This window comes from Oncorhynchus masou, chromosome 12 (genome assembly GCF_036934945.1).
Source record: "Oncorhynchus masou masou isolate Uvic2021 chromosome 12, UVic_Omas_1.1, whole genome shotgun sequence".
Lineage (NCBI taxonomy): Eukaryota > Metazoa > Chordata > Actinopteri > Salmoniformes > Salmonidae > Oncorhynchus > Oncorhynchus masou.
In genome coordinates, this window is record NC_088223.1 from 49,561,652 (window position 1) to 49,622,599 (window position 60,948).

Below are 60,948 nucleotides of genomic sequence, written 5' to 3' on the forward strand. Positions count from 1 at the left end.
AGGGGCAGCGACGGTACTGAAATTCCTGATGAAGCGGCAGTAAAAGTTGGCAAACACCAGAAACCGTCAGGTGACTAGTCGGTGATTCTCATCCTCGACCGTGAGATGGTAGGGTTATGGTGTTGAAGCCAAGGTAGGCTGAGAATGATCTTGTAAACTGGTGATGAAAGGGATGTTTTCCTGGTGATTGGGCTCCACAGTGAGGGTGAGTGGTTGGGAGGTGTGTGTGATGGTTCTGAATCCTAGAGGCCAACAGTCTAGACCTTGAACCGGGAAAGGAGAGCCTGGTTCTTCGCTAGGTTTCTTCCTAGGTTCTGGACTTTCTAGGGAGTTTCCCCTAGCCACCGTGCTTTTACATCTGCATTGCTTGCTGTTTGGGGTTTTAGGCTGGGTTTCTGTTCAGCACTTTGACATCAGCTGATGTAAGAAGGGCTTTATAAATACATTTGATTGAGAGGAGAGCAGGTAGGTAGTAATATTGAGAGAGGCAAGGGTCTGATCCATAAAGTTCTGTGGCGCCGGAATCCACTAAAGCTGTAGACACAGGGCATGAGGGACAGTCAGCCAGAGTGATGGGTACCTAAAAGAGTCGAACAGGAAGAGCAGTAGATGGAATACTCACTCCTGGTCCAGGTGATGTAACAACACATGACCATCCCTCTGCTCTAGTGGATCCCAGATTCTGAAGTAATGGACACCACTGGCGCTTGTGCCCTCCCTGGCCACAGTACAGACAGAGCCCCAGCTGCGTCGTTCCGCCGTGGGAAGACGTGCGACCCCTACCACCATGAGTTCAGGCTCTGAGCCCAGACACTCGCCAAAGGAGGGAGCGAAGCGATGTAGATGCCAACGCTCCCGGAGGAGGTTAACCAGACGGCCATCGCAATGAACGTGTCCAGAGTGAGGTTGTCTGGACCTCCTCTAAAAAAAGTGCTGAGTGCCAGCTCATTCCATCCACCGGAAGCTGCTACTGTCCAGAAGGTAAGCGCATACTCAGCAGCCATCTGATTCCCCTGCTGGAGCTGAAGCAGAAGCTCACCTCCCTCTCCGCCCGCCGCTGGATGATCGAAAATACAATTAAAAACAGAGCCATGAACCCCTCATAAGACTCAAGCTCCCCCTCTCCTAGACGGCCATAGGCCATTCCAATGCCCGCCCAGTCAGCAGAGAAATAACCATGGCAACCTTAGACCTCTCGGTGGTGGGAGCTCCCATCTGATGTGCGAAATAGAAGGAGCACTGAAGGAAGAAGCCACGGCATTTGGATGGCATCGCTGACCTGAGCGGGTTGCTGAATGGCCTGACTCATTGGGTAGACTGGCTCTAGAATATCCTCCACTGTTGAGACGTTGTAGACTGTGGAGAATCTCTTCCATGGCCATCCCCAGTTGATCATGGTGTTGACAAAGAAGGTTGCCTTGTTCATTGATCGTCTGGGAGATGTCCGGTTGTCCTGCTGCTTCCATATTTTTAGTTGGTATTCTGTAATGATGCTGCAGTGAAGTCAGAAGCAGGTGAAACGTTTTAATAAAACAACAAAACCAAGAACACGCCACTAACATAATGCAGACCACCGATACACAAGAACAATACCATCTGGTAAGTGAACCTGGGAGAGTGACATATAAAGGGGAGGAAAAGATGAAGGTAATGAAGTCCAGGTGTGAATCATAATGATTCACAGGTGAATCATAATGATTCACAGGTGCGTGTAATGATGAATCCCACGACCGGTGGTTAGTACTCTGGCGATGTTGTCTGCCGGAGGGGAGGAGCAGACGTGACACATTGACTGCTCATATTGATGGGATATATATTTCCAAATTTTTTAGACTTTTTGGTTATAGCTTTATATATATATATATATATATATACACTTTCAAAACTTTATAACTTAGCATTAATAACTTTATATTTAACTTGATGTTATAGTTTATGACAACTCCATCTAATGACATTGTTACGTTGTTCTTTAGAAGATGCTAGTCAACTGTACACTGGGTATAGGCCTACTGCACACAGAAAATACAGACCAACTGGTCTGTGAGCAGCCATGGGCAGTGTAACAGATACTGTGAGCAGAACGCACCCTCCTAGACTTTGACATTTGCTTCCCTCTCATGTTCTCATCCGATGGTGCAACTACATAACAAGCTGTATTAGAGAGAATGTCAGCGAGGTTTGAGGGCTGAAATTCAAGCAAAACATCAAGCAACATCATGAGGAGCCGTAGTAACTCTGGGGTGAAACTCGACAATTATGCGCGGATGGTTACGAAAACAATACTACGTCACCAGGTGAGTGCACTGTGGGCCTATTTATGACAATAGGTTACCCTTGATGTGCTGTATGTGTAGTAGCCTACTTATTTACCCATTTTCAGATCATGTAAAGCAAAAAAATAATAATCCCATGACTGACACTTAAAGGGAAACTCCTCTAAAAAACTATCTTTTGGTCTTGTTTTTCATTAGTCAACTGTTGATGCAGTCCCATAATGTGTTTGCATGACAGCAGTTAAGTTTTCAAGATATTGGCCTCATGAGGATGTGATCGATGACACTTTGCTTCTAGAAAGTCCAATATCTTGAAAACTTGACTGCTGACATGCAAAGCATTTTGGGGCTGTAATCAACAATGGACTGAAGAAAAAAAAGATAGTATTTGAGTAGAGCTATCTTTAAGTCAATCTCAGATCGATTGTCTGGGGTCAAGTTAACCTCCCCTTTCATATAAAAAAAGTAATTACCATCATGCTTTTAGGGAAAGAAGATTTTGTAAGTATACTAAACTGCGAGTTTGACCAATTCCTGTCCCCTTGCTTAGTGGGTCTGGGGTATTCCCTGGGATCATTGTTATGTAGATGGAATGAGAGGCTCAGTTCTAGGGACTTTTTAAAACTCCAAAATGAATTTTTATTGAGGTTCTACACTGATCTAAAAAAACGACCTCTCCGGAATCCATATGACGGAAATCTGATGCCTAATTACTAACTACCAAACAGAAACTGAAATAACAATTTACAAATATAATTTGTATTTTAAACTGTACTGCTTGCCTGTTGGAACAATTCATAATTTGTCACATCAGTCAACATAAACGGTGGTTAGAATTCATTCACTATGACTGGCTGATTGTGTGTAAATGATAGTGGATTTTGATTTACAATCAATTGAAATCATAGGAAGAAATAAAATGTAAATGATTACTATTAGTTTGATTATTATTATGATTATAATTGCATGTGAATGCTTACACATGGGTGATATTGTGTGTAAACATTCATGTTAAGTATGTATGTATGTATGTATGTATGCATGTAATCACCATGTATCTATGTATGTCCAGTGCTACTGAATGTGATGCTATGTTCCTCTTATGACCAGGATCCGGTGACGGGGCTTCTCCCAGGGGACCCGGAGAACCACCATGCCTGGGTCCGGGACAATGTTTACGGCATCCTGTCTGTGTGGGCCCTCAGCCTGGCCTACCGCAAGAATGCTGACCGAGATGAGGACAAGGCGAAGGCCTACGAGCTGGAACAGGTGGGAAGGCCCTTCCAGTTACCTGTCTGTCTCAAACCAGTATTGTTTTTTAAAAGTTTGAATGGGAGTAACGCTAGTATATATTTTCTAATACCTGGCTGACAGTAACCCCTATAATTATCTTCACGTCTGTCCTTGGCATAGGGATTTAGCAGCTGTAAATAGACCTAAATTGGTCCGGCCCATGGTAGATCAGTGTATGTGTCTGTTCCCACATGGAAATGCCAGGGGGCAGGCCATTACGCTGGGGACGGGTTTCAGGTTACTCTGATTCTGCTGGCTGATGGGGGAGGTTGAAGGTCATGGTTGAGACTGGGTGCTGACTATCTCTCCCTCAATCTCTCCACAGAATGTCGTTAAACTCATGAGGAGCCTGCTGCAGTGCATGATGAGACAGGTATGCAGGCAAGGATTGTGCCATTCACAGTTGTAATGTGGGCCATGGAAAGAGTTTAATCACACGTCAGCTTGCATGCTGTGGTGGTTAATTTCTAATCGAGCAAAGGAAATCAAAGGAAAGGTCACTGTTTGAAATAAACATGTCAATAGATCAACATAATGTACACAGATGACAGAATATGACCTGTGGCTTCTCTTTTAGGATTAGCCTACAAACTGCATTTATTTCTTTTTTGGACCTCAAATGAACTGGTCTTAAGTTCTGGTGTTTGTGGTTGTTCCATTTTTCTCAGATTGACAAAGTGGAGAAGTTTAAATACAGCAAGAACAAATCTGACTGCCTGCACGCCAAGTATGATTCCCAGACAACTGCCACGGTGGTGGGAGACGATGAGTGGGGTCACCTGCAGGTGGATGCCACCTCCATATTCCTGCTCTTCCTGGCCCAGATGACTGCATCAGGTAAACTCATACTCCACTGTGTGCCCCAGTGGCATCAGCATGATTTTAGCAATGGCGTGGATGCATTTCAGCACAGGGTCTGGGGGTCTCCCCCCCTCCGGCATTTTCTGCATTTAAAGGCCCAGTGCAGAAACAAACAAAAAAATATCAATATCAAATTGTTTCTGGGTAACGATTAAGTACCTTGCTGTCATAGTTTCGCATTAAAATTGTCAAAAAGTTCCAAAAATAGATTTTAGCCCCAAAAACGAATTCAAGCAGTAATTTTGCAAGACGGTCTGGGACTGATTTGAGTGGGGAGGGGTAGGGCGCCAAAGCAGTGCATTAACTACAATGTGGATCAATCCACCAACATAGAGTGGCCTAATGGGAGGGATATGTAACCTGGAAATTAGCTGTTATTGGCAGAGAGGTTTCGAACTCTCTTTGTTATTGGTGTATTAACTTATACCATCTGGTGATGTCACCTGGCAGGCCAAAATTTCACTCATGGAAAACCTGTTGATGCGAAAGTCCTGTGTAGATTGAACTTTCAACCAGCAACCATTACATATCACATAACATTTTCACACTTTTAAAGTGTTAGTTTCTTCAGCTGTTGTATAAATATGATACAAAACACATGAAAAACAGAATTGACTGCACAAAGATTGCCATTTTTCCATTCACTATAATTGTGTATCCTGTTTTCGGCTAACAATGCCTGCAGTACCATGGTCGGCCTTGAACTTCTGTGGTTTCAATACAGGGGGCAGTCATTCTCCCCTGATTTGCACCCAAAGATATTGAAAATGTCAGGTTCCTGTCATGCCAAATAGTGTAAGCTGGCAAATAGTGTTCACCCACTGCGTCACAATGGGCTACAACAGGGTCACTCAGGGTGTTTTTTGGTAGTCTTACAAATCTTCATGGTATCAAAAGTATACACCACACACACACATGGTTTTGGTTCAAATTGAAGAAGGCACCTGTCCCATGTCAGATATTGAGTTAAATGTGTTTAAGTTTGGGTTTACATCCCAATATTACACTTTATATACAGAAGATTAAAACATTAAACAAAAACACTTGTTTGTTGTTATTAGGTGTACAAGAAGAGGGCTATTCAAAGATGCTCTGTTGGTCAATGTTCCAGTGTTCATTTTGTAGATTTAGTTTAGTCTTAGTCACATTCTTGTCAGTTGAATAATGATTTAGTGTAGTTACTGTCAACTTTTCGAAAACAGTGGGCCATTTTAGTCAACGAAATGCTCTTTCGTTTTAGTCACGTTACATTTGTATTGCCTCATTAACCTATAGTAAACATACATCACTGACTTTCTTGTGCACAAACATACATAGCCTTGTCCTACCAGCATATTTTTCTACATAACATATCGCATAAAGTAAGGGGGGTGAGAGAGGGGGGGGGGTAACTCAAAACACATTAGCTAGATCTCTAACACTAAATATATTACCCACTGCTAGTAGTCATGTATTAATCTAACAGTAAATGCAATGTCCTAAAAACAAACGATGCGGTTGTAGCCTGCAACTCTATATGCACTTGCAATGCCTGATGCGCAATTGCGCATTTCCTGTCTAAAAGCCATATAACAAATCCCAGTTGTAAAATAGTTGCCATTAAGCTCAATATTAAATCAAACATGTTCCTTTCCTCTCAACAACTAATTAGCTCACATTTGTTTCTCTTTTCATAAATATAAGCTTGCGCGCGTTGTAGTATTCTCTCCTCGAGCTGTCGTGTGCTGTGGAGCTTTTGTAAGGACTGTAAAGCCACTGTCAATTATCATTACAAATGATTCAAGTAGTTTCTTCAAAAGCTATGGATTTCTCCCAATTGCTTTTGAAATGTTCGAGAATCAGAAGTCTTTTTTCTCTCCCAGAGCGCACATCATAAGCCCACTCATCACAGCAGCAGCGAAACAGGCCCAGGGCCAGGGCAGACACGTTCATTACAGGACTCATGATAATAATGTAGTTTACTGTTTGACCAAATCATGGTTTTTAGCAGCCCCCCCAAAAAATATAGGACGTTTTGTGCGAGGTCACCATGTAATGAATGTTCAGCTCGCACTAATGCGACCAATGGGAAATTTGACTCACAGCCAAGTCAAAAGCTAGCTAAATGGGAGTAAATGATCGCAGACTGGAGCCCTGCCCCTTGACATACTATAGCTATTGTAATCAAAGTTATGTCGTAAGTAGTGGTCTGATAGGTTGCAGCAAGCTAACTAAGTAGTCTTATCAATCTGTTATTACCTGAGCGTATATGTTGGAATGATGCGCTTTCAGATGTCTATTGAGGTTGATAGTATTTTTCCCTGTCAACGTTTCTCCCGTAGAAACGTGACATTTGGTCTTGTTTGAATCAACACAATAAGCAAAGTGGCTCCGAACGTAGCCCATTTTTCTACCCGGAGTTTGTGCCACCAGGTTGCTGCCAGATTGGAAAACAATTGGAGGACAGAGAGGTGACTGGTGAATGAGCTGTGCTGGGTTTCTCAAAAGCGTTATGAGCACTATGATCATCTTAATTCCACTGAAACTAAATGGACGAAAGATGATTTTAGTGCTCCTGCTCTGAGACCAGGTTGCAATGCTACAATGGTTTTGGGAAACCTGGGCATGTAATGACCTGACTAGATCATAAATGAACAATTGTCCAGACAGAGGCTTGAGTTTGCGAATTGACGGTTTATTAAACCAACTTTACACAGGCTACTGTTTGGGCCGTAGCACACGCCAAAAGAGTGCCCCTCTGGGAACCAGGGGATGAAGGCAGGGATATGGGGGACAAGGAAGCGGGAACGGGTAATACAGTCCGTGGCTCTGGGGAACCACACGGTGACACAGGGGGAGACAGGGGGAGTGGGCTGTCTGGTGCCTTGTCTGCGGCACCTGAGGGTGGGTGCCTGGAGAATGTCATTGCCAGAGAGGGGAATTGTGGGGGTTCCTGGGGTTTGGGGAAAAGAGGCCCCTCTGTATGGGGCTAACCTGTCCCGGTGCAGTGCCACCTTTCTGCCCCTGGGAGGAAGCTGCACCCGGTACACAACCTCCCCTACCCTCTCCAGGACACTGCAGAGTCCCACCCAGTGACTGTCCAACTTGGGGCATCTTCATTTTTTCCTTAGGGGGCTGTAGACCCAGACCAGCTCCCCAGCCACAAAGTGCCTTCCCCGGGTGTGCACGTCATAGTTCCTTTTCTGCCTCACACCTGCATTCACCAGCTGCTCTCTGGCGAAGGTGTGGGCTGTCTCCAGGCAGTCCTGGAGTCTCCGGGCATACTCCGGCCCCGGAGGAACATGAGGGCTATCCAGGAGCCGACCAAACGCCATCTCCGCAGGGGTGCGGATCTCTCCCCAGCATGAGGAGGGCAGGCGTGCAGGAGGTGGAGTCTTGGACAGCGGAGCGGCATGCCATGAGGACCATAGGCAGGTGCTTGTCCCAGTCACGCTGGTGTTTGGAAGAGACGATGGCCAGCTGCTGTCCAAGCGTTTTGTTGAAGCGCTCCACAAGGCCATCACTTTGAGGATGGAGAGGAGTAGTGCGGGTCTTGTGCATACCCAGCCTCTCACACATGGTGGCGAACACACGGGACTCAAAGTTTCTGCCTTGGTCGCTGTGGATCGACTCTGCAGCTCCAAACCTGCTGAACATCCCCGCTGTCAGGGCGTCGACGATGGTTTCTGCCTCCTGGTCAGGCAGAGCATAGGCCTCGGGCCATTTTGTGAAATAGTCCATGGCCGTGAGCACCCAGCGGTTTCCACTGTCTGTGGTGGGGAACGGCCCAACTACATCCACTCCCACCCTCTCCATGGGAGCCCCCACTGGGAACTGTTGGAGCTGAGCATGAGAGCGGCCTGGGGGCCCTTTCTCGCCGTGCAGTTGTCACAGCGGCGACAAAAGTCCTCCACATCCCTCTTGTGCTGCCCCCAGTGGAAGCCCTGACGAAGACGGCGCAGTGTTTTTGTGACCCCAAAGTGTCCAGTCCCCACCCCCATGAGTGCTCTGGAGCACAGCCTCCCGCAATGCTTTTGGGACCACCACCTGCCACCTCTCCTCTCCCGTAGCTGACTCCTTCCATGCCCGCTGTAGCACGCCATCAGCCAGCCGCAGTCTCTCAAACTTCGACCACAACCCTTTGGTCGCGAGTGAGAGCGCTGTCACCTCTTCCCATGGTGGCCTCACCTGCGCCTCTACCCACTGTAGCACTGGCTGTAGGTCTGTGTCCCGTCCCTGCTGCTGCCGCCATTCAGCCACGTCGACAGTCTGCAGCTCGCAGCAGACAGGCCCGCCGCCCGACACACTGTGGCACAGACACCCTCCTCTGCCCGCAGCTCTCTCTCCCGTCCCTCTCTCCGTTCACAGTGGCGGCAGCCGTCTGCAGTACAGGGCCGACGGGACATGGCGTCGGCATTGGAGTGGCGTGCCCCTGCCCTGTGCACCACCGTGAAGTCATACGGCTGAAGCTCCTCCAACCAGCGTGCCACCTGCCCCTCTGGCTCTCTGAAAGACATGAGCCACTGGAGAGCAGAGTGGTCAGTCCTTACAGTAAAGGGCAGACCACCCAGGTAGTACTTGAAGTGTTTGACGGAAGCCACAACAGCCAAGAGCTCCCGCCGGGTGACACAGTAGCGGCGCTCATGTTTGTCAAATGTTTTGCTGAAGTACGCCACCACTCTCTCCCCCTCTGGCCCCACCTGGGCCAGCACCCCACCCATGCCCACATTGCTCGCGTCTGTGTCCAGGATAAAGGGCAAGGTGAGGTCAGGGGGCGAGCACGGGGCCCCGATCAGTGCACGTTTGAGGGTGTTGAACGCCTCCTCACACTCCACTGTCCAAGTGAAAGCCTTGTCCTTCGGCAGCAGGCGGTTCAGTGGAGCAGCAACGCTTGAGAAGCCCCGTACAAACCTCCTGTAGTACGAGGCCAGGCCCAGGAAGCTCTTCAGCTGACGCTGGTCGGTGGGGGTGGGCCAGTCTCTGACAGCCCCTACCTTGTCCTCCATGGTGCTGATCCCCTCCTTCCCCACTCGGTGGCCCAAGAAGGACACCTCTCTCCTCATGAAGTGGCACTTCTCGGGGTGGAGCTTCAGACCTGCGGCAGCCACCCTCTCCAGCACACGCCGTAGCGCCCCCAGGGCTGACTGGAAGGAGCTGCCATGGGCCAGGATGTCATCGAGGTATACCAGACACTGCTGTCGGGGATGCCATCCAGCACCCTGTCCATCAAACACTCAAAAGTAGCTGGAGCGTTGCACAGGCCAAAGCACAGGACCTTGAACTGCCAGTGTCCTCTGTTAGTGGAGAACGCAGTTTTGGCTCTGGCCTCTGGGGAGAGGGGCACCTGCCAGTAGCCACTGTGGAGGTCTAGTGAGGAGAACCAGGAGGACCCCTAACCAGGTCCAGCGACTCATCGATACGTGGTATGGGGTATGAGTCCTTCCTGGTTACCTCATTCAGCCGCCTGTAGTCCGCACAGAACCTCAGCTTGCCCCCTTCTTCGGAACCATGACGACTGGCGCCGCCCAGGGCCTGTCTGAGGGCTCAATGAAGTCTGCCCGCTGCATCTCCAACACAGCCTTGTCTGCCGCCTACTGGCGTGCCAGCGGGATACGGCGGGGACGCATCTTGATGGGTCGAGCATCACCTGTGTCGATCTCATGCTGCACCAGATGAGTCTGACCCACCTCTTCCTCACTCAATGCAAAGCTGTCTCTGAATTCAAACAGCAACTGCCACAACCGTTCCTGCTGCTCGGGGTCAAGACCAACACAGTTCCTCCCCCATATCTCCCTCACTGCAGACAGTGTCCTCTCCTCTCCCATCTGGGGTAGCTGGGCTGGGGGTTTGCGGCCCGGGCTCACCGAGGGCTGTGTCATGGAGGTAGCTGGGGGAATGTAACACACCGCCGTAGGTGACAGGGGGACTGGGGAAAAGTCACACACAGCTGTGGGGGAGGGGGCGCAGCCATGAGTCTCTGCTGCTTTAACTGTTGGTGTAAAGGGTTTGTTGGGTTGAGTGAATGTGACATTAGGGGGGGCCATGGTGACTTCCGTCCCTCCCTGGAAGCTCAGTGTGCCCCTATTTAGGTCTAACTGGCAGCCTGTGCTCCTAAGAAAGTCCAACCCCAGGATACAAGGGTCCTGCACAGCCGCCACCCACACAGGATGACGCACAGTCCTGCCCCCTACTGTCAGAGTCATTATTCCCTTCCCTTTCATGGGTGCCAGCTCACCTGTGACTGTGCGGAGCTGCACAGTTGTAGGCTCACACTGAGTCCAACCTGGCACAATATCTGGCCTCACCAGGGTTACTGTGGACCCAGTGTCCACCAGGGCAGAGCAGGGCACCCCCTCCACAGTGACAGGGACGTGACAAAAGTCCCCAACACAGGTCCGGCCCACCACAACAACAGGCTCCATCCGCTTGCCCTCGTCTGCTTCTGGGGGAAGTGGAGCCTTGCTTCCCCGTCTGTGCCGGTGGGCTCCTCCTGAAGATGATGGTGGTTGGGATAGAAAGCCAGGGGTCCGCACTACCCGGTCTATGCGGACCCCGAGCCGTTTCCCTGAGCTCTGGGGGACATGGTGCAATCTCGGCGCAGATGGCCTGGCTGGCCACAACCCCAGCAGACCCTGGGACCAGGGCTTGTGTTTCGTGCCGCCTGTAGCGACACAGCCCGAATGAGTTTTGTCATTTCGGCCACCCAAGCAGGCTTTTCCGGCTCCGGGCTGCTCTGCCCCCCAGCTCGCACAGAGGGTGTGTCTCCCTGCACCCCCACCGAAGCCCCAGCCCACACCAGCTCCCTCTCCAAAGCCATCTCCAAGGCTGTCTGCAATGACTCAGGATGAGCCAGCTGGGTCTGTATGCGCAGCTCCGTAGGAGAGAGCGCCTGTATGAACTGGTCCCGTGCTAGCTCGCTCTGCACGGAGGGGGGCATGTGAGCATTTGTTAAGACCCCAAAGTATTCCGGTAAGGTGGATTGGGAAGCTTTTCATGCTCAGTTTGAACTGTTAGCTCATTTTAGGGGGTGGTCGGATGAAGAAAGGGCACTGCAGTTGGCTTTATGCCTCATGGATGAAATTTTTTGGGGGGTGGCACACGGGGAGATTGGCGGAGTCAGACGATAGACCTGAGCCAACTCCCTGTGCTTACCGGAAGAAGCGCAGTACTGGTCAGGCACCGTGTTATGCAGTCAAGTGCACGGTGTCGCAGGAAGTGCTCATAGCCCGGTGCGCTATAGGCCAGCCACCCGCAAGTGCCATGCGAGAGTGGGCATCCAGCCGGGGTGTATTGTGCCGGCCCAGCGTGTTTGGTCTCCGGTACGCCTTTTCAGCCCAGGGTATCCTGTGCCGGCTCTCTGTGTACTGTGTCTCCGGGGCGCTGGGAGGGTGCAGTGCGTCCCGGTTCAACCTGTGCCTGCACTCTGGAGGGTCTGGGCTAAAGTGGTCATCCAGCCTGGAGGAGTGGTGCCAAGGCTGCGCACCAGAGCTCTAGTGATCCCCCACAGCCCGGTCCTGTGGCAGCCCCACGCACCAGGCTGTCTCTCCGTCTCCTCCCTCCAGGTTCCCCCGTCTGTCAGGAGCTGCAGGAGCCGCCCGTCTGTCAGGAGCTGCAGGAGCCGCCCGTCTGTCAGGATCTGCCGGAGCCGCCCGTCAGTAGGGAGCTGCCTGAGTCTCCCGTCTATTCGGGGTCCGCTGCAAGGGTCCCCAGTCCAAGGTCGGGGGCGAGGGTCGCCGCTCCAAAGTCGCCACGTAAGTGGTCCAAGACTATGGTGGAGTGGGGTCCACGTCCCGCACCAGAGCCGCCACCGCGGACAGATGCCCACCCAGACCCTCCCCTATGGGTTCAGGTTTTGCGGCCGGAGTCCGCAGCTTTGGGGGGGTACTGTCATGTCCTGACTTTAGTTCCTTTTTATGTCCCTGTTTTAGTTTGGTCATGGCGTGAGTTGGTTGGGGTGGGCATTCTATGTTGTGTATTCTAGGTTTTGTATTGGTTTTGTATTTCGGTGTTTGGCCTGGTATGGTTCCCAATCAGAGGCAGCTGTCGCTCGTTGTCTCTGATTGAGGGCCATACTTAGGCAGCCTGTTTTCCCACTATGGGTTGTGGGTAGGTATTTTCTGTTTAGTGTTTTTGTTGCACCTTGCAGAACTGTTCGTTTGTCGTTTTTGTTCGAGTATTCATCTTTATTAAAGGTATCATGAATACGTACCACGCTACACTTTGGTCCTCTTCTCCCAACGACAATCGTTACAGGTGAATACTTGTCTAATCAAGATATATAGATGCTTTATTTATAAATGTTATAGTTTTTTCTCCCACTTTGACATTACAGAGGATTTTGTGTAGATGGTTGACCAAAAATGACCATTAAATACATTTTAATCCCACTTTGTAACACAACAAAATGTGGGAAAGGGGTTGTAAAAACTTTCGGAAGGCACTGTAAGTTCAGCAGGAACCTGGAATACAATATACAGTACATAGACATAAACAGTGTCACGCCCTGACCATAGAGAGCCCTCGGGGTTCTCTATGGTGTTTTTGGTCAGGGTGTGACTAGGGGGGGTTTCTAGCTATTATATTTCCATGTTGGTGTGTGTATATGGTTCCCAATTGGAGGCAGCTGATCGTTAACTCTAATTGGGGATCATAATTAATGTGTCCTTTTTCCCACCTGCGATGTGAGATAGAGTTTTGTTTAAGTGCCTGTGTGCGACGTATTTCACGGTTCTTTATTGTGTTGTTGTTTTTGGAAGTTCCACTATCATTAAAATGTGGAACTCTTCTCAAGCTGCGCCTTGGTCCAATTATTCATACGACTGTTGTGACAAACAGTTACGAATACAATTTAAATAATGGGCAACCCTTGACGTTTTCCACATTTTGTTGTGTTTTAATTGTAATTTTTGGTTAATGATCTACACAAAATACTCTCATGTCAAAGTGGAATAAAAATTATAACATTTAACAACCTGGGTAAATTGGATAGAAAATTATTGGAGGAGGGTTCAAAAAGCCCTCTTGAATATTGAGGGAGGATGTGTGTCGTCGTCGTCCCCCCCCCCCCCTCTTATACGTCAACTGCTCCTATGGTGTGCCCTCTCCTCTCCTCCAGCATTGCTGCAACCTTAATAGATGCAGTCCGGGATAAGCACGCAACATATGGATGTAACCTATGAAATGATTTTGGAATCTATAGAAATGCATTTATTAATCTCTACATTTTGTTTTTGACAAGTATATTACATTACAAAGACCTGAATGCATATTTTGAAATGATATTATGTGAACTGAAGATAAACATTCAAAAGTTGTTTTTCAATCCTGTCTGCTGTCATTGGCAGGCCTTCACATCGTCTACACTCGGGATGAGGTGGACATCATCCAGAATCTTATGTTCTACATCGAGGCTGCGTATAAAGTGGCAGTATGTAATAAAATAAAATTGGACATGATGTTGACGTTCAGTGTATTTGCTGAGTGCTACGGTAGCCACGTGTCTTTGATCTAGAAGTATGAACCAGTTGTTAATCAGTTTGATTTGTGTTGATTTTCCCAGGATTTTGGCATGTGGGAACGTGGGGACAAGACAAACCAGGGGATTCCGGAGATCAATGTCAGCTCAATCGGCATGGCAAAAGTAAGTTGTCTTTTACGCAACATGTACTGTATATCAATGTCTGTTGACTTATACTTATGGAACGCTGTTGATAGCACAAATCACGGATGCCAATAACACTCAGCCAATTATGTTTGACCTTCCATCTTTTCATCAACTAGCAACTTATAATAAATGCGACCTTTTACTGTGGGTGATACCAATGGGTATTATTTCAGTGTCATAGTAATGTGTGCACACTGACAAAGGGATTGTCATATTGACAACAGCCATCTATTTTCCCATGTGTGTCTGTAGGCTGCACTTGAGGCCCTGGATGACCTCAATCTGTTTGGTGCCAAGGGGGGTCATGAATCGGTAGTCCATGCGTTAGCTGACGATATTCAGCGCTGCACGGTAAGCCTTAGGATGGCCATAGAGCGAGGACAGGAGCCCAAGCTCCCAGTGACATGTTCACACTCACTTTCTCAAGTCTTTGAAGAAGACATTACTCTCTCTCTCCCTCCCCCTTTGTCTCTCCCTTTTTTATATGGTCAGTCTATCCTTAGTTCCATGTTGCCAAGAGCTTCCACGTCCAAAGAGGTGGATGCTGGGGTTCTGTCCATTATCTCGTACCCAGCGTTCGCTGTGGAAGACATTGACATCGTTAATATGACCAAGGAGGAAATCATTTCCAAGTTGCAGGTGAGGTTGTCCTCTACCGTTACATTCAGTGCTGTCCTTGTTTGGAGTTTATCTATTAAACATTTTGTGTTATATATTAGCCTTTTAATAGTCTGGTATTAACTGCCGAGGAGAGTGTGGTGTATTGGAATAGGAAGGTGATGACAGGGCCGGTCACTGCGGTGTGCTGATATTCTCTGTCTGTTAGAGCAGAACACTGTAATGACGACTGTAGCATGAGAGCACAGCCCATATGGTCGATGTGTCACTAGCTGTCTCTCTATCTTTCCTCTTAGGGGAGATATGGATGCTGCAGGTTCCTCAGAGATGGACACAAAACCCCCAAAGAGGTGAAAATGATATTTCATATTTATGTTTTGCCTCTTTTTTTTGACTGGCCAAGATATCTACCCCCACAGCTTTCTTCCACCGTCAACTGATGAACGGATTCCTTTGTGTAATTTTGATATATTCTGTACATGTTCATGTGAACTCCAGGACCCCAGTCGCATATATTATGAGTCATCTGAGCTGAAGCTCTTTGAGAATATTGAATGTGAGTGGCCACTTTTCTGGACTTACCTCATTCTGGATGGGATCTTCATCAACAGCCCTGAGCAGGTCAGTCAGGGGGGATGCGGACATAAAATGGCCAGCGGGTAATGGCTCCATTCGGAGACCGCGTCCATTTGGTCTCGTGTGTGGGTTCTATTGTGATCAAGAGTTTGCCCTGTGTCATCAGGTGCAAGAATACAGAGATGCCCTGGAGGCTATTATGATCAAACAGAAGGATGGCCTTAGCCTGGTGCCTGAGCTCTATAGTGTCCCTGCAGACAAGGTGAGGGCCACCCTCATCTACATTCATTACCATAATAACTAAGTCCACTTAGAATATACAGCAGGTAAAATTAGTACTGTGTGTTTTATACAGGTAGACGAGGAGTATGAGAATCCCCATTCTGTAGAGAGAGTTCCGATGGGCAAGTTACCTCTGATGTGGGGGCAGTCTCTGTACATACTGGGAAACCTGATGGCTGATGTAAGTTAATCTATTCACTGCTTTCGGTAACACTTTATTGGGATAGTCAGTCTGTAGAGCATCTACAGATGATCTACTAACCCGAGCTCTAACCATAACCCTAACCCTTATTCTAAGCTTAAACTTAACCCTCACCCAAACCCTAGTCTGAACCTTAACCCTTATTCTAAGCTTAAACTTAACCCTCACCCAAACCCTAGTCCGAACCTTAACCCCTATTCTAAAGCCCAATCCTAACTGTAACCTTAGCAAGCAGTTGCTTGTCAAGTTGGTTGGCAGTATGTCCATCTGTAGAGCATCTATAGACTAGACTATACTAGACTAGACTATCCAAATAAAGTGTGACCTGGCTTTCCTTTTAATTACACTACACAGGGTTAGTCAATAATGTTTGTTATTGTTGAAAATGTATCATTATTTCTCCTTGAATGGATGAGGTGTTTATAAGTACCCAAAACAAAATGTAGAGTGCATTGAAATCTTAATGCAATGAACTACTATGATCAACATGATTATTGTTGCATTATATTGTACGTAATGCCCTTGTAACTCTCAGCGGTTATTTCCTTTCTTTGAGTTTTATTTGTTTAGTTATTTTTGTGCTGGAGGGGTTAATGGTCCAATTCAAAGTTTATAAAACCTGTACCCGTTGGCTGCCCCCCAAAAAATGAAAAAAGTGTTTTTAAGATATATATATATATATATATATATATATATTACATACAGATTTTAATAATAAATACTAAATTCAGTGTCCCATTCCCCGAACCCCACCCAGCCAATATGTCTCCATCCAACCCCCACCTCCCACTCCCGGAAACCATGTTTCGCACCCTTTCCCACCTCCCTAGGGTTGCTTGTCAGTCAGAAGGTGAATGGTACACATTCTCAATTGTCTAAAGGCTTAAAAATCTTTCTTTAACCCGTCTCCTCCCTTTCATCTACACTGATTTGAAGTAGATTTAACAAGTGACATCAATAAGGGGTCACAGCTTTCACCTGGATTCACCTGGTCAGTCTATGTGATGGAAAGAGCAGGTATTTTTAATGTTTTGTACACTCAGTGTCTATACAGTATGTTGTTTGTACGTATGTGTTGGCCTTTGTAGATTGTTTCTTTGTATGGGTTGGGATTTAGCTGAGATTATTATTTACAGAGTCAAGTATATTTGTCCAGGCCTCAGTTGTTCCTTGACGAGCACCATTCATTCGCTCTGTTGATAATTCTGATGTTAGAGCTTCTAATAGTAACTGTATCCACTGGTGAATTGGGAGAGAGTGAGGTGATTACCATCTAAGAGCCAAAGTTTTTCACAGCTGTGCTGCCTACCAGCAGTAATTCTCTCTGATTGACTGAGAGATTCAAGAAGCTATCATTGTTAAGTAACATAATAGATGCAAAGCATTGAATATTTATATTCATACACTTCAAAAATAATTTAGTAACTTTGCCCCAGAAGCATTCAACTGCAGGTCACTCCCACGTCATATGGAGGAATGTGCCTACCTTATTTAGGCGACAAAGTGAACAGTTGGGGCCAATCTCATCGTAAAATGTTTCCTTGCTGTTAAATACAGTCTGTGAACAAATGTTAATGTATTTTTTTGATGATTTATTTATAAAGCCTATTTGGTAGTTGGGTTTCCCAATGGACTCCATAGCCCAGCATAGCTGATCTAAGTTGTAAATACAGGAAAAAGAATTTGCCTGGTAATGTGTATATGTCTTTCAAATCTTGGAATTTCCTCAAGCCATTACTGTCCATGATATCGGTAAGGGTACATATTCCACATTTGGACCACTGGGGGGGGGGGTGCAAATCAAACAATAAATGTATTTATTAAGCCGATGTCACAAAGTGCTATACAGAAACCCAGCCTAAAATCACAAACCGCAAGCAATGCAGATGTAGAAGCGCGGTGGCGAGGAAAACCTCCCTAGAAAGGCAAGAACCTAAGGAAGAAACCTAGAGAGGAACCAGGCTCTGAGGATTGACCAGTTCTCTTCTGGCTGTGACGGGTGGAGATTATAACAGAACGTGGCCAAGATGTTCTAACCTTCATAGATGACCAGCAGGGTCAAATAAAAGTAATCGCAGTGGTTGTAGAGGGTGCAACAGGGCAGCACCTCAGCAGTAAATGTCAGTTGGCTTTTTATAGCCAATCATTCAGAGTTAGAGACAGCAGGTGCGGTAGAGAGAGAGTCCTAAACAGCAAGTCAGGGACAAGGTAGCACGTCCAGTGAACAGGTCAGGGCTCCATAGCCGCAGGCAGAACAGTTGTAAATGGAGCAGCAGCACGACCTGGTGGACTGGGGACCTCAAGGAGTCATCGGGCCAGGTAGTCCCGAGGCATGGTCCAAGGGCTCAGGTCCTCCGAGAGAAAGAGAGAGAATTAGAGGGAGCCCACTCAAATTCACACAGGACACCGGATAAGACAGGAGAAATACTCCAGATATAAGACTGACCCTAGCCCCCCGACACAAACTATTGCAGCATAATTATTGGCGTCTGAGACATGAGGGGTCAGGAGACACTGTGACGCCGTCTGACTATACCCAGACAGGGCCAACCAGGCAGGATATAAGCCCACCCACTTTGCCAAAGCACAGCCCCCACACCACTAGAGAGATATCTTCAAACACCAACTTACCATCCTGAGACAAGGTGGAGTACAACCCACGAAGATCTTCCCCACGGCACGAACCCAAGGGGGGCGCCAACCAGGTCTTATTGTAAAATATTGGAGTATAAGCATGCCATTTTGATTGGGGTGAAATGCTAGTGCCTAGAAATACACGTTCAAGTTTGGTACGGATAGTCCTATGTCTTTCCTTGTTTGCAAGTTTGTTAATTTTATTCAGGCTCGCTTACCTTGCTACATACATTATGAAATAGCACTATGGATTTTTTCCCAATAGCCAGAAGGGAGAGTATTTGGTTATTTCGGATAAATGTATACAACGGAAACTGACAAATTCTCAATTGATTTCCATGTCCTTTTGTTTTTAGGGTTTTTTAGCCCCAGGAGAGATTGATCCTCTGAACAGACGGTTTTCCACTGTATCCAAACCTGATGTTGTGGTTCAAGGTAAGATGATTACATCAGGCAGTCTGGAAGAAGAGAAGATATTGACCTCAGCAGGAGAATACACATATTTGTATTAATGTGTACAGTAGGTGACTGTGATACATTGCAGTACAAAAGATGCCATTTGGAAGAGATTGTGCCTAACTGAGTCTCATAAATCTGCTACAGTGATTGAAATAATACATTCTCTTGGTGTTAATTGTTTTAAATGACTTATATCATACACTAGAGACTCCTTTAGCTCTTGAGGTTCCTTCAAACTAGACAAAATTGAAGTGTTCTTGTCTGATTTGCTTTCAGTGTCCATCTTAGCTGGGACGGACCACATCAAACATCTGTTGATGAAACAAGGGATAGATGCTGATACCTTGGAGGACATCCATCCTATCAGAGTCCAACCCTCCAGGGTGTTGAGCCACATCTATGCAAGGCTAGGTGAACTGATCACTACACCTAGAGATGAAGAGATGAATTAAAAGGATAAAGATTCAGCCTAATGCTTGTGCTAACAGCTTTTGTTGTTTATGATGTTAATTTGACTCCCTTGGCTTTAAGAGCCCATTTATGTGATGTGTAAGCCAGGTTTAGAAATATAATGTATGCCATGATGTATGCCATGAAAAACTATTCATCGTGTTGGCCATGCAGGTCGCAACCAGAGACTAGGCCTCACTGGGAGACCATACAGACGCATTGGCACTCTGGGGACATCAAAATTCTACATCATCCGTGACACTGTCTTCTCCTTCACCCCTCAGGTGAGATGAAGCCCTGTCAGGACATGTTGTGTGTTAGCTACCAGCTGTTGATTACACTCAACACGGACATCTCCCTGTCTCTCTTGTTGTGTCCAGTTCATTGATCATCAGGAATTTTACTTGGCGTTGGACAACCACATGATATTGGAGATGCTGCGCAATGACCTTTCCTACCTGGCTTCCCGCTGGAGAATTACCGGCTGTCCCACGGTCTCCTTCCCCATCTCATCCAATATGCTCAGTAAGTCACTTGACCTGACCACCGCCCCATCATGACTCTGCAGCCTAATCAAATAGTATACCGTACGTAACGTCCTCCTGACAATCCACTCTCTGGAACTCTATTTCAGCTGATGACCACAAAGAGGTGGACCCTGCAGTACTAGCCGTTCTGAGAAAACTGCAGGATGGTTACTACGGCGGAGCAAGGTGAGGTGTTCCTGATAGAAGAATGGCTAATTAGATCGTGGGATTGAGTTCCACCGACTGGCCTATTAGAATGATCAACGTCAGTGTCAAAACCAGAAAAGGACATTTCCTAAAGGGAAATGTGTGTCTGTGTGGTCTGGAGGTATTTAATGGTTGTGAAACAGTGTTAGTGAAGGCAGAAAGTAGTGGTGTATGGATTAGTAGTAATAGGGCTTTCTTAGGCTATGTGTATGTTATAGTGAGTTATTTTAGGGTGGTTGGTAAGTGTGGAGTTATTGTAGTGAGCTAGTATAGTCGGCTAGAGTGAGTACTTAAGCTCTGAACAATGTTTTAGTTTGAACATTCTGATGGTTCTGTGGACATGATTTCAGTTTAGAATGTTGAAGCCTTTATTCCGCCATTGAAATAAATGGCGACGCAACAAGCTTTATAGGTTATGGAGTGTGAGTTAAAGCTGTAGTGGAGCAATCTAAGTTGAGTCGGTCTGCACATTTCAACGTTGGGTTGGTGTTTGTCGTTGAAACGGATCAAGAGCAGTGGCGAATCTAACATTTACCTTTGAAGTCCACGGAGCTTTTACGCAAGTGTTGAATGGATATAGTTTAAAAAGCACAAATAATATCAACAATACTTTGATAAGCAATATAAATTGGGTCAATATGTTGGTTTGGAGTATGCAGCATAAATGGTTCAAGAGCAGGGGAAAATCCAAATCCATCCTATTGTAGCCTATGGAGAGTTTATACTAATATAAAATGGTTGTAGTTGAAAAGTATAATCAGTATAAAAATAATTTTGACAAGCAATCAATTGTGATTAATTCAGCACATTTTAACATTGTTCTTGAACTGTTTATGGTTAGAAACACTAAACCAATTCTAAAATATACAGACTTACACAACTTACATTGCTTGTCAAAAGTGTGTTGATACTACTGTATGTATACTTTTTGAACTATAACCATTTTACATTTGCATAAAAGCTCCATAGACTTCAATGGTAAATGTGGACACGACGCCGGCAAATCAAAATATTTTCCATTGAAGCCTATGGAGCTTTTATGCTAATTTAAAATGGTTATAGTTCAAGAAGTATACATACAAAGCTGAATACAAGCACCCTATTCCAGTTTTCAAGTTTGAATGGCGTTTGTAGCTTAAACGGTTAAAGACCCGTTACGACAGGAGTTTTTACGATTCGAACCAATGAACATTGAAATCCATTGGGAGTTATGCAAATATGGTTGTCGTGTGAAAACTGTAAGTAGCATCAAAAAGTTGTTTTCAAGCACACTGAAGACAGTCAGCCTGCACACTTTAATGTTGTTTTGGTGTTGGTAGCTTTTACAGTTTTGGCACTACACGTGGCAGCGGAAAGCAAATAATAATAAGAGTAATTGTCAGATTTTCAAAGTTGTTCTTGCTTTCAGCAAGCACACCTAATGACGTTGGTTGCTCTTCCCCTCCTCATGCAGGGTTCAGACAGGGAAACTGTCCAAGTTCATGAATACTTCCTGTTGCTCTCAACTGTCCTTCATGGACGATGGTGAGCAGGGTGGTGACTACAGTGGTCACCATGACAACAGTGTCTGTGTGGTTACAATGCTGTTGAAGCTGTGCATGGCATGATAGTGTAATGATGTTAGGGAGATGGGCTAGAGTGGGTAAAGCCTATGAAAAGGACTTTTGTCTCAGGCAAAACATCGCAAGATCCTAAAGTTCATCTCTAGCAAAAAAAAAATGTCAGAAGAAAATAGGTTTACCTATTTTCACATTGCCGTAAACCCTTGTCAATACAACAACAACGCCTGTTTTGATTGTTACTTCCTTACCCTGTTGTCAATTCCCACACAACTAACCATCTTAAAATCTCCCTACCATCTCGTAAAGGAAACTGAATTCCTGGTTGTCTGTGACCTTTTTTTTCTTACATTTGACATTTCTTCTGTATATTACTGGAGTCTTCGTAGCTGACTGATAACAAGTCAGCTAACTGACAGTGTACTGGCTGGCTGCACGTGTCGCTCATTTTGTAAGCATGCTTATAGATTCCTTGAAAGGTCATTTACCCGTGCGTGCGTGTCCCACTCTTTTCAGAGGTGGATGACCTGGCTCAGTATCTGGACCAGTTGCTCTCCATACCGAAACACAGCGAAAAGATCAGCTCCCATAAAGGCGGTCTGAACCGCTTCCGGGCGTTGGCCAGAAAGACCTGTGAGATGGTCTCACTGGTGCACAAAGCACGGGAGCTCGACATCCACAGTGAGCCGCGTGCCTTCTACTCTATACTATCTGTTGTTTTGTGGAGGACTTTTTTGTTGTTGTTATTTTCTTGAAATGTATTTCAGATAAACCACACACACACATACACACACGGTCACCATCTGGGTATCATGACAATGTTCCTCTGACCTCTCCCTCCACAGACGTGCATATGTACCTCCCAACCAAACTGTTTCGCTCCCGTCAGCCAAACCTCCACCTGGTGGATGTGGATGGCAGGGTATGGCATTGTACCTTGTGAATGTCATGTCTGCGGATTGTTAACCAGTGTGATGTTGTATCCACACAACACTGAGTTGTGCACCGTGTCTCTGTCTCCCAGGGCTTCAATGCCACACCTCCAGCCCAGATGAATCTGCCCAGGGACACGACTGGAGCTATAGACTACCAGGCCCTGGTGCAGGTGCTGAAACAGACCCAGAACCTTCAGGATCAGGCCGACATCCTCTACATTTTCTTCAAAGACAAGTAAGGACCCATTCTGAACCACAAATTCCCTATACCCAATGAGTGGTTGGTTTTGCTGATTCATACTAGCTTGGTAGATTTTGTAGAGATGGGCTGATTTGTGTTTGTCTGTGTGTGCGTGTGTGTGTCAGGGGTATGGACTGGGACACTAAGCTGCACGGTAAAGGCTCCACTGTTAGACGGCTGCTGAGCAGTCTGTACGACAAGGCTGGGAACCTGAAACACTGGGGCCTCGTCCGCATGATCTCTGGCATGCTCCGGAAGAAAGTGGAGGAGCTGGATGAGGTATCTATCCACTCACTGCCCATCTCACTGTCACACCACATCATTGATAGGACTGGTTACACATGAACTTGGTGTCGGAAATTAGCCGCAGAACCACAGACACATTTCAAATCCATTCATAACGGTTTATCCTCCTTACTCATGTTGATTCATGCACTGTTATTTAGGTTAGCCAACATACATGGTTGATCAAATCCAAAGTTCTTAAATGACATGAAGGTAGTGCCACGTCTCAGGTGATCAGATATACCATTCCAATGTTTTTTTGACCTCTGAACTTTAGGTGTTTTTTTTTTGCTTTGTTGACAGGCCTGTTCAGATCTGCTGGCCCACCAGAAGCACCTGACAGTGGGTCTCCCCCCTGAGCCAAGGGAGAAGACCATTTCAGCGTGAGCTCACCGTCCTCAATCCTTCACACACCTGGCACCCTCATGACAGTATTCAGCATATATTTTTTAGAAAGAGACAAATGGAGACAAGACAGAAACAAGCTCTGCTTTGTGAGTGATGTTGTCATTGTATCCACATAGCCCCATGCCCCCTGACAAGCTGGCAAAGCTAATTGATGTGGCCAGTGAAAATAATCTGACCATCGCCATTCTCACTCAGGTACGGACGATGTGAACGCCCGTGGCTCAGATATTCAAATGATAATTCTGAATGTAATGGTTACTACTAGTCCCAGCGGTATGTTGAGTATTGATTTGTGACTCAGCGTGCTGTAAGCTGGTGTTTGTGTTCCCCCTGCAGGAGATTATTGTGTTCCTGGCAATGTGTATCCGCACCCAGCCAAAACTCTTCAGTGAGATGTTCCGTCTCAGGATCGGACTGATCATCCAGGTCATGGCTACTGAGCTGGCCCAGTCTCTCAACTGCTCTGGTGCGCTGACATAGCACTAATGCGAGGGTCAGATGTTACAACCTTCAGATTGATCTTAGTGATGGTTCCTTCCATTATTGTTATATGGCATTACTACATTAGACGTTTGCAGACAGTCGGGCACATTTTTAAAGCGACCATTTCTATCATTTATATGTGATGTGTCTCTTTGAGGTGTAAGGTCAGAGGAGGGGACATGTAGAAATAAGTGTGTGTTCTCTGTGCGTGTTCCAGGCGAGGAGGCCACGGAGTGCCTGATGAACATGAGCCCTTCAGAGCTAAAGAACCTCCTGCACCACATTCTCAGTGGGAAAGAGTTTGGGCTGATGAAGAGTGGTGAGTGACAATGGCTTCGATCATCGTTGATATTAGTAAGCTTACCGGAGAGCTGCTCAAAAACCAGCACGTACGTTTTCTCCGTTTCATCTTAATTGTATTTTGTCAAGTAGCCATTTTGTCTGTGGTGTTCTTTATTTTAAGTGGATCATTGTTTCCACTGTATATTTGCAGTGCGTTCGGGTGCAACAGGTACAGACTCCATTGCCATCCAGGATATTTCGCCTAACTCTAAGAGTGTGGGCGGGAGCAAACATCAGAGTAAAGTGAGGAAGCTGGTGAGGACACTATACTGTGTTATGTATGACTGCATACAGAAACAGTAAACATGACAGAGATCCAACAGCCTCCAACTGTATGGTGATCTACGTAATCAATACAGACATACCATTGAAGACGTACTAATGTGCCCGCTGATCGATTTGCCTTTTTACCTTGTGTTTTGCAGTCCTTATCAGTGCATTCCCTTGACATCGAGAACATTGAATCAGGGGTGAGTGGCTTGGGTCAGTGAGTACAGAAAGTAGAGATTGAGCATGCACATGTACACGTATGCATATACACGGAGTGTACAAAACATTAGGAACACCTGCTCTTTCCGTGACAGACTGACCAGGTGAATCCAGGTGAAAGCTGTCATCCCTTACTGATGTCACCTGTTCAATCCACTTCAAATCAGTATAGAATGCCGTGAGACCATTGAGACATGAATTGTGCACATGTGCCATTCAGAGGGTGAATGGGCAAGACAAAATGTTTAAGTGTCTTTGAACGGGGTATGGCAGTAGATGCCAGGTCTAAAATGATTGCCACCCTTTTATAAAGATGCGCAAAAAAAGACTGTAAATTATACAATACAAATACTGAGCCATATTGTATGTAAAAAAATATATATTATTTTATACTAATACAATTGCTCAGGGAAAGAGATTTTGTTTTCAATACTCCAGCACCCTCCCCTTGCGAGGATGACGGCACTGAGCCTTTTTCTAAAATGTTTTATGAGATTATAGAACACGTTGGGAGGGATCTTGGATTATTCCTCCATACAGAATCTTTCCAGATCCTTGATATCCTTCGCCTGCACTTATGGACTGCCCTCTTCGAGTCAAATCACAGGATTTAATTTTTTACATAAGCAAAAACAAAAGACAACTTAACATTTACATACATTGATGACATCACACTTTCTCAGACCCACATCTTCCGACAGTATCCACACCCAATGATCATCAAATGTATTTATACAGCCCTTCTTACATCAGCTGATATCTCAAAGTGCTGTACAGAAACCCAGCCTAAAACCCCAAACAGCAAACAATGCAGGTGTAGAAACACGGTGGCTAGGAAACTCCCTACAAAGGCCGAAACCTAGAGAGGAACCAGGCTATGAGGGGTGGCCAGTCCTCTTCTGGCTGTGCCGGGTGGAGATTTGAACATCCTGGCCATGTTCTGTTATAATGTTCATAAATGACCAGCATGGTCAAATAATAATAATTACAGTAGTTGTTGAGGGTGCAGCAAGTCAGCACCTCAGGAGTAAGTGTCAGTTGGCTTTTCATAGCCGATCATTAAGAGTATCTCTACCGCTCCTGCTGTCTCTAGAGAGTTGAAAACAGCAGGTCTGGGACAGGTAGCACATCCGGTGAACAGGTCAGGGTTCCATAGCCGCAGGCAGAACAGTTGAAACTGGAGCAGCAGCACGGCCAGGTGGACTGGGGACAGCAAGGAGTCATCATGCCAGGTAGTCCTGAGGCATGGTCCTAGGGCTCAGGTCCTCCGAGAGAGAGAATTAGAGAGAGCATACTTAAATTCACACAGGACACCGGATAAGACCGGAGAAGTACTCCAGATATAACAAACTGACCCTAGCCCCCCGACACAAACTACTGCAGCATAAATACTGGAGGCTGAGACAGAAGGGGTCAGGACACACTGTGGCCCCATCTGATGATACCCCCGAACAGGGCCAAACAGGAAGGATATAACCCACCCACTTTGCCAAAGCACAGCCCCCACACCACGAGAGGGATATCTTCAACCACCAACTTACCATCCTAAGACAAGTCCGAGTATAGCCCACAAAGATATCCGCCACGGCACAACCCATGGGGGGGCCAACCCAGACAGGAAGATCACGTTAGTGACTCAACCCACTCAAGTGACGCACCCCTGCCAGGGACGGCATGAAAGAGCACCAGTAAGCCAGTGACTCAGCCCCTGTAATAGGGTTAGAGGCAGAGAATCCCAGTGGAGAGAGGGGAACCGGCCAGGCAGAGACGGCAAAGGCGGTTCGTTGCTCCAGAGCCTTTCCGTTCACCTTCACACTCCTGGGCCAGACTACACTCAATCATATGACCCACTGAAGAGATGAGTCTTCAGTAAAGATTTAAAGGTTGAGACCGAGTCTGCGTCTCTCACATGGGTAGGCAGACCATTCAATAGAAATGGAGCTTTATAGGAGAAAGACCTGCCTCCAGCTATTTTCTTAGAAATTCTAGGGACAATTAGGAGGCCTGCGTCTTGTGACCGTAGCGTACGTGTAGGTATGTATGGCAGGACCAAATCAGAAAGATAGGTAGGATCAAGCCCATGTAATGCTTTGTAGGTTAGCAGTAAAAACCTTATCAGCCCTTGCCTTAACAGGAAGCCTGATGTTTCTAACCAACAGATGGACGTCACTGCGTCAACCTCCAGCCAAAGCAAAAGTGAAAACGCGCAAACAGTCACAGTAATACTGTATAAACACAATGACATACATCGTGAAATAGAACACGGAATAAACGCATACCAGTAAAGCGCGTCAACATAAACACGTAACACAAAACAATCGCGCACAAAGACATGAGGGGGAACAGAGGAATAAATACATGTAGTGTGATTGGGGAATGAAAACCAGGTGTGCAGGGAACAAGACAAAACAAATGGATAAATGAAAAATGGAGTGACGATGGCTAGAAAGCCGGTGACGTCGCGCGCCCCTACAAGGAGAGGGGCCGACTTCGGCGGGAGTCGTGACAATTCAAGGGTTTTTCTTTATTTTTACTATTTTTACATTGCAGAATAATAGTGAGGACATCAAAACTATGAAATAACACATATGGAATCATGTAATAACCAGTGTTAAACAAATCAAAATATATTTCATATTTGAGATTCTTCAAAGTAGCCACCCTTTGCCTTGACAGCTATGCACACTCTTGGCATTCTCTCAACCAGCTTCATGAGGTAGTCACCTGGAATGCATTTCAATTAACAGGTGTGCCTTGTTAAAATTTAATTTGTTGATTTTATTTCCTTCTTAATGTGTTTGAGACAATCAGATGTGTTGTGACATGGTAGGGGTGGCTATTTGGTAAAATACCAAGTCCATATTATGGCAAGAACAGCTCAAATAAGCAAAGAGTAATGACAGTCCATCATTACCTTAAGACATGAAGTTCAGTCAATCAGGAACATTTCAAGAACTTTGACAGTTTCTTCAACTGCAGTCACAAAAACCGTCAAGCGCGATGATGAAACTGGCTCTCATGAGGACCGCCACAGGAAAGGAAGACCCAGAGTTACCTCTGCTGCAGAGGATAAGTTCATTAGTTAAAAGCCTCAGCATTTGCAGCCCAAAAAAATGCTTCACAGACTTCAAGTAACAGACACATCCCAACTGTTCAGAGGAGACTGCGTGAATCAGGCCTTCATGGTTGCTTGCCTTGCTGAAAAGAAACCACTACTAAAGGACACCAATAATAATAATAATAAGAGACTTGATTTGTCCAAGAAACACGCACAATGGACATTAGACCAATGGAAATCTGTCCTTGTGTCTGACGAGTCCAAATTTGCGATTTTTGGTTCCAACCGCCGTGAGACACAGAGTAGGTGAATGGATGATATCCGCATGTGTGGTTCCCACCGTGAAGCATGGAGGAGGAGGTGTGGGGGTGCTTTGCTGGCGACACTGTCTGTGATTTATTTAGAATTCAAGGCACACTTAACCAGCATGGCTACCACAGCATTCTGCAGCGATACACCATCCCATCTGGTTTGCACTTTGTGGGACTATCATTTATTTTTCAACACACCTCCAGGCTGTGAAAGGGCTATTTGACCAAGAAGGAGAGTGATGGAGTGCTGCATCAGATGACTTGGCCTCCACAATCACCCGACATCAACCCAATTGAGATGGTTTGGAATGAGTTGGACTGCAGAGTGAAGGAAAAGCAGCCAACAAGTGTTCAGCACATGTGGGAACTCCTTCAAAACTGTTGGAAAAGCATTCCTCATGGAGCTGCTTGAGAGAATGCAAAGCTGTCATCAAGAGGAAAGTGTGCAAAGCTGTCATCAAAGCAAAGTGTGGTTACTTTGAAAAATATAAACTATATTTTGATTTAACACTTTTTTGGTTACTACATGATTCCATGTGTTAGGTCATAGCTTTGATGTCTTCACTATTATTCTACAATGTATAAAATAGTAAAACATGTGTGTGTGTATATATATATATATCAGTGCCTTGTGAAAGTATTCGGCCCCCTTGAACATTTACATTTACATTTACATTTAAGTCATTTAGCAGACGCTCTTATCCAGAGCGACTTACAAATTGGTGAATTCACCTTCTGACATCCAGTGGAACAGCCACTTTACAATAGTGCATCTAAATCATTTAAGGGGGAGGGTTGAGAAGGACCACTTTATCCTATCCTAGGTATTCCTTGAAGAGGTGGGGTTTCAGGTGTCTCCGGAAGGTGGTGATTGACTCCGCTGTCCTGGCGTCGTGAGGGAGTTTGTTCCACCATTGGGGGGCCAGAGCAGCGAACAGTTTTGACTGGGCTGTGCGGGAACTGTACTTCCTCAGTGGTAGGGAGGCGAGCAGGCCAGAGGTGGATGAACGCAGTGCCCTTGTTTGGGTGTAGGGCCTGATCAGAGCCTGGAGGTACTGGGGTGCCGTTCCCCTCACAGCTCCGTAGGCAAGCACCATGGTCTTGTAGCGGATGCGAGCTTCAACTGGAAGCCAGTGGAGAGAGCGGAGGAGCGGGGTGACGTGAGAGAACTTGGGAAGGTTGAACACCAGACGGGCTGCGGCGTTCTGGATGAGTTGTAGGGGTTTAATGGCACAGGCAGGGAGCCCAGCCAACAGCGAGTTGCAGTAATCCAGACGGGAGATGACAAGTGCCTGGATTAGGACCTGCGCCGCTTCCTGTATGAGGCAGGGTCGTACTCTGCGGATGTTGTAGAGCATGAACCTACAGGAACGGGCCACCGCCTTGATGTTAGTTGAGAACGACAGGGTGTTGTCCAGGATCACGCCAAGGTTCTTAGCGCTCTGGGAGGAGGACACAATGGAGTTGTCAACCGTGATGGCGAGATCATGGAACGGGCAGTCCTTCCCCGGGAGGAGGAGCAGCTCCGTCTTGTCGAGGTTCAGCTTGAGGTGAACTTTGAACTTTGAACTTTGCAACCTTTTGCCACATTTCAGGCTTCAAACATAAAGATATAAAACTGTATTTTTTTTGAAGAATCAACAAGAAGTGGGACACAATCATGAAGTAGAACGACATTTATTGGATATTTAAAACTTTTTTAACAAAATCAAAAACTGAACAATTGGGCGTGCAAAATTATTCAGCCCCTTTACTTTCAGTGCAGCAAACTCTCTCCAGAAGTTCAGTGAGGATCTCTGAATGATCCAATGTTGACCTAAATGACTAATGATGATAAATACAATCCACCTGTGTATAATCAAGTCTCCGTATAAATTCACCTGCACTGTGATAGTCTCAGAGGTCCGTTAAAAGCGCAGAGAGCATCATGAAGAACAAGGAACACACCAGGCAGGTCCGAGATACTGTTATGAAGAAGTTTAAAGCTGGATTTGGATACAAAAAGATTTCCCAAGCTTTAAACATCCCAAGGAGCACTGTGCAAGCGATAATATTGAAATGGAAGGAGTATCAGACCACTGCAAATCTACCAAGACCTGGCCGTCCCTCTAAACTTTCAGCTCATACAAGGAGAAGACTGATCAGAGATGCAGCCAAGAGGCCGATGATCACTCTGGATGAACTGCAGAGATCTACAGCTGAGGTGGGAGACTCTGTCCATAGGACAACAATCAGTTGTATATTGCACAAATCTGGCCTTTATGGAAGTGGCAAGAAGAAAGCCATTTCTTAAAGATATCCATAAAAAGTGTTGTTTAAAGTTTGCCACAAGCCACCTGGGAGACACACCAAACATGTGGAAGAAGGTGCTCTGGTCAGATGAAACCAAAATTGAACTTTTGGCAACAATGCAAATGTTATGTTTGGCGTAAAAGCAACACAGCCCATCACAATGAACACACCATCCCCACTGTCAAACATGGTGGTGGCAGCATCATAGTTTGGGCCTGCTTTTCTTCAGCAGGGACAGGGAAGATGGTTAAAATTGGTGGGAAGATGGATGGAGCCAAATACAGGACCATTCTGGAAGAAAACCTGATGGAGTCGGCAAAAGACCTGAGACTGGGATGGAGATTTGTCTTCCAACAAGACAATGATCCAAAACATAAAGCAAAATCTACAATGGAATGGTTCAAAAATAAACATATCCAGGTGTTAATGGCCAAGTCAAAGTCCAGACCTGAATCCAATCGAGAATCTGTGGAAAGAACTGAAAACTGAGCTCGAGCTGTTTTGCAAGGAGGAATGGGAAGAAAATTCAGTCTCTCGATGTGCAAAACTGATAGAGAGACATACCCCAAGCGACTTACAGCTGTAATCGCAGCAAAAGGTGGCACTACAAGGTATTAACTTAAGGGGGCTGAATAATTTTGCACGCCCAATTTTTCAGTTTTTGATTTGTTAAAGTTTGAAATATCCAATAAATGTCGTTCCACTTCATGATTGTGTCCCATTTGTTGATTCTTCACAAAAAAATAGTTTTATATCTTTATGTTTGAAGCCTGAAATGTGGCAAAAGTTCGCAAAGTTCAAGGGGGCCGAATACTTTCGCAAGGCACTGTATATAATTAAAAACTTGATTGAGTATGTGTCCAAACTTTTGACTGGTACTGTACATAACTTCTGGGAATACAATACCACAAATATATATTATGTGATAAACTCAGGTGGTTTTATACGATCTAACAATGAAGAGAAAGCTTAATTATAAGTTTTCCCCTGGTGTGCTCCAGCGGTACAGACTCCCATCCATCGAGTCGTTGCAGAGCGCAACAGAAAAGATGGCGTTGAGAGACAGCCGCCATGGCCAGTGGTTACGTAGGAGACGTCTAGACGGAGCCCTCAACAGAGTCCCTGTTGGCTTTTACCAGAAGGTCTGGTCCATCCTCCAGAAGGTGAGATGCTGTGGGTGACAGGTGCTGGTACTCTTTTGCACAGTAGGCCAAACACTTTGTTCTAGCTGGTACATGTATAATTAGCATCCGTGAAACTTGTTTCTACCTGGTTCATAGATGTAATTGCCCTACTTTATTTTTCAGTGTGACGGTCTATCTATTGTGGGGTGCATTCTCCCAGCGTCAACCACAAGAGAGGTACGCCCTAAAAGATCTCCAGGCTGAGCCACATCAACTTCACGTTACTCCTTCATCTAAATTATTTCACCTTCCTGTACTCATTCAAGCACATGCTCACCTCTGAACCAGATTTTTTTCAATATCACACATGATGCACTATTTCCTATCCACCTCCCCTGGGGGGGTTGTTGATCACAGATGACCCCCGGTGAGATCAAGTTTGCAGTGCACGTGGAGACGGTGCTGAATCGCGTGCCCCGGCCAGAGTACCGCCAGCTGCTGGTGGAGGCCATACTGGTGCTCACCCTGTTGGCCGAGGTGGAGCTGGAGAGCATCGGCAGTGTCGTCCATGTAGATAAGATAGTCCACATGGCCAGTGAAATGTTCTACCACGACCAGGTCAGTCAGTGGCCATACGGTAGTCTCACCTCTGCTGGCGAAACAGACCGCTGTTCTTTCAGCATTGATTTTCACAGTGGACCATGTTTATTTTACATTGTTTATTGTGCTTGTTATTCAGTTACATTTCCTGTAAACCCCACATGTTAAAGGACATTAAATAGCACAACGGGCCGTCTTTGCAATGTCATCCTTACATTGTGTCCATATTCCCCTCTTCTGCAGAAAGTGCTGGGGGCTGACGACACCCTTCTGGAGAAAGATCACTCCAATGGGATCTGCAAGCTGCTGTATGACAGCGCCCCTAGTGGCCGCTACGGCACTATGACCTACCTCTGCAAAGCTGTGTGCACCTACGCCCAGGACTTCTTGCCAAGCGGTGCATGTGCCATCCAATGAGCTTCTATTAGTCTGTGCCCTCCAATTAGCTAACAGCAACACATACTGTAGTAGGGCTCAGAACCTGAGAAAGGCTGATTTTTTATCTAGTCACCCGACCTTTTCATCATGGAGTTTAATTTGTTTTGATATATCCCAGCAAGCCTGTGCCTGACATGAACAATCGCTGTGAGGGGTCCCAGTATTTTAAATACTAACTTCCTCTGATATGGCAGATTATTCTCAGAAGAAAATGAAGCTAGGTTTCCAGACTTGTTATTTACAGTAGGTAGATATTTCTTACCATAAAGATGGTGCACTGTGACTGTCAGTGAGCGGTTGTCGCAACACTAGTGGTAGTGCTGCTTTTGAAAATTAGAATTTTCCTATTGTGATGTGACAGGTGTACTGTATGGATTTGATTAATACAGTATAGTGGCAATCTTCATCTTGTACACTTTATGAGTGACAGTGCTTCAAGGCCCTCTCATAGATTGCATCATATGAGTTGGCTGACAATTATTCATGAGTATGAATGATGCTTTAACCTGCCGATATTCGCTGTCAAGGTGATTACCTGTATTGCACATCTACCAACAAGCGGTCACTGATGAAAGGTACAATGAGCAGGACGATGAGGACCACTGCAAAATAACGACATAACCTGAGCAACATATGACATTTTATTCAATTGTCTTCCAAAAACAACCTCTGCATTTAAAAAGAAAAACCAATTGTTTATAACAATGTAATTTAGCTTTGACAATACAGTGTATTGTGTTATCAATCCATTTGATGTACTCAACAACAACAAGGTATGGAGCCTCACTTCCAAAAACAGGACATCCTGGACAATGCTTCGTTTCATCACAAGGGGGGAAAAAGACAAAAAAGTTCAGATGGGCAATATGGAGTAGAACACAGTAACCAACAGATAGGTATACTGTGCTCATTGTTAAATATGCATAAATGTACATTATACATCGCCAGAGTACATCGGGCAAAAAGTGACAATGCACGTTGACATCTTTCAATGGCTAAAAGATCAGGGAGCGAGATTTTCCACTGCAAGCGCAAAGGAAGATGACCAATATTGGCAGAGAATGACGTGATCCAATGGAAGAGGGACAAGACTGAACATACTTGGAGAAATCCAAAAACTCAGAAAAGAAAAAAGAGCAAGCGCTCAACAAATGTATTGAAAATAGCAACGTTTTAACAAGGAGGGGTTTACAAGACTTGAATGACTAGCTAGCTAGGTGATGCATAGCATTTATATTCATGTTTCACAAAATGTGTGGTCTCGTAACTGAATAGGTATTTGATAGGAGCTTTGAATTGCATTTCAAATGCAAAAAAAAGTTATCTGGTGGGACACACATTTATGAACGCTAATGTAAAAAGAGGCAAGTCAAAATCTCATGGAGAAATTCCTAAACATTTGCAAACACACCGGTAAGTGAAATTTCACATATGATCATGCTCTTTACCGGGCACACAAGTCAATAGAAAAAGACAACACTAATCATGCAAGAAGAGACTTGTCGCTGAAATCAAATTCCTCCAAATTGGATATCAGCAATGTGACCGCGGAGAAAAAGCTGCGCTTGATGACTTTGGTGCAAAATGTTCCTGTTACGGAGAGGACAGTGTCCACTGCCACAATGAAGACACTCTTGGTAGACCAGTTGTGATACTGTTGAACCCCCCCCCCATCAAGATATACACAAACATCACAGACGTACACCCCATGACACCGCCAAGCACAATGACCCGCACCACAGACACGGGCAATAAACGACCCCCGTCTCCCAATGGGGCTATCACTTACAGAGAGAGCACATGTCAAAAAACATACAAGGTTACATACAGAGGACAGCGTAACAGTCAGAATTGGTCTATGGGACAGCGTGAACTTGCATAAAAGCATTCAATTGACATTGAGACAGAATTACGTTTCAAAGAACATCTACAAAATGTAAGCCGGTCACAGGGCGTGGGAATGCGGTAGTCTTGACAGAGCCCATGATTAGCAGAATGAGAGGCTCTATAGCAAATCTAACAGACGACCGACTTGTATTGAGACACGTTACGACACTCGACTACTCATGGCTAAATAGACACTACCAGATGGCCTGGATGGCTTCAGTGACCCCCACTGACCTCGGAGGACCAGAAGCTGGGAGGCCTCGTTGAGGAACACTACCCTGTTTATCGCACCGGGAAGGGCATGGACATATAGAAACACAATAAATAGAAAAACAAGGATTTCCCCCAGCCCCTTTGACTGTACATCCCAGCAATGGTTTTAGGTTTGTGCAGTAAAACGCTCGCCCCCCTCCAGGGTTTGTGCTACATATGTCGTCTGTCTGTCACCGTTACGCACACCGGGGAGTTTCTGGACAGACATCACCCTCGATCACATTTACAGATCTCTCTACTTTCCTCCTCGCTTGTCCTCTGCCCTCCGGCAAACAAAAAAAAATGTCCAGGACAGCAAGCTAGGGCTCTCTCTGGGGCTGGAGTTGGAGCGTGGCAGATAGTTGCTGACTTACTGGAGCGATTGTCAGTTTCACTGTCTCGCGAAGCAGTCTCTCAGAAACGAGCTCCTCAACAACATTCTCCAGGGGTTGGTGGGGAGCTACACCGTAACACACTGCCACTCAGAAACACAACAATGACACATGCGACAACTCATTGGGCATCGACCTGGAGCGATACGAGAAGAAACACAAAGAACACTCTCCCAACGTTTACTCACTGACATGGGGGGGGGGGGGGATCGTTACAAGGACAGTGTCTGTTTCAAAGAGCAGAATCGAAATGTGATGACGGGAAGTTCCATGCTCCGTTGTGGTAGCTAAAGGAACATGGATCACGTATTTAAAAAAAACAACCTCAAATAGCACCGAGCAGAGCGAACAACAGGTGGCAACGGCAGAGGCAGAACGTGTCATGACCTACGACGGTTCCGTATGAAATGAGTGGGCCGCCTTCACTTCTTTCATAGGAGTACACCGTAGGTCTATGTTGGCATGGAGCACACCGTTTAAAAACAAGAGTACAGTGGGCAGCCCTCGCCACGCAGATCATGGCTTTCACAGGAACCATGACACAATAGCGGTTGTACATTTAGAGAGTGCACCGCAAATGAACACAGACAGATATACTGTACATGCACACGCATACACAAACCATGTGTCTCCAAGCCATTTATCCAATACTATAACTGGTTGTGAAACAACAAAAAATGGAATGAATATGGAGTCGACTCCAAAACATTGGTGAACATCGATTGAAATGCATGAAAACGGTAGCTACCGCAACTCTTGACATGAACATTGGGGAGAAAAGACGTAGGAGTGTTGTAGTGGTTTGTATGAGATCCTAATTGGACAATGCGTATGTACACCCGTGGCAAAGTTCACATTTGATTAAAGTGCGTGCAAACTATCAGAGAAAGAGATGTCCATTGACACTGACTGATGGGGGGGGGGGGTGATGGCAGTTGTCTAGAATTCACTGCAAAGGGGCCAAGCTCCAAACTGGAATGCAGCTGTCGTCATAGCATGGGTTCAAACAGGTCTGAACGATACCCATTCAAATGAACAAATCAAATACAGAATGAATGTGAGCTGTGACTTGTCAAAGGACTTGGATGGGACTCTTATATCAGCCATGATGCAGAATGTAACAGAGGTTCCATCCCACAGGGAGGCCACTGAAAGAGCACCGACACCAACACATCACCGGTCTGTCTCCACCACAGTCTTCTGCTCCTTTCTCTCTTCCACCTCGCGTTGCATTTGGTTCTGGATTGGTTCGTCTCTCTGCTTTTACTGTCATGGTAAGATGCTCCCAGTCCTACATGAAGTGCATCTGCATAGGAAAATAAGCCTGTTACGGTTTAATAATATCCGTCTCGTTTTAAAAAGGCTCGAGACTGTCGATTATAAATATCTCAGTAAAATAAAAAATGGGTACTGTAATACCAAAGGTTTCATAGTAACAAGATCTTAAATAATTCCAGAACCTAGTGGTAAACAAACAGTAGTTAGCATTGACAAATTAAGTATTAAACAGTGACATTATAAAGCAGCAAAGACAGCATTATAATTATGATTAACATACTTAGGAACTGATGCCTTGAATCATGATTCACATGCCAGAAGTGGTTGGGGAGTGGGGAGTGGACAGTGGGATTACCTGGGCTCCTGGCATGGGAGCGAATGGATTGGTGTGCCGAAGGACAGGTTGGTTGTACATCATATGCTGTGGTGCCATCATAGGGACTCCACCCATCTGCCCCATCTGATGAGGAGGCATCTCCAACAGGGAGAGAGAGACGAAATGTAAACTGGGTATCAATTGTCTTGGTGTACAGATTCCTCCCCCCCCACCACCCTATTGTGTGACGTTTTATTAGATTTCTTCCTTGAGTTTATTCAGTAAATGTTTTCTTAACTCTATTTCTTGGTTAAGGGCTTCATGGCGTGTAAGTAAGCATTTCAGGGTAAGGTCTACTGCGCCTGTTGTATTTGACGCGTGACGACAAATACAATATGATTTGACTGTCAGACCTGGGTACTGTACCACGGGTGCAGATCATTCCTTACCATTCCGTAAACAGGCACTTGAGGTGTCGTCATAGGAAAAGCCACTGGAGCCGGAGCCTTACGGAGAGAAAGGAACGGAAAAATCAAAGACTAGTAGAGCACACTGACAAATGGACTTGTGGAAGAATGCAGAAACTCCCTCGCCAGAGTCACGTACTTACATAGCCAGTATAGATCATTCCATTCTGCAGCAGGGTTGAGGGAACGAGGCAAATGGAGATAGGAATGGATGGTGGATAATTCAGTGGGAATTTTTCGAGAGAAGACAGATGAAACGCGAAATGAGAAGAGGAGAGACAAATAATTAGAGTACAAACGAATTCAAATAGACAAGAGGGCAAATGAGAATCACCAGCGCCTGTGGAAGAGCCACAACAACCACTTCCATTTTTCGAATATGTGATTTTCAGACAATCATAGCGTTTTCTAATGTGTGCTACTAGATTTCATAAGGAAAAAGTACACTACTGGCTTGTTCTCGGTATTATATTTGGTGAAGGTGACCAGGCGTGTATGTCTCACCATTTGTGGTATGGGCATAGGTTGAGGAGCCATGGGGGCATGATGGTTCCAGTTGGGGCTGGTGCACATGGTTTTGGACTGCCAGTGAGTCCCTCCTGTGGGCTTCTTCTCTACCAGCTGGGCCCACTGGGGCTCTGGCCTAATGGACAAACACAGGGTTCAAATACACCCACAGCATTAGAGCAAGACAGATTAGATCAGGATTCATAAATGCTCGGATGAATAGCTACATCCAAATATATTACTGTAGGTGCTCTCAGATCCTTTTAAAATATCATATACTCACTTTTTGGCTGGTGTTCCTCCGAACTGCAAGTCTGGAATATGAGCGATTAAGATATGTTACATGTTCAGATGCGGTTACAGAGCATTACTGTGTATGGCCATTTTATGACTACTGAAAAATGTTATAATATGCAAAGCTACATGTAAAATAGGGGGGGGGACTCACTGCCAACAAGGTTGGCTAAGGAGGAGTCCAGGTCAGTGGGCATCATCTTCCCCCCAGATTGCAGTGGTATGCCAGGGCTGTGGATGTGTGTGGGCTGAGCTGGCTTCAACAGGTCACCTGGGAGCCCAAAACCTGAGGACAGAGACATACAGGGAGAGAGAGAGAGTCAGGCTCCGGGTCTCACAGGGAGAGAGAGAGAGTCAGGCTCCGGGTCTCACAGGGAGAGAGAGTCAGGTCTGGCTAATGCGGAGTGATTAGTGCTTTTTGAGGTGGGTTCGGTTTGATTATTTTTTTAAAGGAATCAAGGAAATGAAATAATGACAAATTATTTTAGAGCTTTTTACTGAAAATTCCAAACCCCAAAATAGTTAACATTCAATTGCCAAAACATTGAAAATATTCCATAGTCTCTGGCATGTCCACATTGGGTAGGCATCAAGAGAAAAATTGCTATGAAATACAATATTTCCGTTCTGTATATTACTTCATTTTCATGACTAATATTTTTTATTCAGAACATCATCTCGGCTTAGGAAGTAGCACCCAGCCAGCCCATCTAAAACAGTGGTATTCAAAGTACGGGTCACGTACAGATTAATGTATGGGACGACATACAAATGTTTGAGGAAGATCATTTGAAATATATAATTGTATTGAGTAAATGTCTTGATTGGTTTTATTTTCTTTTGACGAGAAAATTAAATTGATTGAAGGTCATTTGTTGATTTCAAAATCAAAATGTATCGATTATAAGGTTGCATCATCGGATGTGGGGTGACTTCGAGTTGCAAGAAATTATTGTGGGGGGGTCTCCGCTGAAAAGGCTTGAATACCACTGATCTAACGCCATCTCTGTGCTCCCCATACTGTACTGTCTTTAGTCATCCTATTTAGCTAGACTAGCCTGCCTAAGTATGCTGCAGAGCTGTCTGACAATCATTTGACTAGTTATTCCAGGTAGATAACGCATACTTTCACGAACTGTCGCTATTCCTCTCTGTCGTTGTTTCGTGTACGTTCCTCTCTCATGCGGTCTGTGTGAATCCTAATTTACCAGGCAGAAAAGTGTATCAGTGTCTGTCTGAGCCGGAAACGACGGGCGCAATGGATTATGGCAATTGTCGTTAATTACCACACTTTGGCGCTGAAATAAGTTGAATATTTGCTTCGTGAAACCTACAACTCCCTTCATCCCAGCGCCGCACGTAAGTTCTTGACATTATTTCTCTCGGGAATGATTTGATTTCTCTCTAGAGAAACCGCGCACTGGGCTCACAAATAAAACACAACTCAATGGAATTCAAGTAATAGTACTGACATCGGTCAATTAGTTGTTTAACAGACCTGCCAACCCTGTCCAACTTTTTAGAGTACCAGACGCGTGCGGTAAATTGGAGATTCAACTTGTAATTCTAGTGCAAGTGCATTTTTAAAAGCATTGCCTCTATAGCTAATACCGGACACTCATTGGGTAGGCATCATCTCGCAGTCTTCTAAACGGCCGACTCCATTTAATTTATTTTTGATTACACTTTTATAATGCATTTTGTGACGTGGATCATAATTACAGTCTATCCGATTGCGTGATCCTCGTAATGTTGTGGAAAATACAACTAACGGGACGCAGAATTAAAATGTATATCACACTCGCACAAATGCGACCAGGTATTTTGTCGTATTTGTGTTGATTTTCTTTCACTAGCAAATGCGAGTGAACTGCTGGCACTTTAGAGCCCACTGAATGTCCATCTTATGTTCGCTAACTTTAGCTTGAAACAATTAGTGTTTACCTTTCCACAACACACGGAATCGAAAAGGGATTTGGCCATGTGTTTACCTACAGCTGACAGTCGGCAAACTCAGCATCACAACAAACAGGAGGCAGACACGGGGTAGCTATGACGAATAAGGATGTATTCATCTCCATGTCCGTTGACACAAACACTGTACATGTATGTGTGTTGCAGCTCGAGAATCGGGATGTTAGATTTACTCAGTGGATTTATGTTTTTATTAAAATATAAATTTATATATATTTTTTAAATCAGGCCCTATTCATTTCTGCATACTTTTCACTCTGATCTCATGGACAAAGAATTGCTTAGTTGGTAAGCTAAATGCTTGCATGTTGGCAGGTCTGGTTAATAACCCCAACTAACAAACAAAAATGGTTAATCGCTCAGCACTCCCTGGGTCACACAGGGAGAGAGAGTCAAAGTCAGTCTCAGGTCACAGAGAGACAGGCTGCAGGTTACACAGGGAGAGAGCGAATCAGGCTACAGGCAATAACCCTAGCCCCAGGCATATTGTAATGCTATTTCAGTCCTGTCAGCTGTCCAGTAGAGTGATTACAAGCCATATTGACTCACCAATCAGAGAGAGAGAGAGGGCATCCAGCAGGGATAGGTATCGTAGCAGGGAAGAGAGGAAAAAATTGCATTGGGGACACAACTGGACATTTAATTTCTTCTAATAAAGGTTGCGGTTGACATCAATTAATATCTTATTTATGTCCTGCAGTGACTGATTTCTGTTCATCACAATATGCTCAATGTATCTGCCTTAATTTTAAATACAATACTAGTCTTCAAGAGTATACTGTGTGTGTGTCAGTATGTGTTTTTGTGTCCCTCACCTCCCCAGGCGTTGTTGTTAGACGGCACAGTGTGTGTGGTCTGGATATTCGGGTTGAAGGTGGGCTGGAGGTTGAACAAGTCACTGGTGAGATTTGGCACGCTGGGGAAACAAGAGCAGAGAGAGACAGATAAAAATCATAGCAGAGCAGACCCATTCAGGCCACAGGGCAGAGAGGAAGAGAGTTACAGCGGCCAGGACCAACCACTTGGAACACTGCCATTCAGCCATCCATTTTAACGTGGCTCACAGATCCTTTCCACTAATAACCCAACTAATATACTGTGAAGTGATTTAACCACCTGCCATTTTAAAACAAGATACATACAGGTTATATTATACAAACTGAACAACCTGTGTGAAATATACCCATAGTTATTAACTGAAGCACAAGGATTATCAGACCGTAGGATCTGCCTTACTTATTTGTAACGGATACAACAGATGAGTTGGAGAAGAGGTCTGTGACCCCACTGCTGCCGTTGGCACTGCCCACTGACTGGGAGCTGGGGGAGACTGTCGGCGTCTGCACGTCAATCACCTTGGCTCCCTCGTCCTGCCCGGGACAAACATCAAGTCAAGCCGCAAAAAAAGTGACAGTAAAACAGGGTTGAGAAAATAATATATATTCAGACTCATTCATACAGTAGCGCATCAACATTGTAATGAGAAGTTGCTGTACAGTGACCCTGTCTGACCTTGAGCCTGTTCTCGTCCTCCTTCTCGTCCATGCGGCTGAGGGAGATTCCAGTGCTGGACAGTGACGACACAGCACTGGACAAGGTGTTAGCTCTGGAGAGACCACACAGCGCTTATCAGTGACCACCACGTACACTTCACTGTCACACAAGGCCATTCTGGGACTGACCACTGATGAATAATTCATTCTTTTTGGGGGGCGAACGTTTCTGACTCTTGCGTGCCGTAATTGTCATATAGTAGACAGGTCTGACACACAAACACATTAAAACACTCCCAAATCCAGGATAAATGAGGCCGCATGGCCGTTGTAGTCCAGATGACATACTAGCTAAGGGTGGAACACTGGCACAGCATCATTTGCACATTCGTCCTCATACCTGTCAAAGCTTTAGTGAGTGACAAGTGTTCTGAAATGCCTGCTTCAGTCTAAATGCCTCTTTCAGACACAACGCCTGAAACATTAGCATCTGTGTGTGTGCGCGTGTCTGTTGGTTGGTTACCTGGTGGCTGTGGAGAGCTCCTTGATTTTCCTCCCCTCCAGAGAGGCCAAATGCTGCTCCAAAGCTTCCAGGAGGCTGCTAGGGGCCTGGGGGGTGGGCATGGAGAAACATTAATGCACCAAGTGAGGATAGCACTGTGTAGAACAATTGGGAAAACAATCACGCGTGCACACACACACACACACACTGCATTTGCATACACTCGCGTACAGGCACACAGACATTTGGCACCGGCGCAAGCGCACAGACACAAGCCCGCGCAGACACACGCGCCCGCACACACACACACACAGCGGCCAAGTGGCACATTGTCCTAAGCTTTATTCATGTTCAGTCTAGTCTCCATATTTGCAGGTATTTTACGTAAGACAATACATCTGGTATAATTAGGTTTGGCGCCAAGCCAGACATGCACAGATCAGTCCTCTCTCATGCAAGCAAGTACACGGGCCTGGGAGGTCATTTGTACAGTGTGTCGGCTCCTGTGGGGTTCAGAACACATCACATCGTCTGTTGGCATATGGAAAGGAGCTTAGAATCCCATTCACAGGTGTGTATAAATGCTCTCACACACATCCCAGTGCATAAATTGTGAGTTAACCAATGGATTCCATTTCCTATAATCATTTGGGTAACTATTCATTCATGAATATCAAATTTCATAAATGTATTTTACATGTTAGAGTAGAAATTCTACTAGCAGACGGTCAAATTTGGTCATTAGCTGTAGTGTCTAGTTCAAAAAGGTTTGGAAGCCGAACGAGTTAACTCACAGAAAGGCAAAACGTCTGATGAAAATGAGGTACACGCACTTGGGAAATTAACTTTGTATTTTATAAAGACATACAAAATGATGGTTAAATAAACCAAGGATCAGTGAATTCAATTCCCCACACGTGATACCCATGTTTCAACCCAACATTTGCGTTTCATTACAGAATGCAATCTTAACACGTGCAGTAACTTGCAAAAATAAGAATTTCCATATACTTATTTTGGGGGAATAAGAGAATAATGAGAATTCTGGATATCCTTCTTCTGAGAAATCTAGAATATACTAAAAGTTTCAAATAAGCAGAAAGAAAAAAAAAAATCTACAGCTCAGTAAAGACATGGGTTACTATTTAGTTGAACAGGGATACAGAAGATCTTCATAAGCACTGCAAACATGACATAATTGACAGAAACATTTGTTCATGTTTATTGTGGAGGGAAACACCATTAGTGTCATTGAAGAAAGCTTCAATCAGTGTTTGTAGCATCACGTCAGATGTTACGCAAGTGCTTAGGATTGCATTATGTATACCATTCAAGTAATATTTGCAGAAACCTATTTGGTAGAAACCATTCACTGCTCTCCCCACAGCTATTTTGATGGGACATCTTTTCCGGGGGGAAAAAAGATATACAAATAGTGTTCATTTTGAAGCCACGCAAAGTTAAACTGCGAGAGAAATCAAGAGCTTGAACTCTATCAAGAGATGTCATCCCTTAACGTACAAAAGGCTTATATGGGCCTGACACAAGCACCATACGCCCATATTCGTTAGGACAGAGGCTGAAGAGGTGCCTGACTTTTCAGCGCCACTTCAAAATCAAACAAACAAAAAAAAATATGGTTTTGTGGGTCAACTTTCGAAAACTGCGACTCAACTACACAAGCGACTCAACTATACAAAAGACTCAAGTCTAAGTAAAGACATAAAAGGATCGGTCTACCTAAAAATCTGCCGAAAGACATAAGACGGTGTTTTGCACAATCTTCAAAATGAAGAAACTAAATATGGGGCAGCAGAATCCAAGGTTCACATATCAGGAACCCATTTTTGGGGAGTAGGACCTCTCTACCCTAGAGCTCAGAGAGAGGGAGGTAAAATCAGGAAGAAAAGGAGGGGGCGGTTGGAAGCCTGTAGGGTGAGTAGGGAATGGGAGCGTTCAGAATGGAGCTACATGGGAGATATTGAGATGAAATGCACCACTGACCTGTGTGAGATCGGGGATGTCACCCTGATCAATTCCAACTTGCTGTGTCACAAAAAAAAAAGGGGGGGGGGGGGGCAAACAAAAACCAAACATAATAAACAAACGAACACAACCACAGAATAAAAAAAGGGGGAGGGGTAGGTGTGTGGAGGAGGGAGAAAGAAGAATCAAACCAAAGAATCCATTACTCCATGCAGTGACTAGAAACAAAACAACAAAAAGACAACAGGCAGGGGAATTGGCATGCCCACACACGTACTCACACGTACTCACGCACAGGATCTGAAGACTTGGGTTTGAAATGAATGTTTACACACTGAAATGCCACTGACAGGTGTGCCGGGTACATTGGGCTGTAATACTCATGTGACTGCAAGGTGAGAAACATCCAAAACAACAGCAACACACAACTAATGTTGACTTTGAACAACAACAACAAAAAGGCTGGGGAACAAATGACAAACACATTGTTAGACGAGTAAATGAAATGGGCCCTTAAAGTCAACGTTAGTCCGTTTTTGGATAGAAACACACCCCCATCACCCCAAACCTTCCTCCAAATAGTTACCAAATCAGTAAAGACAGCAAGAACGCCTTTCAATAAAAGAATGCACGAGAAATTAGAAAACTACAGAGAGATACGGATTATCTTTGCAATAGGGCCTTGTGAATTGCGAGTCGTACTTTACGTGGATAACAGCAGACATTCATCATTGAAAAAGAGAGAAAGGGAAGGAAAGAGTAAGGGGGGAGAAACCTCTTGCTAAGACATGCAACGCAGGCATCAGAACAGGCAGCACATGGAGGGGCCTTCACCTTGAGCTTTTCGGGCTCACTAATAGGCTAACCTCTGCATTCATGACCAGCATTAGCCTCCACCACACGGCAACAGAGAGAGCGAGAGAGAGAGAAAGGGGGAGAGGAGCAGAGGTCCGGGAGAAGAGCCCCACCTTCTTGCTGGATCTGACACCTTCCTTTCCTCAAAACAAGTGGAAAAGGGAAAACATTACCTCTGCAACTTTGAGAAACTCTGACAGCTTGGTCATTCTGTTCAGAAACGTCTTATAAATCTCCAGGGCGTCTTTGCATTGGTTCTTCTTCATATCAAAATATTTCTCTTTAGGGTACAAAAAAAAAGAAGATAGGTTAACTGAAAAAAAGAAGAAAAAAAAATGGACTTGGGCTATTTCTGTTATATAGCGTACACTTACAAACAGCATAGTGGCATCATAGCGGCACCATAGTTATCTAACAGATATAGAGTGTACTTACCCAGCATGTTGATGACTCCTTCATTGTACGCGGCAAAGAGGCGGATGGAGTCTTTGAAGAGCAGCAAGAAGGCGCTGTTGATGACGCCATTGGTCAGTTCGTTAGAGTTAGCCTGGGAAAACAACAGATCGAGAGACCACACATTGAGAGTTCATGCAGACAGCTCACGGTCATCACGTTGCCCGTGCTCATTTAAGGACCACCAACGCCAAGACCATGGACCCCTGCAGCCTACCTGGAAGTCCAGCAGTGCATCCAGCTGATTCTGAATGATCGGAAGAGTCTTGATCAGCTTCTCAACCGTCATGGTGCGCATCACACCGTCGACCCTGTCGACAAGAGGCACAGAGGACCGCTTTAACGGGGCAAGCGACGGACAAAACACGAACAGATAAAGCATCTCCGTGTCAATCATGCTGAAACTCAATATAAGGCACACCATTTCCAAAGTGGCTGCTGAAATGAGTTGGCCAGTTGAGCGGAGTTACCGTGACTCTATTTAAGACCCGTCTCCACTGATGTAGCTTACTGATGCATCTTAGTGTGACACAGGGGAGGTGTTCCACGCTAGCCACAAGCAGGACATCTTACCCTCTCTTCATCTTGGTGAAGTCCACAGCCACCAGTCTGTAGGACATGGCCTTCTCATTCAGATACCTGCTGTAGCGTCTGATGAATGTTGACATGTCATAACCTGGCAGAGAGGGAGCACTTGTATTACTATGCGTGTAAGTGCTAGCTGGTGGCTTACAGAGCCAAACCTCTGCAACGCATTCGGAACGACGGTTTGAACTTTTGAACTGTGGCATTTTTTTGTTCATGCATTGCACGTTTCTATATGTTGTTTTGTACTTGTGACTTATGTACAGTGTGGCGTGGAATTGCTTCCACGGACAAATTCCCAACAGTACCTTGTAATGCTCCCTTATCCAAGAAGTTGTTCAGGTTAAAAAGTGTGTTTCTGGACGCCAGATACTGGATTAATCGCTGGTGAAACAAAGAGAGAGAGAGCGGCAGCATGGTCATAAACAGTAAGAAGAAAGATTAAATCAGTGAATAACATCTAATAATACACTGTAACCCATTTAACAGATTATTTTATCCATAGTGACTAGAGTCGTGCGTGCATACATTTTCTTTGTACGGGTGGTCCCGTGAATTGAACCCACTGTTCTGGCGCTACGAGCACCATGCTCTGCCAGCTGAGCGACAAGAGGACCACTTTTAACAGTGAAGCCAGTCTGTCAGCGGGTGACTCACCTCGTTACCGTACATCATGAGGTGGTGCGTGGTGACAAGGGCCTTGAACACCACCACCCAGCTATTGTTGGCCGTCCTCTCAAACAACGTGTCAGCCAGGTGGGGGACACTCACGTTCAGCTCGTTGGTGCAGTGGATCAGGTCTGCCGACGACACAGAACGGTGACATTAGAAAAATGTGATAGTACTTAAGTGCTGTACTCTACACTACACTGAGGCTGATCAACTCGCACACAGTTCCCTCTTCACTGAAGACGACGTGGGCGATGAAACTATGGGAAACCATTCATTCCCAATGGAAGCGAAGTGGGTGGAGGCCCATTTTGACGACGCGAGCACGGGCGACAGATGTGAACAGGGTGGGACCAGAGTCGGGGGAGCTGAACTTCATGCAAACACTCTGCGACGTCGATGAGCAAGACCGATCGAGGCTCACTATGGCTTGCCCCCACCCCCCCCCCCCTGCTGGATAGGCTGCTGATACCTAGCACTACCCAGCACTACCCAGCTTGCTTGCACCCACACAAGGGCAAAGCTGGCATGGCGAGGCTGAATACAAGTGTTAGTGAAAACAGTCATGCCCCCTCACACCCTTCAAAAAGAGACATTATTTTACTAGTGAATTAACTCTAATTTATTATGCCTTAAATTACAGCGACTAAGCCTGCAATTAACATTTCAAATTGGAAATCTGATTGTAAAACAGACAGTCATAAACAAAATAAACCTCATATGATTGTGTCGTCAGTCCTCCAAGACATTTCACTGTAGGAGGAGTCTAAGCTTATGCTAAACCTTCAAAGGGAACATAAAGGAAACATAAAATGGAATATTAAGGCGTCCGGGATAATCCAGAGGAATTACACTCTTTAAATAACTAAATTGCAGTCGGGTACCACATTTTTAAATCACATTTGAAATTCTTCCCAAATGCCACTCAGAGAAATGGCAGGTTTATATGACTACAAGATTTTAGCTTATGTAATTCCACTCTGCGTGACTCTAAGGTGACTAAAATGTTCACAATTGGATTACTTTGGATAAAGGTTGGGCAAAGAATTGTACAATTAAAACATGCCTTCCCCAGAAAATAATCAAACTGGCAGCCCATGATGAGACCTGGGACCCAACGAACCTACCTTGTTTCACTGAACCAATAACCCTCTGGGTCTATGGCATTTGTTGCAGCCCAGAACCGGACTGACTGATCTTAATTGATTGAGGGACACAATGTTGACTGTGTCATGTAATCATTTGGGTATAAAGCCACCTAACCATCAGTAGTTAAATGTGGAGAAAACACTTTCAACCCAATAATTGCTCCAGTTCCACATTCCCACACACAGATCAACACACACGTTGAGCTCAAGATGGTCTATGACACTGCTGCCACTGAATAAATATGAATGACCCATGGACACCAGCTCATCACAAACTGAAGTAGCTGAGAAAACTCAAAGGCTACATACACCACAATATACTAAAGGTATTAATCCTAAATTAGACACATTTTCATCTATTACTCAGTAGGAAATTAAGAAACGGTTTGCAATAGGTAGACTGACTCCAATTGTGCTTCTTTAAACCTACGCTGCCATGAACATTTTCATAGCCTATAAAAAGGGACATTTACAATAACAAAAAATTACTACATACAATGATGAACAAAGTGTAGTAGGCTATGTGGGCATTTGCTTCTGATTTGCTTGCTGTTTGGGGTTTTAGGACGGGTCTCTCTCTCTGTACAGCACTTTCTGACATCTGCTGATGTAAAAAGGGCTTTATAAATACATTTTATTGATTTTCTTGTATGACACTCCGTAATAATAATATATTTGTCTCATCGTGTTCAGGCTACAACACCATCGACTACCGTAGGATAATGACACTGTATGATAATGATTGACTACTGAGCTGTTGAAGCCGATGATGCGCAATTATTCATAGCCCAATAGAATCATTTCGATAAACCCTTGGCCATACCAAACATGATGTACATAACGACAAATAAAGGTCGTCTTGAATATTCAATGTAACCAATGCTTTTACCGCTAATATGTAGAAACGGCGGTGCACTGGTGGTGTACTTAACCTACAGTCAAGGTGTTTCTTCTTGGGTCCGCTGACTTCATGCGTCGTGGCCTTGCAGACGGCTTTGCTTATAGCGGATCCGGTCATGCTGTGCTGAGCCGCAGCGATCCGATCCGTGATAGACTGTCCAGACATATTCCAAAAGCAGTGATTGGGGAATCAGAAATCAAATTGTCTTCAGCTGTGATAGAGAGGGTGCCCTCTAAACAAACTGCCCGTCTGAAAACAAAAACGTACACTGACGCGAATCCGATGGGAGAATTCATACGGCGGCCAAATAAAATTGACGGCTACATTCAGTCAACGAAATGGCAATCCAATTGTCCTCACAAATACAAATATAAAAACCTAAACCAAACGACCGACACCAATATCAGCTCAGAATGATTCGTTCGGAGGTCGCGATGCTACAATATATCCCCGTAATAGCTTTCCAATTGTGATTCCGGTTAGAGTGTACAGCCGCAACAGCAGCCTGCATGAATACAATTGAGCATCAGGAGAGAGACAATCATTGATTAGTTAGCCTACCAATCCTCGGCCGGTGATCACGCGACGTTCTCTCTGGTTATGATTGGGGCTAGACTAATTTGGAAGACGTTACAAAATAGCATATGAATGTATTTTCTCTCAAGCTCCCCTCTGTTCGTGTCGAGGTCTTGTAGCAGTGACTCCTCCTCGTTTTTCCATGTCCTTTAATTGACGTGCTCCATATGGTTTATTCTGAATGCATTTAGTCTTTTTACAAATGTTTTTTTTGTTGTTGTTAGGTAGTCGATTATTCATTTTTTTCTCACTTAAACTTCATGTGTAAAATGGCAGTGTAGCCTATGAATCAGGTGACTTAGAAAGGGGTTGATTGGGCAACACAGAAAGGGTCCGGGGAGGGCATCTTAAAGCGGAACACCGCAACTGAATATTAGGCAGCTGCTTCTTGATTTGAAGTGAATGGAATCTGTCCGACTCTGCAGTACTGTCCAATCAGATCCAGACACATCTGAAGACAACCCCCTGGGTTAGTATGCTATTGATGTTAATACCATTGTCATTGGACTATAACAACAACCTTTCACAAAGCACCAGCTTCTCGGTTTCCTGCAGCTCTCTATAGGAATGTAGGGCATGCAGTACATGTAATGTCTAGGCATATTGTCCCAAATGTGACTATACTCAGCCTGCAAGTGAGATAAAATCCCTAATATGAGTCAGATTTGGCTTTGAGATGTCTTCCTCTATTTTACAAATGCTGTACAGGATGTAAATGCCTTTTTATAGGCTACTAACTGTATGAAAAAGTTTGAAATTCACTGGTTCTCCTCCCTTTCTGGTCCAGCTTCATCCTGGGATCAACTGATGGTGGAGGATGCAGATTAGGATGAGAGGAGAACTGACATCCATGCTATCCTTTTATACCTGTGTAGGAATAATATAATATAATGACATAGTAACAATGTTGCATTAACATGCTATGTTGGACAACTGACATGGTCAAAATAGGCTACAAAAATGGACAAGACAACTCTGCTGAACCCCACATCAAAGCCATTTTAATGAAGTTAAAGCTATAGGCCTACACTGCATGTACATTATAGGTACACCGAGGCACTGTGGCAGTGTTGTCCCTCTCCTATAAACAGAAACACCCCTTTTGTATCAGTCTGATGTCAATCAAACAACATCTTTATATCACACGGTCATACATCCTTGGTTATACAACTGTAGACGTCATAATGTGTGTCATCTCGTTGCTGATATTCTCTGCTTTGTCATTTAGTTGTCTGAGGGACTGAAATGAGGGGGAGCCCTGCTTTCACAATGTAGAGAGGTGGTTCACACCAAGAAGTTACAATAATGTATTTCTTGTGAATAGAAAAATATTCCACTCATTATATTATTATTTTACAATTTCTCACACAAACATGATCATAAATCCACATAGAGAAATACACCACATCTCTCTCATAACATATTTTTTCCCATGGCCCCTCTCAGCTTCTCTTGAAGATGTTCTTTAATTGGACCGGTCCGACAGACTACAGAGAGACACGTACAGACCCTTGAATATCTTCCTCTTTCTCCATTCTCTTTGATGGGTCAGAATTTGTTACATGATCCACAGCGAACTCTTTCTTTAACACTGCTGTTGAACCCAGGCAGAACCTGCACATCTGGGTCTGAATCCAAGACTGTACTCTCTTCATTGGCCAGGATATGTTCAACCAGACATCTCGCTGCCGCTTCAATGTTAGTGCTCTCCTACAAGATGAAACAGAAGACACAATTATGTACAGCTAAATGACAAATAGACCTTAGAATGATCTCAGATGGGAAGTATTCCCTGGCCAGATCTGCTCAGGATTCAAAATCCTCTTACCTCAGGCAGAAGGATGTTGCTAATCTTCCATCATTATTATGGGGCTGCAGGGTAGCCTAGTGGTTAGAGCGTTGGAATAGTAACCGGAAGGTTGCAAGTACAAACCCCCGAGCTGACAAGGTACAAATCTGTCGTTCTGCCCCTGAACAGGCAGAACAACCCAAAATGAGCATTTGTTCTTACCTGACTTGCCTAAATAAATAAAGGTAAAATAATACAAATAAATGAATGTAAGTGACATATTCACCCAATCAGCCTTCACACCCAACTGGGTAACTCATTAGAGAGTGGCTGTGAGTGTCCCCTTCCTCTCAGGTTCAGTCTGTGAGAAGGGAACACACCTTTCACAGCCTTCTGGACCATTTCACATGTTCCTGTTCACATTCCCCTTGGCTAATTAGCATGTAGTCCTTATGCTACCATTTCATTCCAACTGATCTCATGTATTTATCAGCCGAGTGTGATTGCATTTCATTGAACACTTTAAAGTAACCCAAGCTGACGATCAAAGGCTGTTGTCAAACGTATGCTCTTTATAATTTCATTTGTTTTATTATTATTTAACCTTTCTTTAACCAGGCAACGTAACACACTTAAAGGAAACATGTTGAAGGAGGAAAGGAATGTCAGCTGTAAAAGAGAGGAAGTGGTCATCTTATAAAACACGACACTGATCTTAGGAACAAATTCTTCTTTACAATGACGGCCTACCCCGGCCAAACCCGGACGACGCTGGGCCAATTGTGCACCGCCCAGTCACGGCCGGATATGATGCAACCTAGCTTCAAACCAGGGACTGTAGTGACGCCTCTTGCACTGAGATGCAGTGCCCTAGACTGCTGCGCCACTCGGGAGCCCCAAAAATTAGTGATACCATACTACATAGTGATCTTCCATAGGGGCAAGACTGTCAAATGTTAGCAGTCAAAATATTACCCAGCACGAGTCGGTGGAATGTATTTAGAATCATTGAGATTGTGAGGCTTGTCGGTCACATGCACACACACACACTCCAAGTGATCAGACATGATGTTTTTTTAGGGCAACCCTAGACTTTCTAGCCAGCCATGAAGCAGCCCACATGCGTCAGTTGGGAGAAGCTATGATTACAGTACACAAGCGTCAGCATCTCTCTTCCTCACCTTGGCTGAGGTCTCAAACCATCCCACAAATCCATTTTCCCGACAGAATGTGTCTAGTCTGGGCTGCTGGGAGCAGACTTGATCGGACTTGTTGGCCAGCAGCACAGCTGGGACTAGTTTGCCATGACTCAGGGTGACCTTAGAGTCCAGATCGTCCTTCCACTTGAGCACGGCATCAAATGTGGAGGCGCGGGTCACGTCAAACACCACCAGAGCTCCCACGGCCTCCCGATAATACACACGAGTCATATTTCCATAGCGTTCTTGTCCTGGGACAAACAAATACAAGAACAGCACACATCAGAGTCAGAGGCACACAGCACTGGTCTATCTATACTTGAATTATATGTATTTAACTATCTAATTATATTGCATTATGACTTGGCATGATCCAAAAACTGGTCAGGTTTTTCATATTACAGAGAGAGGGAGAGAGAGAGAGAGAGAGAGAGAGAGAGAGATTCCTGGCAATAACTGCAGTGCTCATGTGACTCTCTAATATGAGCATGACACCAGCTGAGCCCAACACAAGACAACATTCCTCCACAGTGCACATGAAATACCATAGGGAGAAATACTTTACACTATTCATTAGGATGATTAATGTAACATTGGCTATCTATGGATAAAACCAAATATAAGTCTCATAGAGTGTGTTAATTCATTGATAAGCCTGTTGAGTTGTTGAAAACATCAATGTGATTTTACGCTAAATGCTAAACATGAATAAAGTCTGACGAATCGTCCAAACCACTGGTATTACAATGAATGGATATATAAAGTCAAATATCAAAGTCAAATATCAATGTCAAATGGACTGGTTAAGACATACCGGCAATATCCCAAAGCTGTAGTCGTATAACGGTGTCACTGTTCCAGTGCAGAACTTTGAGCGCAAAATCGACACCAATAGTTGCGCGATAATGTTGAGAAAAGATCTGATGGACATAACGCTTGATGATTGACGTTTTCCCGACCCCAAGGTCGCCTATAACGAGAACTTTGAACAAATGCTCCTGCGGCATGGTCTGACTTTGTACAACAGCCCATTCAAAACGCACCACCACAGGATTCACTATTTGCCAGTGATGATGGCTTTCTAAAAGACAGATTATGATGTAATACTAATTCCGTTCCAACTACAGCCTACATTTTTTTCAAGTGTTTCCAATATAGAACATTGAATGTTGACTGTAGGCTTATGTCACCGTCCACCCTTACGAAATTATGCCTTCATATCCAAAGGATGAAGTCAAGCAAATTATGTAATCCAATTTGATTCCATCCACCGTAGCCAACATGAAATGATAACTTTTAATCTTATAATATTTTCAGCATAGGCCAACTTTCTCCTCAAAAGAAAGTCTACTCCATAGCTCTAACACCCCCGCAATGAGTTTCTCTCCCTTCAGTCGCTTCGAGACCAGTTTGCTACACGATGTCATGATACCAAAACATTTGAAAGCTGCCAAGACTCAGCCACACCCATTATCTTCTACCCTGCAATAGCCTACTGTAGGTCTACTTCAGAGTAGGATTCGCGCACAAGCTATTTAATCATTCGGGGACATTAGGCTACACAATAGCCCACAAAGATAACCCGAATCTAATCTACGAAAAAAAAACTACATTTAAATGTCCCTTTATAGCACCCGGTGTAGCACCCTCTATGGAGAGCAGCGCGTAATTGCGGAGACATTTTTTATGCGTTGCTGTCTGGGTTCTTACGGTAATGGTGCTGATGAGGGATGAGTCGCGCTATGTGATGCTGTTGTTACTGCCATTTCATCAGCGGATTTTCAAAAAATATCTCTCCATCTTTAAACATGGAATTACCATAAAATGAAACCATCGACAAGTTTTAAAGACGGCCATTAGCCTATTTCACATGAAACTCGCCAGTATAGTAACAAATCTCAGTGTAGAATTAAATAAAATGATAGCCTAGGACAAGGCCTATTTGCGGATTACTCTTGGTGTTTGACTAGGCCTCCTGGGATCACTGTTTCAGAGAGCATCTTCGAGAGAAAATATTTCTCAAGATCATGGGGTTTGCTATTGCCAGGCGTTGATCGCCCATCCAACAAGGTAATTTAACATAAGGTTGTAGACCTACATGCCGATGTTGTGTTTATTATGGATTAATATGGCATTGCCATAGAGAAGACCGTTGTAACTCGATCTATGAAGGGCGGAAAGAAGATCAGTTGAATGTGTTTTAAATTAAGATGGCTTATTGTAAAATATCAGACTTATGTAGCCCAGACCTAACACCTTTCCAAATTTTGACACGGGTGACATGAGTATTCAATATGTAGCCTATTGTTTGTCTATACAAATGTGCATAACTGACCTTTTAATTTAGTTTGTAATTTAAAAATATATGTTATTGCACTTGATTGGCTTTGCACCAACGGTGTTTCTATGAGAGCTGAATATACGAGTTAAGAAACAACGGTGTTTCTATGGGAGCTGAATATACGAGTTAAGAACCAACGGTGTTTCTATGGGAGCTGAATACACAAGTGTTATTTTGCAAGAGCTGTCTGTGCATTTACAATGGAAAGAGGAGCGGCCTTTCCCTCATTGTAATGGGCAGGCAGACTACTGTTTTTCAAGAATACGCAATTAGTCCGTCCACAGTAGGCTATTGAAATTCTACATTTAATAGTTCTTAGCACCACTCATGTCGATTTTGGATGTTGCGCACACATCATCATCACGAATAGGCCGCGAAAAAATTGTCAGGCCCATCACAGAACTACATTAAAAAATAGGCCGATAAGGATAACACTTTGTAAACAATGTTTACAAAAATTGGAGTCAAACAAAACATTGGAGTAAAACAACCCACTGGACACACACTGGTGAATCAACGTTGTTTCCACGTCATTTCAACGAATATACGTTGAATTGACGTCTGTGCCCAGTGGAAGCTTACACCAGTTGAACTAAGCTCATGATAAATATACTGTTTAAGTGATATTCTTCAAGAATCAGTGGGTATATAGGCGATCATTAATGTATGTACTGTAGATACGAAGGAGTCTAGATTTAAGCTAGTCTACTTGATTATAGGTTGATTAGAGGCTATTTACAATTCGTTTTTTTGTGCCATAGATTCTGTGAGATATGGAAGCGATATGGCTGTACCAGTTTCGACTTATCGTCATTGGGGACTCGACAGTAGGAAAGTCGTGCCTGATCCGGCGATTCACCGAGGGACGCTTTGCGCAGGTGTCCGACCCCACAGTCGGTGTAGACTTCTTCTCAAGGCTAGTGGAAATAGAGCCAGGGAAACGCATTAAACTTCAAATCTGGGACACTGCTGGACAAGAGCGATTCAGGTTACGTTTTTAGATTGTATTTTCCTTTTTTAAATCTTCCATTGTAAAGACGAAATCATTTGTCTTTCAACAAATCACGTTTTTTGTTGTTGTTGATAGTCATCTGTCAATATTATTGTTATAACAATATAGAATTTAGATCTCTGTATTATTCATCTCGGAGCCTTTCGTTGTCTTGATGTTTGAACCTCACCACTTCCCTGTCACATCCTTTGTTTTTCCATTTCCCCACTTCTCAATAAGTATATTTACAATTTCTTTCAATTCTCTCTCTCTTCTTTGCTTAACCCCCTCAACCCTCTCTAGGTCTATTACCAGGGCGTACTACCGCAACTCTGTTGGTGGGCTACTGCTGTTTGACATCACCAACCGTCGCTCCTTCCAGAATGTGCATGAGTGGCTGGAGGAGGCCCGCAGTCATGTCCAACCTCACAGTATCGTCTTCCTGTTGGTGGGTCACAAGTGTGACCTGGAGTCCCAGAGGCAGGTGAGCCAGCAGGAGGCTGAGAAGCTAGCAGGTGCCTATGGCATGCGCTATGTGGAGACATCGGCTCGCGACGCCATCAACGTGGAAAAGGCCTTCACTGAGCTAACGCAGGACATCTTTGAGCTCGTGAAGAGCGGTGACATCAACATCCAGGAGGGTTGGGAGGGGGTGAAGAGTGGCTTTGTGCCCAATGTGGTGCACTCCTCAGAAGAGGTCACCAAGAGTGACCGCCGGTGCCTCTGCTGAATGTCCTGTCTGTCCAGTTGGCTTTACCCCCCCCCCCCCCCCCTCGCTCAGCCCATGTATTCCTGTAACATTATGACCCATTAGCTCCCTGTCTTATCACCTGGCATTTATTTGGCTCTCTCACTCCTATCCTGAATACTGGAAGGCCATATCAGCTCTAGTCTACCACTGGAGCAAAAATGGACAAAGCGATGTGGGTCGTTCCATGAAAAGAGTGCCTTTTGTGTCCCTTGGATATTTTAAGTAGAAATTGTGCACCAATATTGAATTTGAATAGCTTGTTGCATTTTGACATGTCCTTCTCTCAACCCCGTGTCTCCTCTAGGAGGATTTTAACCCACTTAATCCCGACATTTCTCAAAGTACCATTTTTTTGTTGCTTTGTCAAAGTTATTTCTGAAGATTATTATTCATTTCATGTGATTAGTAATTAATTTATGTCCGTCCCTCATTTTAAGGTCAACTGAACTCCCGTTTTAATATGGTGAAGCTATTCCTTTTAATATATATATATATATATATATTTATTTTAAAGAAACATTGAACATCCTAATAGCGAAATCATAGAGTAAAAGCAGGTGAGCTGGTTCTACAATTTTGGGCCATTTTCTGGTGTTTTGTGGTGGAAAACTGAGCGGGTTGAGCACAACACATCAACCCTGTTACCCATAGATAGACAGGCCAGAAATATATTTTCTTTTGGGGGGGGGGTGAAGCTCGCATTCAATTGCTAATCCTTGTGCACACAACAAGCTTCTATTGCCCCTACACAAGGGGATTGATGGCTGGTTTCAGATGAAATCGTCAACCCTGTTATGGTCAACCCTGTTATGGTCAACCCTGTTATGGTCAACCCTATTTGGCACTTAATAGGCCATTGCTATAGGAATGGGAACACTTTTTTTATGAAGTTGAACATGTGCTGTCACATTATGACAGAATGTTAAAATTAGGTGAAACCCCCCCCCCCCCAAAAAAAATGTACCAAGTTACACTTCTCAAAAGGCACCAAATTGGTGGAACGACCCAATTGCCAAAGTAACCTTCCTCGCCTCTGTCTTACCTCTTAGATGCACTTGAAAGAAAAGAAATCCCCTGCTTTATGGTGAGATTTTCCTCTCTGTAGTTATGCCTCATCTTGTGCCCTTACGGAAGGAACACACCTCAAACTCAAGTCTCTCCTGGAGTCTGGAGCGCTCACACAACTTTCGGGAGGTCACCTAACCTCCCTAGTCTGTTGCTGGCTGGTGTGTGCAATACAAGGGGACACCAAATCTAGCTCTGCTCTTTAAACCCTCTCTATGGAAAGATCCAATTCACAGAGGGAAGCATGTGTTGTATTAGCACTGCGTGGGCATGCGGGGAATGGCACACTGCAGTGTGCAATGCCTCCGATGGCACCACCAGACAAATGAACAACCTGAGAACACATCATTGCCATCATCCCTTTGATCATAGATAAGATGGAACCAACGTTTGTGTGTACCGATTCAGTTGCCAACTGTGCTTCTATATGAGTATCCACAGGGAATTTGTACCGTTGAGTGTGGGTATGCACTGTGAAATGCCTAACATCAATGTTTTTATTGCGGTTTGCGTCCTCGTTGCTCATATTAAATGCACAGTTGGTGACAGAAGGTAGATGTACAACATCATCACCCCTTTTAGCTACCCTGTCCATCGATCATAATCATTACAGAGAATGTGTCTCATGAGAAAGCCGTTTTATGTACTCCGTTGGCTTAAACTGTACGCCCACCCCTTAAACATTGACATCTACCCATATGCCTCCTGATGAACACTGAAGCTTTAAATGGGGTCGGCTGCACTAGGGTTGTTTGCCTTTAGTGTCTTAAGACCTTCATACTGTATGGTCGTATGCTTGTAGTTTTAACACGATTATAAGCAACATTCTGCATAACGCAACATGTCCGATATTTCTTCCCGCCCTACACTGTAAAAAAATATATATATTTAAAAAGGACTTTTTTGGATCAACCTAAAAAAATTACTCCAACTGGTTACAAGTAACTAAGTTAGGGTTTCTCAATTGAAAAACAACACATTTGTTGAAACCAAATACAGTCATATGAAAAAGTTTGGGCACCCCTGACAATTTCCATTTGGGTGTTTGGATCAGCAATTTCATTTTGATCTATCAAATAACTGATGGACACAGTAATATTTCAGTAGTGAAATGAGGTTTATTAACAGAAAATGTGCAATATGCATCAAAACAAAATTAGACAGGTGCATAAATTTGGGCACCTCAATAGAAAAATCACATTCATATTTAGTAGAGCCTCTAGACGCTTCCCATAGCCTCTAATGAGTGTATGGATTCTGGATGAAGGTATTATGGACCATTCCTCCTTACAAAACATCTCCAGTTCAGTCAGGTTTGATGGTTGCTGAGCATGGACAGCCTGCTTCAAATCATCCCACAGATTCTCAAAGATATTCAGGTCTGGGGACTGGGATGGCCATTCCAGAACATTGTACTTGTTCCTCTGCATAAATGCCCTGGAGGATTTTGAGCAGTGTTTTGGGTCATTGTCTTGTTGAAATATCCAGTCCCGGCGTAACTTCAACTTTGTGACTGATTCTTCAATATTATTCCCAAGAATCTGCTGATATTGAGTGGAATCCATGTGACCCTCAACTTTAACAAGATTCCCAGTACCGGCACTGGCCACAGCCCCACAGCATGATGGAACCCCCACCAAATTTACTGTGGGTAGCAAGTGTTTTTCTTGGAACGCTGTGTTCGTTTGCCGCCATGCATAACGTCCCTTGTTATGACCAAATAAATCAATCTTTGTTTCATCAGTCCACAGCACCTTATTCCAAAATGAAGCTGGCTTGTCCAAATGTGCGTTTGCATACCTCAAGCGACTCTGTTTGTGGCGTGTGCAGAGAAGGCTTCTTCTGCATCACTCTCCCATACAACTTCTCCTTGTGCAAAGTGCGCTGAATTGTTGAACGATGCTCAGTGACACCATCTGCAGCAAGATGATGTTGTAGGTCTTTGGAGGTGGTCTGTGGGCTGTTTTTGACCGTTCTCACCATCCTTCGCCTTTGCCTCTCCGATATTCTACTTGGCCTGCCACTTCTGGCCTTAACATGAACTGTGCCTGTGGTCTTCCATTTCGTCACTATGTTCCTCACAGGGGACACTGACAGCTTAAATCTCTGCGATAGCTTTTTTTTTAGCCTTCCTCTAAACCATAATGTTGAACAATCTTTGTTTTCAGGTCATTTGAGAGTTGTTTTGAGGCCGCCATGTTGCCACTCTTCAGAGGAGAGTCAAAGAGAACAACAACTTGCAATCGGCCACCTTAAATACCTTTTCTCATGATTGGATGCACTTGTCTATGAAATTCAAGGCTTAATGAGCTCACCAAACCAATTGTGTGTTCCAATTAATCAGTGCAAAGTAGTTACAGGTATTCAAACAGAATGACAAGGGTGCCCACATTTTTGCTTAGCCTATTTTTCACATCTGATTTAATTTCATACAACTTAATATTTCTACACTAAAAATCTTTGTCTGGACAATACCCCAGTACTCAGCTTTTATTAGAAAATGAATGGCATGCCTCTGTGATCATTTTCTGTGACGACAGAGTAAATTATTATGCAGCCTCAGAGGGGTGCCCAAACTTTTTCATATGACTGTATATGATTCAATGACGACAGTTTTATTTCATTATTACCAAACCTATATTTGAAGTTGCAATGTATTTTTTTTTTTAATTCAACTTACTTTCCCCCTTTCGGTTAAACCTAATAAATAACAAATACAAACTCATATTTCATGTAAATGTAACCAATTTCTTTCATATTGTTCCAAGTTCACTTTTTAATTTGGAATTACCTATCCAAATCCAATTAAATCAATTCCCTGTACATTTTGAAATTAAGTTGGTTCGATAACTTGAAATAATGTTTCCAAACATATTCTTTATACATTTAGTAGCCACAATATCATAACCAAGAATTAGCTACCTTAACATAGAAACCTTAACAGGCTCTTTAGTACCATATGCACTCATGCAAATATCATTACAGATGCTGTCAGTGTACGAGTTTGAGTTTCACTAACAGATACAATAGACCACATTAACAGGAACGACATTTACTCTCACAGGTGGGCAAAAATAACTCACTGAAAGCCACGCCCCCCAATAAGCTATACCTCCAGCGCTATTGATAGGCTGCCGCCGCTACATTGCCCCACCGCTATTCAATGCACATGCACTCGCTCATGAGGTGTTGAAAGCAATTTAGAACTTTCATTCAATAATTTTTTGGGATGTCAAATTTTTGTTATTTGATTTCAGGGAAATTTGATAGAATAGGTTGAATGAACCAAAGTGTAATTTGTTATCATTCCAATCAGTAAATGCACTGCAGAACAACAGCTTCTTCCCACCTTTTTTTTTTTTTTTTTTTTTACAGTGTATTAGACTCAGGCATGTGCTTTATCTTACCATTAAGACTTCCAACCTCAACCCTTAGTACCTCCTAAGCAGTTTTCTTCCTCAATGCCAGTTTCCACCCACCTTATTAAAACTTTTCGGTAAGCTATGAACCCCTTTGCTTCAAGGGCCCCCCATGTCCATATTTCTGCAAGCAGACCATGTCTGAGAGCAATAATCAGGAGCCTCCTGGGTTCAAAGTATCTATGCACCGAGAAACTAACAATTTGCTCTAAAGGAAAGCTACAACATGCATTCATTCATTTTACTGTCCTCCAAACCCTCACAA

At 44.6% G+C, this 60,948-nt stretch overlaps 4 protein-coding genes across 8 annotated transcripts; 2 read left to right on the forward strand and 2 right to left on the reverse strand.

Annotated features, from left to right (window-relative positions):
• Positions 1–2,169: 2,169 nt before the first annotated feature.
• LOC135549125 (phosphorylase b kinase regulatory subunit alpha, skeletal muscle isoform-like) lies at positions 2,170–33,146 on the forward strand. The gene is made up of 32 exons (XM_064979173.1): positions 2,170–2,297; positions 3,387–3,545; positions 3,895–3,942; positions 4,238–4,406; positions 13,754–13,836; positions 13,969–14,049; positions 14,326–14,424; positions 14,566–14,712; positions 14,988–15,041; positions 15,190–15,312; positions 15,434–15,529; positions 15,623–15,730; positions 18,742–18,820; positions 19,121–19,255; positions 19,469–19,578; positions 19,675–19,819; positions 19,929–20,007; positions 21,482–21,552; positions 22,104–22,268; positions 22,433–22,509; positions 22,612–22,757; positions 22,889–23,042; positions 23,352–23,431; positions 23,573–23,651; positions 23,793–23,922; positions 24,157–24,258; positions 24,433–24,536; positions 24,707–24,751; positions 31,433–31,594; positions 31,739–31,792; positions 31,973–32,173; positions 32,399–33,146. Exons 1-32 carry the CDS (start codon positions 2,220–2,222, stop codon positions 32,570–32,572), a joined length of 3,537 nt encoding a protein of 1,178 aa, XP_064835245.1. The 5' UTR covers positions 2,170–2,219; the 3' UTR covers positions 32,573–33,146.
• A 75-nt stretch (positions 33,147–33,221) lies between these two features.
• LOC135550271 (phosphatidylinositol-binding clathrin assembly protein-like) lies at positions 33,222–49,416 on the reverse strand. Of its 5 annotated transcripts, none has more exons than XM_064980926.1 (19): positions 48,588–49,416; positions 46,492–46,634; positions 46,143–46,218; positions 45,823–45,925; positions 45,467–45,560; positions 45,232–45,343; positions 44,970–45,076; positions 43,960–44,001; positions 41,977–42,062; positions 41,473–41,566; positions 41,197–41,330; positions 40,776–40,876; positions 38,141–38,257; positions 37,976–38,006; positions 37,690–37,828; positions 37,329–37,352; positions 37,168–37,224; positions 36,758–36,877; positions 33,222–36,448 (listed from the first exon to the last, which is right to left on the reverse strand). In XM_064980926.1, the coding sequence occupies exons 1-19, from the start codon at positions 48,715–48,717 to the stop codon at positions 36,416–36,418; spliced, it is 1,743 nt and encodes a 580-aa protein (XP_064836998.1). In that variant the 5' UTR covers positions 48,718–49,416; the 3' UTR covers positions 33,222–36,415. The 5 variants fall into 5 exon arrangements, with proteins under 5 accessions (XP_064836998.1, XP_064837000.1, XP_064836997.1 ...); XM_064980928.1 differs by having other exon boundaries at positions 36,758–36,862; positions 38,141–38,272; XM_064980925.1 differs by having other exon boundaries at positions 38,141–38,272.
• Positions 49,417–50,107: 691 nt separating this feature from the next.
• LOC135550273 (ras-related protein Rab-38-like) lies at positions 50,108–53,734 on the reverse strand. Its single transcript, XM_064980931.1, has 3 exons — positions 52,931–53,734; positions 52,099–52,367; positions 50,108–50,838 (listed from the first exon to the last, which is right to left on the reverse strand). Exons 1-3 carry the CDS (start codon positions 53,121–53,123, stop codon positions 50,677–50,679), a joined length of 624 nt encoding a protein of 207 aa, XP_064837003.1. The 5' UTR covers positions 53,124–53,734; the 3' UTR covers positions 50,108–50,676.
• Positions 53,735–53,898: 164 nt separating this feature from the next.
• On the forward strand, positions 53,899–59,989 carry LOC135550272 (ras-related protein Rab-39B). Its single transcript, XM_064980930.1, has 3 exons — positions 53,899–54,186; positions 55,219–55,445; positions 55,752–59,989. Exons 2-3 carry the CDS (start codon positions 55,231–55,233, stop codon positions 56,176–56,178), a joined length of 642 nt encoding a protein of 213 aa, XP_064837002.1. The 5' UTR covers positions 53,899–54,186; positions 55,219–55,230; the 3' UTR covers positions 56,179–59,989.
• Positions 59,990–60,948: the final 959 nt, after the last annotated feature.

Coding starts and splice junctions, on each gene's coding strand:
- LOC135549125 (XM_064979173.1), top strand. CDS start 2,220: ATGAGGAGCCGTAGTAACTCTGGGGTGAAACTCGACAATTATGCGCGG. Junction 24,537..24,706: donor AGAGTAAAGTGAGGAAGCTG/GTGAGGACACTA, acceptor TGTGTTTTGCAG/TCCTTATCAGTGCATTCCCT. Junction 31,595..31,738: donor TCTGGTCCATCCTCCAGAAG/GTGAGATGCTGT, acceptor TTTATTTTTCAG/TGTGACGGTCTATCTATTGT.
- LOC135550271 (XM_064980925.1), bottom strand. CDS start 48,717: ATGTCTGGACAGTCTATCACGGATCGGATCGCTGCGGCTCAGCACAGC. Junction 45,926..46,142: donor GGATAAGGGAGCATTACAAG/GTACTGTTGGGA, acceptor CCTCTCTGCCAG/GTTATGACATGTCAACATTC. Junction 37,353..37,689: donor CTATGCCCATACCACAAATG/GTGAGACATACA, acceptor ACCCTGCTGCAG/AATGGAATGATCTATACTGG.
- LOC135550273 (XM_064980931.1), bottom strand. CDS start 53,123: ATGCCGCAGGAGCATTTGTTCAAAGTTCTCGTTATAGGCGACCTTGGG. Junction 52,368..52,930: donor ACAGCTTTGGGATATTGCCG/GTATGTCTTAAC, acceptor TGTTTGTCCCAG/GACAAGAACGCTATGGAAAT. Junction 50,839..52,098: donor GGTTTGAGACCTCAGCCAAG/GTGAGGAAGAGA, acceptor TTCATCTTGTAG/GAGAGCACTAACATTGAAGC.
- LOC135550272 (XM_064980930.1), top strand. CDS start 55,231: ATGGAAGCGATATGGCTGTACCAGTTTCGACTTATCGTCATTGGGGAC. Junction 55,446..55,751: donor GCTGGACAAGAGCGATTCAG/GTTACGTTTTTA, acceptor AACCCTCTCTAG/GTCTATTACCAGGGCGTACT.